The sequence below is a fragment of the Arachis stenosperma genome, chromosome 3 (assembly GCF_014773155.1).
Source record: "Arachis stenosperma cultivar V10309 chromosome 3, arast.V10309.gnm1.PFL2, whole genome shotgun sequence".
In the NCBI taxonomy this organism is placed as follows: domain Eukaryota; kingdom Viridiplantae; phylum Streptophyta; class Magnoliopsida; order Fabales; family Fabaceae; genus Arachis; species Arachis stenosperma.
In genome coordinates, this window is record NC_080379.1 from 102,242,744 (window position 1) to 102,314,832 (window position 72,089).

The following is a 72,089-nucleotide window of genomic DNA, read 5'->3' on the forward strand; positions in this document are numbered from 1 at the left end:
ATTTTCTTAGCATACCTCTATACCTCTCCCAGGAATTATAAAGGGATTCATTATCCTCTTGTTTAAAGCCTTGGATGTCCAGCCTTAGCTGTGTCATCCTTTTTGGAGGGTAAAATTGATTCAAGAATTTGTCTGATAACTGTCTCTACGTTTTTATGCTTGCTGTGGGTTGGTTATTCAACCACCTCTTAGCTTGATCTTTTACAGCAAATGAAAACAGTAATAATCTGTAGACATCCTGATCCACCTCTTTATCACGTACTGTGTCAGCAATTTGTAAGAATTGTGCCAGAAACTCAGTAGGTTCTTCCTGTGGAAGACCAGAATACTGGCAATTTTGCTGCACCATGATAATGAGTTAAGGATTTAGCTCAAAGCTGCTTGCTTTAATGGGAGGTATACAGATGCTACTCCCATATGCAGCTGTAATGGGGTTAGCATATGACCCCAGAGTCCTTCTGGACTGCTCAATTCCTCTTAGGTCCATGATGGAGAAAGGGAATATGATATGGATTCACAAGTAAAGTAAAATTTTTTTTAATTAAAGGTAACCGAAAAAAATAAAATAAAATAAATGAAAAATAAAATAAAATTTCGAAAATTAAAAGAAAATAAGATCAAAGCAAATTGAAAACTGAATCAATCAGTTAATTAAAAAGATTTTGGAATTAGCAATTGAAAAGATATGATTGAAAATTATTTTGAAAAAGATTTAATTTTTGAAATGAGGAAAGAGAAAAACAACAAAATGACACCAAACTTAAAATTTTTAGAGATCAAGAAAGGACTAAGGACATGCAAATTCGAAAAAAATAAAAGAAAACAAAAGCATACAATTGACACCAAACTTAAAATATGAAACTAAACTCAAATAAAAGACTCTAAACCAACAAAAATAAAACAGTCCCAATCTAAGCAACAAGATAAACCGTCAGTTGTCCAAACTCGAACAATCCCCGGCAACGGCGCCAAAAACTTGGTGCACGAAATTGCAATCACACTTTTGCAATTCCGCACAACTAACCAGCAAGTGCACTGGGTCGTCCAAGTAATACGTTACGTGAGTAAGGGTCGATCCCACGGAGATTATCGGCTTGAAGCAAGCTATGGTTATCTTGTAACTCTTAGTCAGGATATCAATAATTCTCAGGTTTAATTGTGATGAGTAAAAGAACATGAAATAAATACTTGTTTTGCAGTAATGGAGAACAGGTTGACGTTTTGGAGATGCTCTATCTTCTGAATCTCTGCTTTCCTACTGTCTTCTTCTTCAAGCACGCAATGCTCCTTCCATGGCAAGCTGTATGTAGGGTTTCACCATTGTCAATGGCTACTTCCCATCCTCTCAGTGAAAATGTTTAACGCGCTCTATCACAGCACGGCTATTCATCTGTCGGTTCTCAATCAGGTCGGAATAGAATCTAGTGATTCTTTTGCGTCTGTCACTAATGCCCAACCTTCAGGAGTTTGAATCTCGTCACAGTCATTCAATCCTTGAATCCTACTCAGAATACCACAGACAAGGTTTAGACCTTCCGGATTCTCTTGAATGCTGCCATCAATTCTAGCTTATACCACGAAGATTCTGATTAAGGAATCTAAGAGATATCTACTCAATCTAAGGTAGAACGGAGGTGGTTGTCAGGCACACGTTCATAGGTGAGAATGATGATGAGTTTCACGGATCATCACATTCATCAGGTTTAGGAACAAGTGATATCTTAGAATAGAAGCAAGCATGATTGAATGAAAAACAGTAGTAATTGCATTAATCCATCAAAACACAGCAGAGCTCCTCACCCCCAACCATGGGGTTTAGAGACTCACGCCGTAGAAGATACAATAAGAAACGTGTAAAGTGTCATGAGGTCCAGATACAATGTCAAAAGGTCCTATTAATAGTGAACTAGTAACCTAGGATATACAGAAATGAGTAAATGACGTAAAAATCCACTTTCGGGGTCCATTTAGTGTGTGCTTAGGCTGAGCATTGAAGCTTTCATGTGTAGAGACTTTTTCTGGAGTTAAACGCCAGCTTTTATGCCAGTTCCGGCGTTAAACACCGGGAATTCTGAAGCTGATTTGCAACGCCAGTTTGGGCCATCAAATCTCGGGCAAAGTATGGACCATTATACATTGCTGGAAAGCCCAAAATGTCTACTTTCCAACGCAATTGAGACCGCGCCAATTGGGTTTCTTTAGCTCTAGAAAATCCACTTCGAGTGCAGGGAGGTCAGAATCCAACAGCATCTACAGTTCTTTTTCAGCCTCTGAATCAGATTTTTGCTCAGGTCCCTCAATTTCAGCCAGAAAATACCTGAAATCACAGAAAAACACACAAACTCATAGTAAAGTCCAGAAAAGTGAATTTTAAATAAAAACTAATAAAAATATAATAAAAACTAACTAAAATCTACTAAAAATATACTGAAAACAATGCCAAAAAGCGTATAAATTATCCGCTCATCACAACACCAAACTTAAATTGTTGCTTGTCCCCAAGCAACTCAAAATCAAATAGGATAAAAAGAAGAGAACATACTATAGACTCCAAAATATCAATGAAACTTAGCTCCAATTAGATGAGCGGGACTAGTAGCTTTTTGTCTCTGAACAGTTTTGGCATCTCACTTTATCCTTTACAGTTCAGAATGATTGGCATCTATAGGAACTCAGAATTCAGATAGTGTTATTAATTCTCCTAGTTAAGTATGATGATTCTTGAACATTGCTACTTTATGAGTCTTGGCTGTGGCCCAAAGCACTCTGTCTTCCAGTATTACCACCGGGTACATTCATGCCATAGACACATGACTGGGTGAACCTTTTCAGATTGTGACTCAGCTTTGCTAGAGTCCCCAATCAGAGGTGTCCAGGGTTCTTAAGCACACTCTTTTTGTCTTGGATCACTTAAAAATATTTTTTTTGACAACTTTTTCTTGCTTCAAGAATCAATTTGATGATTTTTTAGATCCTCAATAACATTTTTCCTTTTCCATCATTCTTTCAAGAGCCAACAAGTTTAACATTCTTTAATCAACAAATTCAAAAGACATATGCACTGTTCAAGCATTCATTCAGAGAACAAAAATTATTGTCACCACATCTAACTAATTCAACTAGTTTCAGAGATGAATTCGAAATCCTGTACTTCTTGTTCTTTTGTGATTAGAGCATTTTTCATTTAAGAAAGGTGATGGATTCATAGGACATTTATAGCTTTAAGACATGAACCTTAAATTTTATTAATCATGAATTAAGAACAAGACTCAAAAATAGATATAAGATAAGACTAATAGTAATAGAAAACAAAATTTTAAATTACTCTAAAATAGACTCATAATGATAGAGATTATCATAGAGTTAGGACTCAACAACCTTGATCTTGAGAAGTGGATGCTCCCTCAACTTGTGGGGTATTTGACCCTTCAAGGGAGAGCTTTTGGCGCTTCAGCTCCTGTAGCTCACGCCCCTGCTTCTCTTGTTCCTTCAGCAATTTGCAGAAAATACCTGAAATCACAGAAAAACACACAAACTCATAGTAAAGTCCAGAAAAGTGAATTTTAAATAAAAACTAATAAAAATATAATAAAAACTAACTAAAATCTACTAAAAACATACTGAAAATAATGCCAAAAAGCGTATAAATTATCCGATCATCAGCTAGTTGAGCTAAACAGAATGTTGTTTGAGAATTGCAGAAAATTAAATGGCGGGAGAGTAAATAGCAGAAAATAAAGTGCAGAATCTTAGATGGGGATTTGGAGAAATGAGCATGTAAATAAATGGCAGAAAGTAAAGAGAATGGGTAAGATCAGAAATGGGGAATTCATTTGGAGAAATGATGTATTCATTTTCATCTCTTCCTCAATCAAAGCATCTATTGATCTCCTTGTCAATCTTAAGTGATTGGGTTCCAATTCCTTGGAAACCCAATCTCTCTAAGCTTGAACAATTGCCCAATTCCTTGATTTAATTGCTCATGGGAAGAGATGAAGTGTGGTCACTGATTATACCACATGTATTTCCAAATCAAAGTGTTGGGAGGATTACAGGTCACTATATCTGCCCAGACCCCAATTTGGTCCAACATGAGAAAGCATTTCTAGCATGATCTCCTCATCCCTTTTCCAAGGCTCAGAGGAGATCCAATTATGGAGAGTTTCTTTTCCAAGACAACTAACCAATTGAATTAAGATCGAAAGCTTTCAGGTAAATCAAACGAGAAGAAAGAAGAAGAGAATGAAAACTATAATTGATCCATCAAATTACAACAGAGCTCCCTAACCCAATGAAAGGGGTTTAGTTGTTCATAGCTCTAGAAATGGAAAATGGCAGAAAAGAATACATCCTTAGCTAAAAGTGCAGAAAAGTAAATATACAGAGGGTAGTTTTCCAAAGTGCCAAGCTTCTCTATAGTTCAAAACTACTCCTATATATACTACTTATCTTGATCTTCTAGTGAGTTCTTCAAGTCATGGATGTAGGCCTTAGATCTTGAGTTGAAGCAGTTACAATCTTTAGTGGGCTCAGCTTGCAGAAAAGTATGAATTAGGCATGGGCGTTAGTGAAGTTAACGTTAAGTGACATTGTGGGTTCGAGAACGTTAGTGGCAATCACCTTTTTCACTAACGTTCCAACCCCATATAACCCACATTAACTCCAATGTTAGTGGCACTAACGTGACCACTAACGTTGCCTTATAAACCTTCGCAAGCGTTATTGAGACTCACCTTTTCCAATAATGTTGCCTTGTGCCCTTTGTCCCTATGTTAGAGTTCACGTTAGTGTAACTAACGTGGCTCTTAACATGGGTATGCCTCCTCTTCGAGAGCGTTAGTGACACTTACCTTTGTCACTAACGTTCCAAGTGCCCCTACTCTCCACGTTAGAGCTCACGTTAACTAAGTTAACGTGGCCACTAACGTGGTAGTGAATGCCATCTCCAACGTTAGTGACAAAGGTGAGTGTCACTAACGTTGGCTCCTCAATATTAGCTCCACGTTAACTTTCACGTTAGTGGTCTTAACGTGACCACTAACATGGGCAATGCTAGTTTAATCCAACGTTAGTGACAAAGGTGAGTGTCACTAACGTTGGCATTGTTCTCTCTTCCACGTTAGAGTTCACGTTAACTAAGTTAACATGACTCTTAACGTGGCTCATTGCCATATCTTGGAGCATTAGTAGTGTTCACGTTTACCAGTAACGTTGGAGCTTTCTTTGTCTCCACATTAACTACTACATTAACCTAGTTAACGTGGCAATTAACGTGGGCTTATGATGGCTTCGCAGGCGTTATTGGTGATCACTTTTCTCATTAACGTTGCAAGCTCTTCCCTATTCCATATTAGTGGTCACGTTAACTAGGTTAACGTGGCTACTAACGTGGTTCTTCCTTGCTTCCTTTGTCCTGAAATCAAGCAAATAAAGTGCATCAAAGCTCTAGTCAAAGTTATGAGATTATGCATGGTGCGGAATTTCACATCCCACACTACTAACCGGCAAGTGCACCAGGTTGTACCAAGTAATACCTTACGTGAGTAAGGGTCGATCCCACGAGGATTGATGGATCAAGCAACAATAGTTGAGTGATTGGCTTAGTTAAACAAACAAAAATTGATTTTGATATTGAGATGTTCAAAAGGTTTAAGTTGAAAATAAGACAGACACACAGTAAATAAGTTGGGAATAAAATATTAGAGAAACAGTTAAGGCTTCAAAGTTATCTATTTTTCTGGATTAACTTTCCTTACTAACTATTTTAATTATGTAGGATTTAATTTATGGCAAACTATTTGTGACTAGACCCTAATTCCTTAGACCTTTCTAGTCTCCTCTAAAATTCATCAATTGCCAATTCCTTGGTCAATTAATTCCAATTAGAGGGTGATGATCAAATTCCAGTTTACATGCCACAAAAACTTTAATTACCCAAAAATAAAAGGATTATTTGTCACGTATCCCTTTAAATCCAGATAATTAAAATTTAGGAGAATATGTTTTCAAGTTGTTGTTCTAGTAAAGAGCTTTTCCAAGTTTTACAAGAACTCAAATAGAAAGAGGGTCATACTTCCGTTCCACCCAAATTCATAAAATAAAGAGCGAAAACAATTCTTAAATTATAAATCCATACATAAATTAAAATAGAAAAAGTAATAAAATCAATCCATACAAATAGAAAGAGCTCCTAACCTTAACAATGGAGGATTAGTTGCTCATGGTTCATAGTAGAAAACTAGGATTTAGGTAAACTGTTTCTGATCTGAATGTCCCCCTATAGAAGAGAAGTCTCCCCTTTTTATAACTAATCCTAATTAATTTAAAATCTAATATCTAAAACTAAAAATAATATATTTTCCTAAAAGATAAGATTTGAATTTAAATTTGAAATAATTAACAAATCTTCAGTTAATGGGTGGAGACCACTTGATTTTTCCATTCTGCAGCTTTTAATCTATGTTTTCAGGGCTGGAAACTGGGTTAAAACAACCCAGAATTCACCCCCAGCGTCATTTGTATTTTTGCAGATCGCACATGTGACGCGTCCGCATCGTCCACGCGTTCGCGTCATTTGTGCATATTCCAGTCCACGCGCTCACGTCAAGCACGCGATCGCCTCATTGCGATTTCTCCATTCCGCGCGGTCGCGTGAGCTACGCGTCCGCGTCAGTTTTCGCTGGTCATCTCTTTGGTTTCTTCTTCTTCTCTGCAGAAACTTCATCAAATCCATCCGAATGCTACCTAAAATGAATAAAGTTGCACAAAACTCAAAATAGCATCCATAATGGCTAAAATATAATTAATTCTTAATTAAATTCAACAAATTAGATGCAAGTTCAATAGGAAAAGATAGACAAGATGCTCACGCATCAATGCATCATCAATTTGTCATTCAATTCTTGCAAAATCCTCATGAAATCATGTGAAATTCACAATAGTTGCTTGAATCAAGGTGTGAGTGTATTTTCATGCAAAACTTGCCTTATTCTCTAAGAAAATGCATGAAACTACCTTAAAATAGTAAAGAAAAAGTCAGTTAAACTGGCCTAGATGCCTGGTGCACGAAATTGTGATCATCAATGGCGCCATCGACATGGTACGCTCAATTGCAATCTCAACTCTTTATCACAACTTCGCACAACTAACCAGCAAGTGCACTGGGTCGTTGATGAGCGGATAATTTATACGCTTTTTGGCATTGTTTTTATATAGTTTTTAGTAAGTTTAAGCTACTTTTAGGGATGTTTTCCTTAGTTTTTATGTTAAATTTACATTTCTGGACTTTACTATGAGTTTGTGTGTTTTTCTGTGATTTCAGGTAAATTCTGACTGAAATTGAGGGATTTGAGCAAAACTCTGAAAAAGGCTGACAAAAGGACTGCTGATGCTGTTGGATTCTGACCTCCCTGCACTCGAAATGGATTTTCTGGAGCTACAGAACTCCAAAAGGCGCGCTCTCAACGGCGTTGGAAAGTAGACATCCAGGGCTCTCCAGCAATATATAATAGTCCATACTTTATTCGAAGAATGACGACGTAACTTGGCGTTAAACGCCAAGTTCATGCTGCTGTCTGGAGTAAAACGCCAGAAAAACGTCATGATCCGGAGTCAAACGCCCAAAACACGTCATAACCTGAAGTTTGATGCCAAGAAATGCCTCTACACGTGGATTGATCAAGCTCAGCCCAAACACACACCAAGTGGGCCCCGGAAGTGGATTTATGCATCAATTACTTACTTATGTAAACCCTAGTAGCTAGTCTAGTATATATAGGACCTCTTACTATTGTATTAGACATCCTGGATGGTATTTTCTATCCTGTGATCACGTTTAGGGGGCTGGCCATTCGGCCATGCCTGGACCTCTTGCTTATGTATTTTTAACGGTGGAGTTTTTGCACACCATAGATTAAGGGTGTGGAGCTCTGCTGTACCTCAAAGATTAATGAAGTTCTATTTTCTTTTATTCAATTCTCTATCTTATTCTTATTCCAAGATATTCATTCGTACCCAAGAATATGATGAATGTGATGAGCTAATAACTCTCATCATCATTCTCACTTATGAGCGCGCGTGATTGACAACCACTTACGTTCTACATGCAACACAAGCTTGAATGTGTATCTCTTAGATTCCCCAACAGAATCTTCGTGGTATAAGCTAGATAGATGGCGGCATTCATCTGGATCCGAAAAGTCCAACCTTGTCTGTGGTGTTCCGAGTAGGGTCCTGGGAATCCGGAAAGTCTCACCTTGTCTGTGGTATTCCGAGTAGGATTCCGTTCATGAATGACTGTGACGTGCTTCAAACTTTAACCTGCTGGGCGTTAGTGACAAACGCAAAAGAGGGATTCTATTCCAGTAGGAGCGGGAACCAACCGGTGATTGGCCGTACTGTGACAGAGTGCGTGCATTAGCTTTCACTGCGAGGATGGGATGTAGCTATCAACCATGGGTGATGCCTCCAGACTGGTTAGCTGTGCGAGTGACAGCCGCACAGGTTATTTCCCCGAGAGGAATGAAAGTAGCCACAGCTGATAGTGAACCCCTATACAAAGCTTGCCATGGAAAGGAGTAAGAAGGATTGAGTAGAAGGAATAGGAGAGCAGGCGTCCGAGAGCTCTACAGCATCTCCATTCCGCTTATCTGAAATTCCTACCAATGAATCTGCATAAGTATTTCTATCCTTTTTATTATTTCAAATCTTTATTTCTATTTTCGAACCTATAACTTTTTAATCTGCCTAACTGAGATTTGAAAGGTGACCATAGCTTGCTTCATACCAACAATCTCTGTGGATTCGACCCTTACTCACGTAAGGTTATTACTTGGACGACCCAGTACACTTGCTGGTTAGTTGAACGGAGTTGTGAAGGAAGGTCAATTTCCAAAAGGAATAATAAATAAACAGTGCCCTAAGGGTATATGCCAAAGCTCAAAAGATAGAATAAAATTTATACAACTTAAGAATGTTGAATCACAATTTCGTCCACCAAGTTTTTGGCGCCGTTGCCGGGGATTGTTCGAGTATGGACAACTGACGGTTCATCTTGTTGCTTAGATTAGGTACTTTTCTTTTCAAAAATCTTTTTCAAAAATTTTTCTTTTATTTTCCGTTTTTCCAACCTTTATTTTCGAAAATAATTAATAAAAATACAAAAAAATTAGAAAATCATAAAAACCAAAAATATTTTGTGTTCTTGTTTGAATCTTGAGTTAATTTTTAAGTTTGGTGTCTTTTGCATGCTTTTAAAAATTTTTCTTGCATTTTTCGAAAATCTCAAGCATTCATAGTGTTCTTCATGATCTTCAAGTTGTTCTTGACAAGTCTTCTTGTTTGATCTTGATGATTTCTTGTTTTGTGTTGTTTGTTGTTTTTCATGTGCATTTTTGCATTCATATTTTCCATGCATTAAAGATTTCTAAGTTTGGTGTCTTGCATGTTTTCTTTGCATCAAAAATTTTTTCAAAATAATGTTCTTGATGTTCATCATGATCTTCAAAGTGTTCTTGGTGTTCATCTTGACATTCATAGCATTCTTGCATGCATTCATTGTTTTGATCTAAAAATTTCATGCATTGAATATTTTTGTTGTTTTTCTCTTTCATAATTAAAAATTCAAAAATCAAAAAATATCTTTTCCTAGTTTCCCTCCAATTTTTCGAAATTTTGGGTTGACTTGGTCAAAAATTTTCAAAATTAGTTATTTCTTACTAGTCAAGTCAAAATTTCAATTTTAAAAATCTTATATTTTCAAAATCTTTTTCAAAATCATATCTATTTCAATTTTTTTTATTATTTTCGAAAATTTCAAAAAAAAAATATTTTCAAATTATTTTCAAAATCTTTTTCTTATCTTTATATGTAATTTTCGAAAATTAGCTAACAATTAATGTGATTGGTTCAAAAATTTGAAGTTTGTTACTTTCTTGTTAAGAAAGGTTCAATCTTTAAAGTTCTAGAATCTTATCTTGTAGTTTCTTGTTAGTTAAGTTATTTTAAAAACTAAATCTTTTTCAAAATATCTTTTTCTTAAAACTTTTATCTTATCTTTTTATCTTATCTTTTTCAATTTTGATTTTAAATCTTTTTCAATCAACTAACTAACTTTTTGTTTGTTTCTTATCTTTTTCAAAACCACCTAACTACTTTTCCCTCTTCTATTTTCGAAAAATGTCTCTCTCTTTTTCAAAAATTTCTTTTTAATTAATTAATTGTTTCATGTTTTAATTTTAATTACAATTTATTTTTATTTTTCGAAAACACTAACCCCTTTTTCAAAGTTATTTTCGAAATTCCTCTTCTCTTTTCTTCTTCTAATTAATTATTTAATTACTAACACTTCTCTTCACCTCTCTTCATCCATAAAACCGAACCTCATTCTTCTTTCTTATACCCCTTTCTTCTTCTACTAACATAAAGGAATCTCTATACTGTGACATAGAGGACTCCTTGTTCTTTGCTTGTTTTCTTCTCTTTCATATGAGCAGGAACAAGGATAAAGGCACTCTTGTTGAAATTGATCCAGAACCTGAAAGGACTCTGAAGAGAAAATTAAGAGAAGCTAAATTACAACAATCCAGAAACAACCTTTCAGAAACATTAGCACAAGAGGTGATGGCCGAAAATAATAATAATAATGCAAGGAGAATGCTTGGTGACTTCACAAAGCCAACATCCAAGTTTGATGGAAGAAGCATCTCCATTCCTGCCATTGGAGCCAATAACTTTGAGCTTAAGCCTCAACTAGTTGCTTTAATGCAACAAAACTGCAAGTTTTATGGACTTCCATCTGAAGATCATTACCAGTTTTTAACTGAGTTCTTGCAGATCTGTGACACTGTAAAGACAAATGGAGTTAATCCTGAAGTCTACAGACTCTTGCTTTTTCCTTTTGCTGTAAGAGACAGAGCTAGAGTATGGTTGGATTCACAACCCAAGGATAGCCTGGACTCATGGGATAAGCTTGTCACTGCATTCTTAGACAAGTTCTTTCCTCCTCAAAAGCTGAGCAAGCTGAGAGTGGATGTTCAAACCTTCAAACAAAAGATGGTGAATCCCTCTATGAAGCTTGGGAAAGATACAAGCAGCTGACCAAGAGATGTCCATCTGACATATTTTCTGAATGGACCATATTAGATATATTCTATTATGGTCTCTCTGAATTTTCGAAAATGTCATTGGACCATTCTGCAGGTGGATCTATTCACCTGAAGAAAACGCCTGAAGAGGCTCAAGAACTCATTGACATGGTTGCAAACAACCAGTTTATGTACACCTCTGAGAGGAATTCCGTGAACAATGGGGTACCTCAGAAGAAAGGAGTTCTTGAAATTGATGCTCTGAATGCCATATTGGCTCAGAACAAAGTGTTGACTCAACAGGTCAACATGATCTCTCAAAATCTGAATGGATTGCAACATGCATCCAACAGTACTAGAGAGGCAGCTTCTGAAGAAGCTTATGATCCTGAAAACCCTGCCATGGCAGAGGTTAATTACTTAGGTGAACCTTATGGAAACACCTATAACTCATCATGGAGAAATCATCCAAATTTCTCCTGGAAGGATCAACAAAAACCTCAACAAGGTTTTAACAATGGTGGACGCAACAGGCTGAATAATAGTAAGCCATATCCATCATCTTCTCAGCAACAGACAGAGAACTCTGAACAAAATACTGCTAATTTAGCCAATATAGTCTCTGATCTGTCAAAAGCCACTTTCAGTTTCATGAATGAAACAAGATCCTCCATTAGAAATTTGGAGGCACAAGTGGGCCAGCTGAGTAAGAAAGTCATTGACACTCCTCCCAGTACTCTCCCAAGTAATACAGAAGAAAATCCAAAAGGAGAGTGCAAGGCCATTGATTTAATCAAAATGGCCGAATGCACCAAGGAGGAGGAGGACGAAAATCCTAGTAAGGAAGACCTCCTGGGACGTTCCTCAAGCAAGAAGGAGTTTCCTATTAAGGATCCAGAGGAATCTGAGGCTCATCTAGAGGCCATAGAGATTCCTTTAATTCTCCTTCTGCCATTCATGAGCTCTGAAGAATATTCATCCTCTGAAGAGAATGAAGATGTGACTGGAGAGCAAGTTGCTCAGTACTTAGGAGCTATCATGAAGCTGAATGCCAAGTTATTTGGTAATGAGACTTGGGAAAGTGAACCTCCATTGCTCATTAGTGAACTGGATACTTGGATTCAGAGAACTCTACCTCAAAAGAAACAAGATCCTGGCAAGTTCTTAATACCTTGCACCATTGGCACTATGAGCTTTGAAAGAGCTCTATGTGATCTTGGATCAGGAATAAATCTTATGCCACTCTCTGTAATGGAGAAGCTGGGAATCATTGAGGTATAACCTGCCTTGTTCTCATTACAACTGGCAGACAAGTCAGTGAGACAAGCTTATGGGTTAGTAGAGGACGTGCTAGTAAAGGTTGAAGGCCTTTATATCCCCACTGATTTCATAATCCTAGATACTAGGAAGGAAGATGATGAATGCATCATCCTAGGAAGACCTTTCCTAGCCACAGCAGGAGCTGTGATAGATGTCAACAGAGGTACATGATCATGAGATGTCACGAAAAAAATCAAAAAAATTAAAAACAGAGTCAAAAACAGAAGAAAAAAAATTTTCACCCTGGAGGACGCACGGGCTGGCGTTCAACGCCCAGAAGGTGCATCTGGCCGGCGTTCAACGCCAGAACAGAGCACCATTCTGGCGCTGAACGCCCAAAACAAGCAACAACCTGGCGTTAAACGCCAAGATGCGCACACAGAGGACAATCTGGCGCTGAACGCCAGAAACAAGCATGAAACTGGCGTTCAACGCCAGAAACATGCATTACATGGGCGTTTAACGCCCAGAACATGCACAAATGGGCGTTTGAACGCCAGAATGATGCATGAAGGCATTTTACATGCCTATTTGGTGCAAGGATGGAATTCCTTGACACCTCAGGATCTGTGGACCCCCACAGGATCACCTCAGGATCTGTGAACCTCACAGGATCCCCACCTACCTCGCCCTCTATCTCTCCATTCATGGTCATCCCTTTTGTTTTCATTCACCACTCACCCTTTCCCATAAACCCCACTCACCTCCAAAATTCAAAATTCTTTCCCACCCAATCCCACCCATATAGCCAAATCCATCTCCCCTCACTCTCCTCCATTTTCTTCTTCTTCTACTTTTCTTTTCTTTCTTGCTCGAGGGCGAGCAATATTTTAAGTTTGGTGTGGTAAAAGCATAGCTTTTTTGCTTTTCCATTACCATTAATGGCACCTAAAGCCAGAGAAACCTCAAAGGAAAGACAAAAGCCTCCACCTCTGAGTTATGGGAGATGGAAAGACTAAAAATATAAGCCATCATAGCTCAGTGGTAGAACATGTGGCTGCAAATCAAGAGATCCCTAAGATACCTCAGGGGATAAGTTATCCTCCACACAAATATTGGAAGCAACTAAGGGTGGAACATCATGAGCACTCCATCATTCTCCAAGAAATAAGAGAAGAGCAAAAAGCAATGAGGGAGGAGCAACAAAGGCAAGGAAGAGACATAAAGGAGCTCAAAAAGCACCATTGGACCTTCAAAAAGGCGCCACCTTCACTCAGGTGGATTCATTCCTTGTTCTTTATTTCTTTCTGTTTTCGGTTTTTAATATTATGCTTATCTATGTTTTGTGTCTTTATTTCATGATCATTAGTATGTAACCATGCCTTAAAGCTATGAATAAAATCCATTAGTCCTTCACCTCTCTTAAAAAGAAAAATGTTTTAATTCAAAAGAACAAGAAGTACATAATTTTCGAAATTATTATTGAATTTAGTTTAATTATATTGATGTGGTGACAATGATTTTTGTTTTCTGAATGAATGCTTGAACAGTGCATATGTCTTTGGATCTTGTTGTTTATGAGTGTTAAAAATTGTTGGCTCTTGAAAGAATGAGGAACAAAGAGAAATGTTATTGATGATCTGAAAAAAAATCATGAAATTGATTCTTGAAGCAAGAAAAAGCAGTGAAAAATTCGAAAAAAAAAAATGGAGCTAAAAAGAGTATATAGAAAAAGAAGGAGCAGTAGAAAAAGTCAATAGCCCTTAAAACCAAAAGGCAAGGGTAAAAAAAGGATCCAAGGCTTTGAGCATCAATGGATAGGAGGGCCCAAGGAAATTAAATCCAGGCCTAAGCGGCTAAACAAGCTGTCCCTAATCATGTGCTTGTGTCATGAAGGTCCAAGTGAAAAGCTTGAGACTGAGTGGTTAAAGTCGTGATCCAAAGCAAAAGAGTGTGCCTAAGAGCTCTGGACACCACTAACTGGGGACTTTAGCAAAGCTGAGTCACAATCTGAAAAGGTTCACCCAGTTATGTGTCTGTGGCATTTGTGTATCCGGTGGTAATACTGGAAGACAAAGTGCTTAGGGCCACAGCCAAGACTCATAAGTAGCTGTGTTCAAGAATCAACATGCTTAACTAGGAAAATCAATAACACTATCCGAAATTCTAAGTTCCTAGAGAAGCCAATCACTCTGAACTTCAAAGGAAAAAGTGAGATGCCAAAACTGTTCAGAAGCAAAAAGCTACAAGTCCCGCTCATGTAATTAAATTAATATTCATTGATATTTTGGATTTTATAGTATATTCTCTTCTTTTTATCCTATTTGATTTTCAGTTGCTTGGGGACAAGCAACAATTTAAGTTTGGTGTTGTGATGAGCGGATAATTTATACGCTTTTTGGCATTGTTTTTATATAGTTTTTAGTAAGTTTAAGCTACTTTTAGGGATGTTTTCCTTAGTTTTTATGTTAAATTTACATTTCTGGACTTTACTATGAGTTTGTGTGTTTTTCTGTGATTTCAGGTAAATTCTGACTGAAATTGAGGGATTTGAGCAAAACTCTGAAAAAGGCTGACAAAAGGACTGCTGATGCTGTTGGATTCTGACCTCCCTGCACTCGAAATGGATTTTCTGGAGCTACAGAACTCCAAAAGGCGCGCTCTCAATGGCGTTGGAAAGTAGACATCCAGGGCTTTCCAGAAATATATAATAGTCCATACTTTATTCGAAGAATGACGACGTAACTTGGCGTTAAACGCCAAGTTCATGCTGCTGTCTGGAGTAAAACGCCAGAAAAACGTCATGATCCGGAGTCAAACGCCCAAAACACGTCATAACCTGAAGTTTGACGCCAAGAAATGCCTCTACACGTGGATTGATCAAGCTCAGCCCAAACACACACCAAGTGGGCCCCGGAAGTGGATTTATGCATCAATTACTTACTTATGTAACCCTAGTAGCTAGTCTAGTATATATAGGACCTCTTACTATTGTATTAGACATCCTGGATGGTATTTTCTATCCTGTGATCACGTTTAGGGGGCTGGCCATTCGGCCATGCCTGGACCTCTTGCTTATGTATTTTTAACGGTGGAGTTTCTGCACACCATAGATTAAGGGTGTGGAGCTCTGCTGTACCTCAAAGATTAATGAAGTTCTATTTTCTTTTATTCAATTCTCTATCTTATTCTTATTCCAAGATATTCATCGTACCCAAGAATATGATGAATGTGATGAGCTAATAACTCTCATCATCATTCTCACTTATGAGCGCGCGTGATTGACAACCACTTACGTTCTACATGCAACACAAGCTTGAATGTGTATCTCTTAGATTCCCCAACAGAATCTTCGTGGTATAAGCTAGATAGATGGCGGCATTCATCTGGATCCGGAAAGTCCAACCTTGTCTGTGGTGTTCCGAGTAGGGTCCTGGGAATCCGGAAAGTCTCACCTTGTCTGTGGTATTCCGAGTAGGATTCCGTTCATGAATGACTGTGACGTGCTTCAAACTTTAACCTGCTGGGCGTTAGTGACAAACGCAAAAGAGGGATTCTATTCCAGTAGGAGCGGGAACCAACCGGTGATTGGCCGTACTGTGACAGAGTGCATGCATTAGCTTTCACTGCGAGGATGGGATGTAGCTATCAACCATGGGTGATGCCTCCAAACTGGTTAGCTGTGCGAGTGACAGCCGCACAGGTTATTTCCCCGAGAGGAATGAAAGTAGCCACAGCTGATAGTGAACCCCTATACAAAGCTTGCCATGGAAAGGAGTAAGAAGGATTGAGTAGAAGGAATAGGAGAGCAGTCCGAGAGCTCTACAGCATCTCCATTCCGCTTATCTGAAATTCCTACCAATGAATCTGCATAAGTATTTCTATCCTTTTTATTATTTCAAATCTTTATTTCTATTTTCGAACTTATAACTTTTTAATCTGCCTAACTGAGATTTGCAAGGTGACCATAGCTTGCTTCATACCAACAATCTCTGTGGATTCGACCCTTACTCACGTAAGGTTATTACTTGGACGACCCAGTACACTTGCTGGTTAGTTGAACGGAGTTGTGAAGGAAGGTCAATTTCCAAAAGGAATAATAAATAAACAGTGCCCTAAGGGTATATGCCAAAGCTCAAAAGATAGAATAAAATTTATACAACTTAAGAATGTTGAATCACAATTTCGTCCACCAGTCGTCCAAGTAATAAACCTTACGCGAGTAAGGGTCGATCCCACGGAGATTGTTGGTATGAAGCAAGCTATGGTCATCTTGTAAATCTCAGTCAGGCGGATTCAAATGGTTATGGAGGATTAATGATTAAAAGATAAATAAAACATAAAATAAAGATAGAGATACTTATGTAATTCATTGGTGAGAATTTCAGATAAGCGTATGGAGATGCTTTGTCCCTTCCGTCTCTCTGCTTTCCTACGGTCTTCATCCAATCCTTCTTACTCCTATCCATGGCAAGCTGTATGTTGGGCATCACCGTTGTCAATGGCTACAGTCCCGTCCTCTCAGTGAAAATGTTCAACGCGCTCTATCACAGCACAGCTATTCATCTGTCGGTTCTCGATCATGTCGGAATAGAATCCAGTGATTCTTTTGCGTCTGTCACTAACGCCCCACAATCGCGAGTTTGAAGCTCGTCACAGTCATTCAACCCCTGAATCCTACTCAATACCACAGACAAGGTTTAGACCTTCCGGATTCTCAAGAATGCCGCCATCAATTCTAGCTTATACCACGAAGATTCTGATTAAGGAATCCAAGAGATAAACATTCAAGCCTTGTTTGCATGTAGAACGGAGGTGGTTGTCAGGCACGCGTTCATAAGTTAGAATGATGATGAGTGTCACAGAGTCATCACATTCATCATGTTCTTGGGTGCAAATGAATATCTTAGAACAAGAATAAGCTGAATTGAATAGAAGAACAATAGTAATTGCATTAATACTCGAGGTACAGCAGAGCTCCACACCTTAATCTATGGTGTGTAGAAACTCCACCATTGAAAATACATAAGTGATAATGGTGATCATTGGCTTCAGCCCCAGAGTGGGAACCAGAAGAACCAAGATGAAAATACAATAGCAAAAGGTCTTATTTATAGAGAACTAGTAGCTTAGGGTTTACAAAAATGAGTAAATGACATAAAAATCCACTTCCGGGCCCACTTGGTGTGTGCTTGGGTTGAGCATTAAAGCTTCCATGTGTAGAGACTTTTCTTGGAGTTAAACGCTAGCTTTTGTGCCAGTTTGGGCATTTAACTCCTACTTTTGTGCCAGTTTCGGTGTTTAACGCCGGGCAGTCTTGAGCTGATTTGGAACGCCGGTTTGGGCCATCAAATCTCGGGCAAAGTATAAACTATTATATATTGCTGGAAAGCCCTGGATGTCTACTTTTCAACGCAATTGAGTGAGCGCCAATTAAGTCTCTGTAGCTCCAGAAAATCTACTTCGAGTGCAGGGAGGTCAGAATCCAACAGCATTTGTAGCCCTTTTCAGCCTCTGAATCAGATTTTTGCTCAGGTCCCTCAATTTCAGCCAGAAAATATCTGAAATCACGGAAAAACACACAAACTCATAGTAAAATCCAGAAAAGTGAATTTTAAATAAAAACTAATAAAAATATAATAAAAACTAACTAAAACATACTAAAAACAATGCCAAAAAGTGTATAAATTATCTGCTCATCACAACACCAAACTTAAATTGTTGCTTGTTCCCAAGCAACTGAAAATCAAATAGGATGAAAAGAAGAGAATATACTATGGACTCCAAATTATCAATGAAACTTAGCTCCAATTAGATGAGCGGGACTAGTAGCTTTTTGCCTCCGAACAGTTTTGGCATCTCACTTTATCCTTTGAAGTTCAGAATGATTGGCATCTATAGGAACTCAAAATTTAGATAGTGTTATTGATTCTCCTTGTTAAGTATGTTGATTCTTGAATACAGCTACTTTATGAGTCTTGGCTGTGGCCCAAAGCACTCTGTTTTCCAGTATTACCACCGGATACATACATGCCACAGACATATCACTGGGTGAACCTTTTCAGATTGTGACTTAGCCTTGCTAGAGTCCCCAATTAGAGGTTTCCATGGTTCTTAAGCACACTATTTTTGCTTTGGATCACGACTTTAACCGCTCAGTCTCAAGTTTTCACTTGACACCTTCACGCCACAAGCACATGGTTAGGGACAGCTTGGTTTAGCCGTTTAGGCCAGGATATTATTCCTGTGGGCCCTCCTATCCACTGATGCTCAAAGCCTTGGATTCTTTTTATTACCCTTGCCTTTTGGTTTAAAGGGCTATTGGCTTTTTCTGCTTGCTCTCTTTTTTTTTGAATTCACTGCTTTTTCTTGCTTCAAGAATCATTTTTATGATTTTTCAGATCCTCAGTAACATGTCTCCTTTTTCATCATTCTTTCAAGGGCAAAAAATTTTAACATTCATGAACAACAAATTCAAAAGACATATGCACTGTTCAAGCATACATTCAGAAAACAAAAAGTATTGTCACCACATCAAATAACTAAACCAGTTTCAAGGATGAATTCGAAATCATGTACTTCTTGTTCTTTTGTAATTAAAACATTTTTCATTTAAGAAAGGTGATGGATTCATCGGACATTCATAACTTTAAGGCATAGATACTAAGACACTAATGATCATAAGACACAAACATAGATAAACATAAGCATAAAAATTTGAAAAACAGAAGAATAAAGAACAAAGAGATTAAAGAACGGGTCCACCTTAGTGATGGTGGCTTGTTCTTCCTCTTGAAGATCTTATGGAGTGCTTGAGCTCCTCAATGTCTCTTCCTTGCCTTTGTTGCTCCTTTCTCATGATTCTTTGATCTTCTCTAATTTCATGGAGGACGATGGAATGTTCTTGGTGCTCCACCATTAGTTGTCCCATGTTGGAACTCAATTCTCCTAGGGAGGTGTTGATTTGCTCCCAATAGTTTTGTGGAGGAAAGTGCATCCCTTGAGGCATCTCAGGGATTTCATGATGAGGAATTTCCTTATGTCCATGAGTGGGATCTCTTGTTTGCTCCATCCTCTTCTTAGTGTTGGGCTTGTCCTCATCAATGAGGATGTCTCCCTCTATGTTAATTCCAACTAAATTACAGAGGTGACAAATGAGATGAGGGAAGGCTAACCTTGCCAAGGTAGAGGACTTGTCCGCCACCTTATAAAGTTCTTGGGATATAACCTCATGAACTTCTACTTCCTTTCCAATCATGATGTTATGAATCATGATAGCCCGGTCTATAGTAACTTCGGACCGGTTGCTAGTGGGAATGATTGAGCATTGGATGAACTCCAACCATCCCCTAGCCACGGGCTTGAGGTCATGCCTTCTCAGTTGAACCGGCTTTCCTCTTGAATCTGTCTTCCATTGAGCGCCCTCTTCACAAATGTCTATGAGGACTTGGTCCAACCTTTGATCAAAGTTGACCCTTTTAGTGTAGGGGTGTTCATCTCCTTGCATCATGGGCAAGTTGAATGCCAACCTTACATTTTCCGGACTAAAATCTAAGCATTTCCCCCGAACCATTGTAAGCCAATTCTTTGGGTCCGGGTTCACACTTTGATCATGGTTCTTGGTGATCCATGCATTGGCATAGAACTCTTGAACCATTAAGATTCTGACTTGTTAAATGGGGTTGGTAAGAACTTCCCAACCTCTTCTTTGGATCTCATGTCGGATCTCCGGATATTCACTCTTTTTGAGTTTGAAAGGGACCTCGGGGATCACCTTCTTCATGGCCACAACTTCATAGAAGTGGTCTTGATGCACCCTTGAGATGAATCTCTCCATCTCCCATGACTCGGAGGTGGAAGCTTTTGCCTTCCCTTTCCTCTTTCTAGAGGTTTCTCCTGCCTTAGGTGCCATAAATGGTTATGGAAAAATAAAAAGCAGCACTTTTACCACACCAAAATTAGAAGGCTTGCTCGTCCTCGAGCAAAAGAAGAAAGAAGAGAGTAGAAGAAGAAGAAATAGAGGAGATAGAGGGGGGCTTTGTGTTTCGGCCAAGGGAGAGAAGTAGTGTGTATGATGTGTGAAAATGAGGAGGCGAAGATGGATTTATATAAGGGTGGGGAGAGGGGTAGGGTTCGGTCATGTATGGGTGGGTTTGGGAGGGAAAGTGGTTTGAATTTGGATGGTGGGGTAGGTGGGGTTTTATGAAGGATGGATGTAAGTGGTGAAGAGAATGGTGGGATTTGATAGGTGAGGGTTTTTTTTTTGGGGAACAGGTATTGAGGTGATTGGGTGAAGAAGAGAGAGAGTGGTGGGGTAGGTGGGGATCCTGTGGGGTCCACAGATCCTGAGGTGTCAAGGATATCTCATCCCTGCACCAAGTGGCGTGCAAAATGCCCATCTTGCCAATCTTGGCGTTAAACGCCGGGCTGCTGCCCTTTTCTGGCGTTTAACGCCAGATGCTTGCCCATTTCTGGCGTTAAACGCTAGTCTGGTGCCCCTTTCTGGCGTTAAACGCCCAGAATGGTGCCAGACTGGGCGTTAAACGCCCATTTTGCTGTCCTCACTGGCGTTTAAATGCCAGCAAGTTTTCCTCCAGGGTGTGCTGTTTTTTTTCTATTTTTCATTCTGTTTTTGCTTTTTCAATTGATTTTGTGACTTCACATGATCATCAACCTATAGAAAACATAAAATAACAATGGAAAATAGATAAATATAACATTGGGTTGCCTCCCAACAAGCGCCTCTTTAATGTCAATAGCTTGACATGGGCTCTCATGGAGCCTCACAGATGTTCAGAGCAATGTTGGAACCTCCTGGTGCGCGAAATTGTGAACAATACTTTTTCACAACTCTCATAATCCCCGGGCATGAACTCCAAAAACTTGGTAGCTCAATTCCATGGCATTACACAACTTCGCACAACTAACCAGCAAGTGCACTGGGTCGTCCAAGTAATAAACCTTACGCGAGTAAGGGTCGATCCCACGGAGATTGTTGGTATGAAGCAAGCTATGGTCACCTTGTAAATCTTAGTCAGGCAGACTCAAATGGGTATAGTGATATACGAATAAAGCATAAAGATAAAGATAGAGGTACTTATGTAATTCATTGGTAGGAACTTCAGATAAGCGTATGAAGATGCCTTCCCTTCCGTCTCTCTGCTTTCCTACTGTCTTCATCCAATCCTTCTTACTCCTTTCCATGGCAAGCTTGTGTAGGGTTTCACCGTTGTCAATGGCTACCTCCCATCCTCTCAGTGAAAACGATTGCAAATGCTCTGTCACAGCACGCGGAATTCAGCTGTCGGTTCTCGGTCAGGCCGGAATAGAATCCATCGATTCTTTTGCGTCTGTCACTAACGCCCCGCCTGCTAGGAGTTTGAAGCACGTCACAGTCATTCAATCATTGAATCCTACTCGGAATACCACAGACAAGGTTTAGACCTTCCGGATTCTCTTGAATGCCGCCATCTGTTCTCGCCTATACCACGAAGACTCTGATCTCACGGAATGGCTGGCTCGTTTGTCAGGCGAGCACTCAGTTGTCAGGCGATCAACCATGCATCGTGTATCAGGAATCCAAGAGATAAACACTAGAGCCTTGCTTGCTTGTCGAACAAGAGTGGTTGTCAGTCACCTTGTTCATAGGTGAGAATGATGATGAGTGTCACGGATCATCACATTCATCAAGTTGAAGAGCAAGTGATATCTTGGACAAAGAACAAGCGGAATTGAATAGAAGAACAATAGTAATTGCATTAATACTCGAGGTACAGCAGAGCTCCACACCTTAATCTATGGTGTGTAGAAACTCCACCGTTGAAAATACATAAGAACAAGAGTGATCATTGGTTTCGGCCCCAGAGAGGGAACCAGAAGAACCAAGATGATAATACAATAGTAAAAGGTCCTATATATAGAGAACTAGTAGCCTAGGGTGTACAGAGATGAGTAAATGACATAAAAATCCACTTCCGGGCCCACTTGGTGTGTGCTTGGGCTGAGCAATGAAGCAATTTCGTGTAGAGACTCTTCTTGGAGTTAAACGCCAGCTTTTATGCCAGTTTGGGCGTTTAACTCCCATTTAGGTGCCAGTTCCGGCGTTTAACGCTGGAATTTCTGAGGGTGACTTTGAACGCCGGTTTGGGCCATCAAATCTTGGGCAAAGTATGGACTATCATATATTGCTGGAAAGCCCTGGATGTCTACTTTCCAACGCCGTTAAGAGCGCGCCAATTGGGCTTCTGTAGCTCCAGAAAATCCACTTCGAGTGCAGGGAGGTCAGAATCCAACAGCATCTGCAGTCCTTTTCAGTCTCTGGATCAGATTTTTGCTCAGGTCCCTCAATTTCAGCCAGAAAATACTGAAATCACAGAAAAACACACAAACTCATAGTAAAGTCCGAAAAGTGAATTTTAACTAAAAACTAATAAAAATATACTAAAAACTAACTAGATCATACTAAAAACATACTAAAAATAATGCCAAAAAGGGTACAAATTATCCGCTCATCACAACACCAAACTTAAATTGTTGCTTGTCCTCAAGCAACTGAAAATCAAATAAGATAAAAAGAAGAGAATATACTATAGACTCCAAATTATCAATGAAACTTAGCTCCAAATTAGATGAGCGGGACTAGTAGCTTTTTGCCTCCGAACAGTTTTGGCATCTCACTTTATCCTTTGAAATTCAGAATGATTGGCTTTTTTAGGAACTCAGAATCCAGGTAGTGTTATTGATTCTCCTAGTTAAGTATGATGATTCTTGAACACAGCTACTTATTGAGTCTTGGCCGTGGCCCAAAGCACTCTGTCTTCCAGTATTACCACCGGATACATACATGCCACAGACACATAATTGGGTGAACCTTTTCAGATTGTGACTCAGCTTTGCTAAAGTCCCCAATTAGAGGTGTCCAGGGTTCTTAAGCACACTCTTTTTGCCTTGGATCACAACTTTATTTCTTTCTTTTTCTTTCTTTTTCTTTCTCCCCTTTTTTTTCGTTTTTCTCCTTCTCTTTTTTTTTTGTGTATTCACTGCTTTTTCTTGCTTCAAGAATCATTTTTATGATTTTTCAGATCCTCAGTAACATGTCTCCTTTTTCATCATTCTTTCAAGAGCCAACAATTTTAACATTCATGAACAACAAATTCAAAAGACATATGCACTGTTCAAGCATACATTCAGAAAACAAAAAGTATTGCCACCACATCAAACTAATTAAGCCAGTTTTAAAGATGAATTCGAAATCCTGTACTTCTTATTCTTTTGTGATTAAAAACAGTTTTCATTTAAGAAAGGTGATGGATTCATAGGACATTCATAACTTTAAGGCATAGACACTAAGACACTAATGATCATAAGACACAAACATGGATAAACATAAGCATAGAAATTCGAAAAACAAAAGAGCAAGGAAATTAAAGAACGGGTCCACCTTAGTGATGGCGGCTTGTTCTTCCTCTTGAAGATCCTATGGAGTGCTTGAGCTCCTCAATGTCTCTTCCTTGTCTTTGTTGCTCCTCTCTTATGATGAGAGGGGTCTCTTGTTTGCTCCATCCTTTTCTTAGTGATGGGCTTGAGGTCATGCCTTCTCAGTTGAACCGGCTTCCCTCTTGAATTTCTCTTCCATTGGGCGTCCTCTTCACAGATATCTATGAGGACTTGGTCCAACCTTTTGATCAAAGTTGACCCTTCTTCATGGCCACAACTTCATAGAAGTGGTCTTGATGCACCCTTGAGATGAATCTCTCCATCTCTCATGACTCGGAGGTAGAAGCTTTTGTCTTCCTTTTCCTCTTTCTAGAGGTTTCTCCGGCCTTGGATGCCATAAATGGTTATGGAAAAACAAAAAGCAATGCTTTTACCACACCAAACTTAAAAGGTTTGCTCGTCCTCGAGCAAAAGAAGAAAGAAGAGAGTAGAAGAAGAAGAAATGAGGAAGAAGGGAATGGCTTTTGTGTTCGGCCAAAGAGGGGGAGAAGTGGTGGGGTTGGTGGGGATCCTGTGGGGTCCACAGATCCTGTGGTGTCAAGGAAAAGTCGTCCCTGCACCAAATGGCATGCAAAAATGCGTTTTGGGCCAATTCTGGCGTTAAACGTCGGGCTGGTGCCCATTTCTGGCGTTTAACGCCAGGTTCTTGCCCTTTCCTGGCGTTTAACGCCAGTCTGGTGCCCCTTTCTGGCGTTAAACGCCCAGAATGGTGCCAGACTGGGCGTTAAACGCCCATCTGCTAGCCTTACTGGCGTTTAAATGCCAGTAAGTTCTTCCTCCAGGGTGTGCTGTTTTTCTTCCTGTTTTTCATTCTGTTTTTGCTTTTTCAATTGATTTTGTGACTTCTCATGATCATCAACCTACAAAAAACATAAAATAACAAAAGAAAATAGATAAAATATAACATTGGGTTGCCTCCCAACAAGCGCTTCTTTAATGTCAGTAGCTTGACAGAGGGCTCTCATGGAGCCTCACATTTTCTCAGAGCAATGCTGGAACCTCCCAACACCAAACTTAGAGTTTGAATGTGGGGGTTCAACACCAAACTTAGAGTTTGGTTGTGGCCTCCCAACACCAAACCTAAAGTTTGACTGTGGGGGCTCTTTTTGACTCTGATTTGAGAGAAGCTCTTCATGCTTCCTCTCCATGGTGACAGAGGGATATCTTTGAGCCTTAAACACAAAGGATTCTTCATTCACTTGAATGATCAGTTCGCCTCTATCAACATCAATCACAGCCTTTGCTGTGGCTAGGAAGGGTCTGCCAAGGATGATGGTTTCATCCATGCACTTCCCAGTCTCTAGGACTATGAAATCAGTAGGGATGTAGTGGTCTTCAATCTTCACCAAAACATCCTCTACAAGTCCATGAGCTTGTTTTCTTGAGTTATCTGCCATCTCTAATGAGATTTTTGCAGCTTGCACCTCAAAGATCCCTAGTTTCTCCATTACAGAGAGAGGCATGAGGTTTACACTTGACCCTAAGTCACACAGAGCCTTCTTGAAGGTCATGGTGCCTATGGTACAAGGTATTGAAAACTTCCCAGGATCTTGTCTCTTTTGAGGTAATTTCTGCCTAGACAAGTCATCCAGTTCTTTGGTGAGCAAAGGGGGTTCATTCTCCCAAGTCTCATTTCCAAATATCTTGTCATTTAGCTTCATGATTGCTCCAAGGTATTTAGCAACTTGCTCTTCAGTGACATACTCATCCTCTTCAGAGGAAGAATACTCATCAGAGCTCATGAATTGCAGAAGTAAGTCCAATGGAATCTCTATGGTCTCATTTTGAGCCTCAGATTCCCATGGTTCCTCATTAGGGAACTTATTGGAGGTCAGTGCACGCCCACTGAGGTCTTCCTCAGTGGCGTTCACTTCCTCTCCTTCCTCTCCAAATTCGGCCATGTTGATGGCCTTGCACTCTCATTTTGGATTTTCTTCTGTGTTGCTTGGAAGAGTACTAGGAGGGAGTTCAGTAATTTTCTTGCTCAGCTGTCCCACTTGTGCCTCCAAATTCCTGATGGAGGACCTTGTTTCAGTCATGAAACTTTGAGTGGTGTTGATTAGATCAGAGACCATAGGTGCTAAGTCAGAGGGGTTCTGCTTAGAATTCTCTGTCTGTTGCTGAGAAGATGATGGAAAAGGCTTGCCATTGCTAAACCTGTTTCTTCCACCATTATTGTTGTTGAAACCTTGTTGAGGTCTCTGTTAATCCTTCCATGAGAAATTTGGGTGATTTCTCCATGAAGAATTATAGGTGTTTCCATAGGGTTCTCCTAAGTAATTCACCTCTTCCATTGAAGGGTTCTCAGGATCATAGGCTTCTTCCTCAGATGAAGCTTCCTTAGTACTGCTTGGTGCATTTGCATTCCAGACAGACTTTGAGAAATCAAATTGACTTGTTGAGTCAATATCTTGTTCTGAGCCAAAATGGCATTCAGAGTATCAATCTCAAGAACTCCTTTCTTCTGATTGGTCCCATTGTTCACAGGATTCCTTTCAGAAGTGTACATGAATTGGTTATTTGCAACCCTTTCAATTAGCTCTTGAGCTTCTGTAGGCGTCTTCTTCAAATGAAGAGATCCTCCAGCAGAGCTATCCAAAGACATCTTGGATAGTTCAGAGAGACCATCATAGAAAATACCTATGATGCTCCATTCAGAAAGCATGTCAGAAGGACATTTTCTGATCAATTGTTTGTATCTTTCCCAAGCTTCATAGAGGGATTCTCCATCCTTCTGTCTGAAGGTTTGGACTTCCACTCTAAGCTTACTCAATTTTTGAGGTGGAAAGAACTTTGCCAAAAAGGCATTGACTAGCTTTTCCCATGAGTCCAGGCTTTCTTTAGGTTGTGAGTCCAACCATGTCCTAGCTCTGTCTCTTACAGCAAAAGGGAATAGCATAAGTCTGTAGACCTCAGGGTCTACCCCATTAGTCTTGACAGTGTCACAGATTTGCAAGAATTCAGCTAAAAACTGATGAGGATCTTCCAATGGAAGTCCATGAAACTTGCAATTCTGTTGCATTAGAGAAACTAATTGAGGCTTAAGCTCAAAGTTGTTTGCTCCAATGGCAGGGATAGAGATGCTTCTCCCATAGAAGTCGGGAGTAGGTGCAGTAAAGTCACCCAGCACCTTCCTTGCATTGTTTGCATTGTTGTTGTTTTCGGCTGCCATGTCTTCTTCTTCTTTGAAGAATTCGGTCAGGTCCTCAATAAAGAGTTGTGCCTTAGCTTCTCTTAGCTTTCGCTTCAAGGTCCTTTCAGGTTCAGGGTCAGCTTCAACAAGAATGCCTTTGTCTTTGTTCCTGCTCATATGAAAGAGAAGAGAACAAGAAAATATGGAATCCTCTATGTCACAGTATAGAGATTCCTTGAGGTGTCAGAGGAAGAAAAATGGAAGACAGAGGTAGAAAATTCGAACTTATCAAAGAAGATGGAGTTCGAATTTTGCATTAAGGAATAGTGTTAGTCCATAAATAGAAGGATGTGAGAAGAAGGGAAGTAATTTTCGAAAATTAAGTAAAAGATTTTGAAAACATTTTGAAAAACACTTAATTGATTTTCGAAAATAAGAGTGGAAAAGAAATCAAGTGATTTTTGAAAAAGATTTTGAAATTAGAAATAAAAAAGATTTGATTGAAAATTATTTTGAAAAAGATGTGATTTAAAAAGATTTGATTGAAAAGTTATGGTTTTAAAAAGATATGATTGAAAAGATATGATTTGAAAAATAATTTTAAAAAGATATGATTTTAAAAATTAATGACTTGCCTAACAAGAAAAGATATGATTCAAACATTAAACCTTTCTCAACAGAAAAGGCAATATACTTGAGATGTTCAATCAAATCATTAATTGTTAGTAAGTATCTTTGAAAATGGAAAGAAATTGATTTTGAAAACATTTGATTGAAAAGATTTGATTTGAAAAGGATTTGATTTTGAAAAACTTTGAAAACTTGAAAAAAAATTGATTTGAAAACAAAATCCTCCCCTTTGTGCCATCCTGGCGTTAAACGCCCAGAATGGTGCACATTCTGGCGTTTAACGCCCAAACTACTACCCTTTTGGGCGTTAAACGCCCAGCCAGGCACCCTGGCTGGCGTTTAAACGCCAGTCTGTCTTCTTCACTGGGCATTTTTGAATGCCCAGCTTTTTCTGTGTGATTCCTCTGCAGTATGTTTTGAATCTTCAATTCTCTGTATTATTGACTTGAAAAGACACAAAATAAAAATATTTTTGGATTTTTAATAATAAGGAATAATCAAAATGCAACTAAAATCAAATAATAATGCATGCAAGACACCAAACTTAGCAGTTTGTATACCATTGACACTAACAAAATGGGAATGCATATAACAAAACACTCAAGTGAATAGAATTCAAAGATCAAAACAAGGAAATCATCAAGAACAACTTGAAGATCAATGAGGACACATGCATGAATGCAATAAGAACAGAAACATGCAATTGATACTAAACTTAAGATGAGACTCTAGACTCAAACAAGACATATTTTTGGATTTTATGATTTTGTAATTTTTTTTTGTGCTTTTTTCGAAAATTAAGTGAAAAGGAAAATAAAGGTATCAAAATTCTTAATGAGAATTCCAGGAATCATGCAATGTTAGTCTAAAGCTTTAGTCTAAAGGAATTAGACATGGCCGGCCAAGCTTCAGCAGGACATTGCATTCAAGAGCTAAATTGATGAGAATCAATCAGCTTTGGTGATGATAAGAACATCACCTTTGAAACACTAGAATTCATTCTTAAGAACTCTGAAGAAAAATACCTAATCTAAGCAACAAGATGAACCGTCAGTTGTCCATACTCGAACAATCCCCGGCAACGGCGCCAAAAACTTGGTGCGCGAAATTGTGAACAATACTTTTTCACAACTCTCATAATCCCCGGTCATGAACTCCAAAAACTTGGTAGCTCAATTCCATGGCATTACACAACTTCGCACAACTAACCAGCAAGTGCACTGGGTCGTCCAAGTAATAAACCTTACGCGAGTAAGGGTCGATCCCACGGAGATTGTTGGTATGAAGCAAGCTATGGTCACCTTGTAAATCTTAGTCAGGCAGACTCAAATGGGTATAGTGATATACGAATAAAGCATAAAGATAAAGATAGAGGTACTTATGTAATTCATTGGTAGGAACTTCAGATAAGCGTATGAAGATACCTTCCCTTCCGTCTCTCTGCTTTCCTACTGTCTTCATCCAATCCTTCTTACTCCTTTCCATGGCAAGCTTGTGTAGGGTTTCACCGTTGTCAATGGCTACCTCCCATCCTCTCAGTGAAAACGATTGCAAATGCTCTGTCACAGCACGCGGAATTCAGCTGTCGGTTCTCGGTCAGGCCGGAATAGAATCCATCGATTCTTTTGCGTCTGTCACTAACGCCCCACCTGCTAGGAGTTTGAAGCACGTCACAGTCATTCAATCATTGAATCCTACTCGGAATACCACAGACAAGGTTTAGACCTTCCGGATTCTCTTGAATGCCGCCATCTGTTCTCGCCTATACCACGAAGACTCTGATCTCACGGAATGGCTGGCTCGTTTGTCAGGCGAGCACTCGGTTGTCAGGCGATCAACCATGCATCGTGTATCAGGAATCCAAGAGATAAACACTAGAGCCTTGCTTGCTTGTTGAACAAGAGTGGTTGTCAGTCATCTTGTTCATAGGTGAGAATGATGATGAGTGTCACGGATCATCACATTCATCAAGTTGAAGAGCAAGTGATATCTTGGACAAAGAACAAGCGGAATTGAATAGAAGAACAATAGTAATTGCATTAATACTCGAGGTACAGCAGAGCTCCACACCTTAATCTATGGTGTGTAGAAACTCCACCGTTGAAAATACATAAGAACAAGAGTGATCATTGGTTTCGGCCCCAGAGAGGGAACCAGAAGAACCAAGATGATAATACAATAGTAAAAGGTCCTATATATAGAGAACTAGTAGCCTAGGGTGTACAGAGATGAGTAAATGACATAAAAATCCACTTCCGGGCCCACTTGGTGTGTGCTTGGGCTGATCAATGAAGCAATTTCGTGTAGAGACTCTTCTTGGAGTTAAACGCCAGCTTTTATGCCAGTTTGGGCATTTAACTCCCATTTAGGTTCCAGTTCCGGCGTTTAACGCTGGAATTTCTGAGGGTGACTTTGAATGCCGGTTTGGGCCATCAAATCTTGGGCAAAGTATGGACTATCATATATTGCTGGAAAAGCCCAGGATGTCTACTTTCCAACGCCGTTGAGAGCGCGCCAATTGGGCTTCTGTAGCTCCAGAAAATCCACTTCGAGTGCAGGGAGGTCAGAATCCAACAGCATCTGCAGTCCTTTTCAGTCTCTGGATCAGATTTTTGCTCAGGTCCCACAATTTCAGCCAGAAAATACCTGAAATCACAGAAAAACACACAAACTCATAGTAAAGTCCAGAAAAGTGAATTTTAACTAAAAATTAATAAAAATATACTAAAAACTAACTAGATCATACTAAAAACATACTAAAAACAATGCCAAAAAGGGTACAAATTATCCGCTCATCACCTCCCAACACCAAACTTAGAGTTTGAATGTGGGGGTTCAACTCCAAACTTAGAATTTGGTTGTGGCCTCCCAACGCCCAAACTTAGAGTTTGACTGTGGGGACTCTGTTTGACTCTGTTTTGAGAGAAGCTCTTCATGCTTCCTCTCCATGGTTACAGAGGGATATTCTTGGGCCTTAAACACAAAGGATTCTTCATTCACTTGAATGATCAATTCCCCTCTGTCGACATCAATCACAGCCTTTGCTGTGGCTAGGAAGGGTCTGCCAAGGATGATGGATTCATCCATGCACTTCCCAGTCTCTAGGACTATGAAATCAGTAGAGATGTAATGGTCTTCAATCTTTACCAGAACATCCTCTACAAGTCCATAAGCTTGTTTTCTTGAATTGTCTGCCATCTCTAGTGAGATTCTTGCAGCTTGTACCTCAAAGATCCCTAGCTTCTCTATTACAGAGAGAGGCATGAGGTTTATACTTGACCCTAGGTCACACAGAGCCTTCTCGAAGGTCATGGTGCCTAATGTACAAGGTATTGAGAACTTCCCAGGGTCCTATCTCTTTTGAGGTAATCTCTGCCTAGTCAAGTCATCCAGTTCTTTGGTGAGCAAAGGGGGTTCATCCTCCCAAGTCTCATTACCAAATAACTTGTCATTTAGCTTCATGATTGCTCCAAGGTACTTGGCAACTTGCTCTTCAGTGACATTTTCATCCTCTTCAGAGGAAGAATACTCATCAGAGCTCATGAATGGCAGAAGTAAATCCAATGGAATCTCTATGGTCTCAGTGTGAGCCTCAGATTCCCATGGTTCCTCATTAGGGAACTCATTGGAGGCCAGTGGACGTCCAATGAGGTCTTCCTCAGTGGCGATCACTGCCTCTTCCTCCTCTCCAAATTCGGCCATGTTGATGGCCTTACACTCTCATTTTGGATTCTCTTCTGTATTGCTTGGAAGAGTACTAGGAGGGAGTTCAGTAACTTTCTTACTCAGCTGACCCACTTGTGCCTCCAAGTTTCTAATGGAGGACCTTGTTTTAGTCATGAAACTTTGAGTGGTTTTGATCAGATCAGAGACCATGGTTGCTAAGTCAGAGTGGCTCTGCTTAGAATTCTCTGTCTATTGCTGAGAAGATGATGGAAAAGGCTTGCCATTGCTAAACCTATTTCTTCCACCATTATTGTTGTTGAAACCTTGTTGAGGTCTCTGTTGATCCTTCCATGAGAGATTTGGATGATTTCTCCATGAAGGATTATAGGTGTTTCCATAGGGTTCTCCCATGTAATTCACCTCTTCCATTAATGGGTTCTCAGGATCATAAGCTTCTTCTTCAGATGAAGCGTCCTTAGTACTGCCTGGTGCTGTTTGCATTCCAGACAGACTTTGAGAAATCATATTGACTTGCTGAGTCAATATTTTGTTTTGAGCCAATATGGCATTCAGAGTATCAATCTCAAAAACTCCTTTCTTCTGATTCGTCCCATTGTTTATAGGATTCCTTTCAGAAGTGTACATGAATTGGTTATTTGCAACCATTTTATTGAGTTCTTGAGCTTTTGCAGGCGTCTTCTTCAGATGAAGAGATCCTCCAGCAGAGCTATCCAATGACATCTTGGACAGTTCAGACAGACCATCATAGAAGATACCTATGATGCTCCATTCAGAGAGCATGTCAGAAGGACACTTTCTGATCAATTGTTTGTATCTTTCCCAAGCTTCATAGAGGGATTCACCTTCTTTCTGTCTGAAGGTTTGGACTTCCACTCTAAGCTTACTCAATTTTTGAGGTGGAAAACTTTGCCAAGAAGGCATTGACTAGCTTTTCCCAAGAGTTCAGGCTTTCTTTAGGTTGTGAGTCCAACCATATCCTAGCTCTATCTCTTACAGCAAAAGGGAATAGCATAAGTCTGTAGACCTCAGGGTCAACCCCATTGGTCTTGACAGTGTCACAGATTTGCAAAAATTCAGCTAAAAACTGATGAGGATCTTCCAATGGAAGTCCATGGAACTTGCAATTCTATTGCATTAGAGAAACTAATTGAGGCTTAAGCTCAAAGTTGTTTGCTCCAATGGCAGGGATAGAGATGCTTCTCCCATAGAAGTCGAGAGTAGGTGCAGTGAAGTCACCCAACACCTTCCTTGCATTGTTGGCATTGTTGTTGTATTTGGCTGCCATGTCTTCTTCTTGTTTGAAGATTTCTGTTAGGTCCTCTACAGAGAGTAGTGCTTTAGCTTCTCTTAGCTTTCGCTTCAAGGTCCTTTCAGGTTTAGGGTCAGCCTCAACAAGAATGCTTTTGTCTTTGCTCCTGCTCATATGAAAGAGAAGAGAAAGAAAATATGGAATCCTCTATGTCACAGTATAGAGATTCCTTGAGATGTCAGAGGAAAAAAAGAATAGAAGAAGGGGGTAGAAGAATTCGAACTTATCAAGAGAGATAGAGTTCGAATTGTTGATAGTGGAGGAGTGTTAGTCTTTAAATAGAAGGATGTGAAAAGAGGAGAAGAATTTTTGAAATTAAAGTAGAAGATTTTAAAATAATTAAAAGAAATTTTGAAAATTTGATTGATGATTTTCGAAAATTAAAGTTGGAAAAGAAGTAAAGTGATTTTTGAAAAAGATTTTTGAAAGTAGAAATCAAAAAGATATGATTGAAAACTATTTTAAAAAAGATGTGATTAATAAGATATGATTGAAAAGTTATGGTTTTAAAAAGATATGATTGAAAAGATATGATTGAAAAACAATTTAAAAAGATTTGATTTTTAAAATTAATGTCTTGGCTAACAAGAAATTTTAAAAGATATGATTCAGACATTGAACCTTTCTCAACAGAAAAGGCAACATACTTGAAATGTTGAATCAAATCATTAATTGTTAGCAAGTATTTTTTTGAAAAATGGAAAGAAATTGATTTTGAAAATATATGATTGAAAAAGGTATGATTTGAAAAAGATTTGATTTTGAAAAATTATGAAAACTTGAAAAAGATTTGAATTAAAAACAAAATCTTCCCTCTTTTGCCATCCTGGTGTTAAACGCCCAGAATGGTATCCATTCTGGCGTTTAACGCCCAAAATGCTACCCTTTTGGGCGTTGAACACCCAGCCAGGTACCTTGGCTGACGTTTAAATGCCAGTTTTCCTTCTTCACTGGGCGTTTTGAACGCCCAGCTTTTTCTGTGTAATTCCTCTGCTGCATGTTCTAAATCTTCAATTCTTTGTATTATTGACTTGAAAAGACACAAATTAAAATTTTTTTGAATTTTTAATGATGAGGAATAATCAAAATGAAACTAAGATTAAATAAACAATGCATGCAAGACATCAAACTTAGAAGTTTGTATACTATTGACACTAACAAATTGAGAATGCATATGAGAAACAACAAAACACTCAAGACAAGAGAATTTAAAGATCAGAACAAGGAAATCATCAAGAACAACTTGAAGATCAATGAAGAACACAATGCATGCAATTTTTTGAAAATTAGATGAATGCAATTGACACCAAACTTAAAATTAGACACCAGACTCAAACAAGAAACATAAAACACATTTTTTTTGTGATTTTAAGATTTTATAAATTTTTTTTGTATTTTTGGAAAATTATATGGAAAAGAAAATAAGGATATCAAAATTCTTAATGAGAATTCCAGGAATCATGCAATGTTAGTCTAAACCTGCAGTCTAAAAGGATTAGACATGGCTAGCCAAGCTTCATCAGGACATTACATTCAAGAGCTATATTGATGAGAATCAATCAGCTTTGGTGATGATGAAAGGATCATCTGAAACTCTAGAATTCATTCTTAAGAACTCTGAAGAACAAATAAAATAAAATTACCTAATCTAAGCAAAAAGATGAACCGTCAGTTGTCCAAACTCGAACAATCCCTGGCAACGGCGCCAAAAACTTGGTGCACGAAATTGTGATCATCAATGGCGCCATCAACATGGTATGCTCAATTGCAATCTCAACTCTTTATCACAACTAACCAGCAAGTGCACTTGGTCGTCCAAGTAATAAACCTTACGCGAATAAGGGTCGATCCCACGGAGATTGTTGGTATGAAGCAAGCTATGGTCATCTTGTAAATCTCAGTCAGGCGGATTCAAATGGTTATGGAGGATTAATGATTAAAAGATAAATAAAACATAAAATAAAGATAGAGATACTTATGTAATTCATTGGTGAGAATTTCAGATAAGCGTATGGAGATGCTTTGTCCCTTCCGTCTCTCTGCTTTCCTACTGTCTTCATCCAATCCTTCTTACTCCTTTCCATGGCAAGCTATATGTTGGGCATCACCGTTGTCAATGGCTACAGTCCTGTCCTCTCAGTGAAAATGTTCAACGCGCTCTGTCACAGCACGGCTATTCATCTGTCGGTTCTCGATCATGTCGGAATAGAATCTAGTGATTCTTTTGCGTCTATTACTAACGCCCCACAATCGTGAGTTTGAAGCTCGTCACAGTCATTCAATCCCTGAATCCTACTCAGAATACCACAGACAAGGTTTAGACCTTCCGGATTCTCAAGAATGCCACCATCAATTCTAGCTTATACCACGAAGATTCTGATTAAGGAATCCAAGAGATAAACATTCAAGCCTTGTTTGCATGTAGAACGGAGGTGGTTGTCAGGCACGCGTTCATAAGTGAGAATGATGATGAGTGTCACATAATCATCACATTCATCATGTTCTTGGGTGCAAATGAATATCTTAGAACAAGAATAAGCTGAATTGAATAGAAGAACAATAGTAATTGCATTAATACTCGAGGTACAGCAGAGCTCCACACCTTAATCTATGGTGTGTAGAAACTCCACCGTTGAAAATACATAAGTGATAATGGTTATCATTGGCTTCGGCCCCAGAGAGAGAACCAGAAGAACCAAGATGAAAATACAATAGCAAAAGGTCTTATTTATAGAGAACTAGTAGCTTAGGGTTTACAAAAATGAGTAAATGACATAAAAATCCACTTCCGGGCCCACTTGGTGTGTGCTTGGGCTGAGCATTGAAGCTTCCATGTGTAGAGACTTTTCTTGGAGTTAAACGCCAGCTTTTGTGCCAGTTTGGGCGTTTAACTCCTACTTTTGTGCCAGTTCCGGCGTTTAACGCCGGGCAGTCTTGAGCTGATTTGGAATGCCGATTTGGGCCATCAAATCTCCAGCAAAGTATAGACTATTATATATTGCTGGAAAGCCCTGGATGTCTACTTTTTAACACAATTAAGAGTACGCCAATTCGGTATCTGTAGCTCCATAAAATTCACTTCGAATACAGGGAGGTCAGAATCCAACAGCATCTGCAGCCCTTTTCAGCCTCTGAATCAGATTTTTGCTCAGGTCTCTCAATTTCAGCCAGAAAATACCTGAAATCACAGAAAAACACACAAACTCATAGTAAAGTCCAGAAAAGTGAATTTTAAATAAAAACTAATAAAAATATAATAAAAACTAACTAAAACATACTAAAAACATACTAAAAACAATGCCAAAAAGTGTATAAATTATCCGCTCATCAATGCCTTGGCATCACAACACCAAACTTAAAGCTTGCTTGTCCCTAAGCAAGTACTGGAACATAGGAATAATGAATGAAAGAACAAGATGAACAATATAAAAGTAAAATTCCTGGTTTATGGGGTTTCATGCATAGCAACTTAGGTTCATTTCTTTACCGGGTTTCAGGCCTTTATCATGCCCTTGAACACTTGCTTACTTACATCCCTTGAGACTTCCTAGTTGTTGATCCTTCCTTCTTTTGTTTTCTCAAGATTTATTGCATTCTTCTTTTGGCTAAATGCTTTGTAAGAGGGCGACTCTTTATGATAAGCTTTCAGTCAACACTCCAGAACTAGTTGGTTCAAGGTGCTAGGTGTTAAGACACCCCTAAGGACTTACTCCCTCAAGTCTCTTTCCCTCATACATACACACCACAGGCACATGGTTTATTATTTTTCTTTCTTGAGACCTTGGTGTCCAGCACCTCTTTGGGTTACTAAGTGTTCTGTAGCAAGGGTCACTCTTGATAGTGGACTTTCAGCTGATAATCCCGGATTAGTTAATCCAAGTTACCAAGTGATGAGGCACCCCTAAGAGCTTATTCATCCAAGCATATCCCTTGCACATGAACACCACAGACACATGCCTCAATCTTAAAACCCTTGGTGCCTAGCATTGTTTCTTATTGTGTTTCTTTCCTTTTCACTTTTATTGCTCTTTCTCTTTTCTTACTAGGATCTTATTATTTAGTTAGTCTCATAGGATGTGTTTCAAGCATAGAATTCAGGATAGATAGTTGCCTTCTTTCCTTGTTGGTGAACCAACTTAGCTAACTAATCACCCTACCACAAACATTCAGGATTCACTTCGCAAAATAACTCCACTCTTATTCTTATCATAACATTTTCTTTTTGATTAACTTGAAGGATAGGCATACAAGTAAGCAAGATGAAAGCGAATACTAGGGACATTAAGCTCAATAACATGGACCTAAACAATGAAAACCTTAAATGCAGAATTGAAAATCCTAAGATACTCACGGAAGCATGTTCTATTTCATACATGATTTTGCTTATTTAAAGTTTGAAAGAGATAGAACTAAGAAGGAACTCCACCACCTTTCACTTATTGGAATGCTCATGTTCCTTTTTCTTGGGATCCTCCTTGATTGCTTGAGTCTCCATTCCCTTTGCGCTTCCCTATCAGCTTTTTTCAGAAACCAGCATCCTCCATCTTCTTCTATAATGCTTCCTTTTGCTGTTTCACCTTCCCCTCTTCTTGCTCTGTTAAGTCCTTGCGAACTACCTCATAACTTGGGATGGCAGGGTGCAAGTTATGCATATGCCCAGTCATATAGTTTAACTTGGCCTGAGTGTTTATGCTAAATTCTTCTCGATGCAATTGCCTTCCTTCATTGAGCACACTAAATTCGTTGAAGGCTTTTATCTGAGCTATCTGGCGTTGGTTGAGTTCTTGAAGGCGTTTGTCCTGGCTTTCTTGCCTTTCGGACACTTGATTGATGGCTTGGGTGAGCTAGGAGTAATGCTCCTGTTGCAACTCCATTTGCTATTTCTGCCACTCTCTTTGTTGATCCATCCAACTAGAGAGTAGTTTTTCTTGATGATCCATCCTTTGAGCTTGGACATGTAGTTGCTGTTCTTGTCCCTCCATATAGCTACTTTCCATATACTCAATGGCTTCCTTGATGTGAAACAGATTTATATTGGTTGGATCAAATTATCCTTCTTGTTGGTTTCCTGTTTATTGGGGTTCTTCTTGGTGGGACTCTTCTTGTGCAGTTCTTTTCCCTATCCGAGGTCTTCTTTGTTGTTGAGCAGGTGTCACATAGTTTATGCGTTGGAACATGACTAGCCTCCCAGGATTTACCCATTATGGATTGTTATCTTCGAACACCACCTTAGCTTTCATGCATAGTCTCAGGATGGTGCTGGGGTACCAAAGTCTAGCACCCGGATCATTCTTCTCGGCTGAATCTTGGATCCCTTCAGCTATAATTTTATGCAGATTGATGCTTCCACCATTTACTAGGAAATGTACCATGGTGGCTCGAGCAATATTGACCTTAGAATTTTTTGCGGCTGGAAGGATAGATCTCCTTACTAGCTCAAACCATCCCTTGGCTTCTAGGACAAGGTCTCCTCTCCTAATGAACCTTGGTCTCTTGTCCGAGTATCTTTCCCAATCAGACCCAATGACACACATATCATTCACAATTTCTTCAAGTTCATCTTCCTCGGGAGCATTACTTATTCTTACTTGATAGTTAAGCTCATCAAAATGTGGTGATTTCAGTTGAAGAGTCCTTGTTATAGCATTGGGGCTGAAGTCCACTTCCGTTCCTCTTACATAACTTTTGAAAGTGGAAGCCTTAGTGCTATCTTCTTTGACCGCATTTGCATAGAACTCTTTGATGAGGTTTGCATTTATCTTTGTCTCTGGGTTGGTGAGCTTTTGCTAGCCCCTCTGTGCAATCTTCTCCCTGATCTTAGGGCATTCATCCTCATTGAACTAGAATGTCAATTTTTGCAAGATTTTCTTATTTTTGATCCGTTCATATTGAAGCTCATGGAAGGCAGTCTTGAATCTCACGGCATCAGAAGGAGGCTGCTCCATGGGTTCCTTCCCTCTTCTCCTTTTAGAGCTGGATGAAGCCATGATGGTTGGTATGGTTGCGGCTCACAATACGTGACCAGGAGGGTGTGTATGGAACTTTTGGTGGAGGATGAAATGTGTGTATTCAAAAGAAGGGAAGGGAGATGAATGAGAACAAGAAGTGCGCGGAGAGGGTGCAAAATGAGGATCATTTATATAGAAGAGTGATGGGTGTTTGGAAGGTGTAGATTGCTAGTGTTGTTTTGTGATGGACGGTTGGGGCTTGACCTTAGATGAGCACAAAGATCACCTCTTTTATGAGGTTCTTGGTTCGGTCTCCAAGGCTATCCACTTTCCAATGTTGCATGGCAACACTTTCCAAGATACTCCCCTTGGAGACAAGTGTATAAGTTCCTTGGTATAGTGGCCGAATCTCCCTTCCTTGATTGTCCTATCAAGTACCATCGATGTCCTTTTTGATTTCCTATACAAGACAAAAAAAGAATGCAAACGGTTAATTGAGAATTTTGGTGGGAAGAATTAAGGTGTGAACTAGCTACTTGAAAAAAATATTTTTCTTTTGTTTTAAAATACTAAATGCTTTTTATGAATGTAAATCAATCAACCACTAAATTGTCCATGCATGCAACGTTGGTACACCAAACTTGTTTGTGATCATATGGTGCAACAAGATTCGGAAATAATCTCTCATCATGAAGTGTGTTCAAGCCCTCTTGGTGTGCCTTGAACACCAAACTTATCATGTACTATATACTGCATGTAAGGGGTCTTATATTGGTTGCCAAAATTGATTTAAAAATTCATGAAATTTGCTTTATTACTACTATTAGAGATTAAAGAGAGAGGGTATAGAACATGGGTTGCCTCCCATGAAGCGCTTCTTTAGCGTCATTAGCTTGACGTTTGGTCCTTGTCAAGGTGGTTGGTAGTGCTTAAAATCTTCCCCCCTTGCAGTGAATCTGTTTCCATTGGCCTTATTGACAAGTTCCACATGCTCTAAGGACAAGATTTTGTTGATGGTGTACATTGGAGGAAGCTGAGATGGAGTAGTGGGGAGGTGAGGTGGTATAGATGGAAAGTATGTAGAGACCACTTCATCTCCTAGAGAAAAATCTTCTGTAGGGATCTTCTTATTTTTCCATCCCCTTGGGACCTTTTTTTTGTCCCTTGATGTCAATTTGTTTCTTGTGGTTTCCTCTTTAAGAATGGTTTTGTTGCCTATCTCATATGACTCTGGTGGGTCTGGTTCCTTTTAGATTACACTTGGCTGTTGCTCCTTCTGATCACATTGGTTGTTAACCACAGGAGTTCTTAGGGTAGTGCTTGAGCTCCCTTGTTTGACTCTTCCTTCAGCTCTTTGTTAGCATGATCTGCTTCTTGTGAGAGTTTGAAAACATTGAAGGTGAGCTGCTCATCATGTATTCTCAATACTAGCTCTCCTCGCTCCACATCTAAAAGTGCTCTGGCTGTGGCTAAGAATGGCCTTCCCAGAATGATGGGGTGAATAGGATTCTCATCCATTTCCAGGATGACAAAGTCTGTGGGGAGGAAGTAGTTCCCAACCTTCACTAACACATTTTCAACCACTCCTATTGCCTATTTTTTAGTTTTGTCAGCTAATTTGATGATTACATCTGTGGGTGTTAGCTCATTGATTTGAAGCTTTTTCATTGATTTGATGATACTTGCTCCCAAGTCACAGAGTCCCTTATCAATCATTGTTTCTCCTATAGCACAGGGAATGTGGAAACTCCCTGGATCCTTCTTCTTTGTGGGTGGCTCTGTTTGAATGAGAGCACTGCAATCCCTGTTCATCTTTATTGTTTGTCCACCCTTCAATGAACTCTTTCTGGCTAGTAGCTCCTTTATATACTTGATGTAGGAAGGCATTTGCTGGAGGGCCTTAATGAATGGTATATTTACATCAAGAGATGCAAACATGTTGAGGAACCTTGAATACATTCTCCCTGCTACACCACCCTTAAGCCTTTGGGAGAAGGGTGCATATGGGTTCAGTATCTCCCTCTCCTTCAGCTCTTCCTTGAGTGTGAGTTGAGGTACAGAGTTTCTTTCTTCATGATTTTCCTTTGGACTATCTTGGAGGTGTTCTACTTCCTCTATACTCCTCTCATCACTTGTGGTGATCATCTTACATTCTTCCCATCTTACTTTCTTTGTTTCTCCTCTTGGGTTCTTCTCTGTGTCACTTGGAAAACCATCAGTCGGTTTGGGAATTTTTTGAGCTAGATACCCTACTTGAGACTCCAGTCTCTTGATGTTTTCCCCTTGGTTTTTGATATTGGCTCGCACTTCTTCCTTAAACACCTTATTGTCTTGGATTTCTCTATATATGTCTTCAAGTAGAGTCTCAATTTTTGAAAGTCTATCCTCGGTTAGTGATGGTGGGTTGGGATTAGGTGGTTGTTGATAGGACCTCTGTGAGGGATGTTGGTGAGTTGCATTGTTGTTGGGGTTGTGGTTGTGGCGTCTCTGGTCTTGGCCTTGGTCTTGTTGATTTCCCCACCCAAAGTTAGGGTGATTTCTCCATCCAGAGTTGTAAGTTTTGGAGTATGGATCATGGATTTGTCTAGGTGAGTTTCCAACATGGTTGGCTTGTTCCCAGTCACCTTCTTCTCCTATATTCACTCCTTCTTGAGCTGGTGATGAAGTGATGACTGCTGCAACTTGGTTTTCCTCCACCTTCTTGGTAAGATCTGCTAGCTGCTTGGTGATCATCTTATTTTGAGCTAGCAATGCATCCATGTGGTTCAGCTCCATTACTCCTCGAGTATTGCTTCTTTTAGAGGCATAGAATTAGTCATTCTCAGCTACTGTTTCAATGACATCTATGGCTTCTTCAATGGTTTTCTTCTTGTTTAGAGAGCCCCTTGATGAATGGTCTTTAGCCTTCTTTGACTCATAAGAAAGACCTTTATAGAAAATGTGAAGTTGAACCCATTCATTGAACATATCTGGTGGGCATCTTCTTGTTAAGTCCTTGAACCTCTCCCATGCCTCATAGAGAGTCTCACCATCTTGTTGCCTAAAGGTTTGCACCTCAGCTCTCAGCCTGTTAATTCTTTGAGGAGGGTAGAATCTTGCCAAAAACTTATTCACTACATCTTCCCAATTTGTCCAGCTCTCCTTTGGAAAGGATTCAAGCCACTTAGATGCTTTGTCCCTGAGTGAAAAAAGGAACAAAAGTAGCCTATAGACATCCGGGTGGACTCCATTAGACTTCACAGTGTCACAAATTCTTAGGAAGGTAGTTAGATGTTGATTGGGGTCTTCTTGAGCACTTCCTCCAAATGAGCAATTGTTCTGAATAAGGGTGATTAGCTGGGATTTTAATTCAAAGTTGTTGGCATGTATGGTGGGCTTTTGGATGCTACTTCCACAGTTTCCTGGATTTGGATTGATGTAGGAGCCTAGAACTCTCCTTTCTTGCCCAGTATGGTTTGCAGGGCCTTCTCTAGCATGGTTGTGAGCTTCTCCTTTATGATTGCTTTCCAAGTTCTCCTCCATGTTGGTTTCAAAATACTATTCCTCTTCCTCAGCACCAACAACTTCTTTCCCTCTTGCTTCCCTCCTTAGTCTCCGGAGGGTTCTTTCAGGTTCTGAATCGAAGGAAGTTGAAGCTCCCCCTCTTCTCCCTGTCATACAACTAACAAAACACACAGCAAGAGATAAAATGAAGAGGTTATTCTTGTTAGAGTGATTGTTAGTGTGAGTGGTGCAAATTATCAAACAGTTAGTGGGTTAGTGAGTAGAATTGTAAATAATAATAAAGAAAGAAAGAAAACAAAGGGGGTATAGGGGGTGAGGAAGAAACGAAACAAACTGAAGGTAAACAACTGAATAAAGTAAACAAACAAAAGAAAAATGCTCAATCTAGTGAACTTCTAACTTAATCATTGTTGATACAAAATCAATCCCGGCAACGGCGCCATAAACTTGATGCATGAAAACTTGTCTCTCAACAAATTTTCCTTCGGTAAGTATACCGAATTATCGTCAAGTAAAAACTCACAATAGAGTGAGGTCGAATCGCACAGGGATTGATTGGTAAAGCAAATTTAGTTGGAAGAGTATGCTAGTTGAGCTAAACAGATTGTAGTTTGAGAATTGCAGAAAATTAAATGGCGGGAAAGTAAATAGCAGAAAATAAAGTGCAGAATCTTAGATGGGGATTTGGGGAAATGAGCATGTAAATAAATGGTAGAAAGTAAAGAGAATGGGTAAGATCAGAAATAGGGAATTCATTGGGCTCAGGAAATGTTGTATTCTCCGGATCAAATTCATTTTCATCTCTTCCTCAATCAAAGCATCTATTGATCTCCTTGGCAATCATAAGTGATTGGATTCCAATTCCTTGGCAACCCAATCTCTCTAAGCTTGAACAATTGCCCAATTCCTTGATTTAATTGCTCATGGGAAGAGATGAAGTGTGGTCACTGATTATACCACATGTATTTCCAAATCAAAGTGTTGGGAGGATTACATGTCACTATATCCGCCTAGACCCCAATTTGGTCCAACATGAGAAAGCATTTCTAGCATGATCTCCTCATCCCTTTTCCAAGGCTCAGAGGAGATCCAATTATGGAGAGTTTCTTTTCCAAGACAACTAACCAATTGAATTAAGATAGAAAGCTTTCTAATAAATCAAAAGAGAAGAAAGAAGAAGAGAATGAAAACTATAATTGATCCATCAAATTACAACAGAGCTCCCTAACCCAATGAAAGGGGTTTAGTTGTTCATAGCTCTAGAAATGAAAAATGGCAGAAAAGAATACATCCATAGCTAAAAGTGCAGAAAAGTAAATATACAGAGGGTAGTTCTCCAAAGTGCCAAGCTTCTCTATAGTTCAAAACTACTCCTATATATATACTACTTTTCTTGATCTTCTAGTGAGTTCTTCAAGTCTTGGATGTGGGCCTTAGATCTTGAGTTGAAGCAGTTACAATCTTTAGTGGGCTCAGCTTACAGAAAAGTATGAATTAGGCATGGGCGTTAGTGAAGTTAACGTTAAGTGACATTGTGGGTTCGAGAACGTTAGTGGCAATCACCTTTTTCACTAACATTCCAACCCCATATAACCCACGTTAACTCCAACGTTAGTGGCACTAACGTGACCACTAACGTTGCCTTATAAACCTTCGCAAGCGTTATTGGGACTCACCTTTCCCAATAACGTTGCCTTGTGCCCCTTGTCCCTATGTTAGAGTTCACATTAGTGTAACTAACGTGGCTCTTAACGTGGGTATGCCTCATCTTTGAGAGCGTTAGTGACACTTACCTTTGTCACTAACGCTCCAAGTGCCCCTACTCTCCACGTTAGAGCTCACGTTAACTAAGTTAACGTGGCAGTGAATGCCATCTCCAACGTTTGTGACAAAGGTGAGTGTCACTAACGTTGGCTCATCAATCTTAGCTCCACGTTAACTTTCACATTAGTGCTCTTAACGTGACTACTAACGTGGGCAATGCTAGTTTGATCTAACGTTAGTGACAAAGGTGAGTGTCACTAACGTTGGCATTGTTCCTTTCTTCCACGTTAGAGTTCACGTTAACTTAGTTAACGTGACTCTTAACGTGGCTCATTGCCATATCTTGGAGCGTTAGTGGTGTTCACGTTTACAACTAACGTTGAAGCTTTCTTTGTCTCCACGATAACTACTACGTTAACCTAGTTAACGTGGCAATTAACGTGGGCTTATGATGGTTTCGCAGGCGTTATTGGTGATCACTTTTCTCATTAACGTTGCAAGCTCTTCCCCATTCCATGTTAGTGGTCACGTTAACTAGGTTAACGTGGCTACTAACGTGATTCTTCCTTGCTTTCTTTGTCCTGAAATCAAGCAAATAAAGTGCATCAAAGCTCTAGTCAAAGTTATGAGATTATGCATCATTAATTTGTCATTCAATTCTTGCAAAATCCTCATGAAATCATGTGAAATTCACAATAGTTGCTTGAATCAAGGTGTGAGTGTATTTTCATCTAAAACTTGCCTTATTCTCTAAGAAAATGCATGAAACTACCTTAAAACAATAAAGAAAAGGTCAGTGAAACTAGACTAGATGCCCTGGCATCATATATCCTCAACATAGCTCTCAACCATACTCACAAGCCCCCTACCACCAAACACCTCCATTTGACCTAATCCTTATCCACCATACCAACCACATTTTGAACTATATGAGCCACACATAAAACCACCACCATTCCAATATCAATACTCCCAAGAACCACCTCAATATACACTACTACCTTACCAAGAAGAACCACTTTCCTATCATGAACCCTTTCTCCAAAAGAATGAACCCTCCTATCCACCCCAATCTCCAATGGATAAAACCCTTGGCCTTATACTTCAAGGGCAAAGAGAGATGCAAAGGGAGACACGAGAATTTGTGGCTACCTTGATCGAGGTAGTAAGCCGATTAGCCTCCCAATGTTTGAGTACTCAATGCACTCCCATGGTCACATGTGGAGAATCAATTGAAGCGTATTGCATGAAGGAGAGATTGGAAACTCCGGTGGAGAAGGAGGAATGCTATGTTGTATTAGAACAATTGAAGAAGCCTATGACCATTGAAGAAGTGGAAGAAGTGGTTGAAGACCTAGGAGATGTGGAACCTCCATGGGAAGCTAAAATCATAGAGAATTCTTCCAAGAAGATTAAAATTGATGTTAAAGAGGAAAATGCACAACTTTCAAAACAATTTTTGAATGAAGAATTGGAAGAAAAGAAGCAAGAATTAAGTTTCCTTGGTGATGAAGATCATGCATCCGACCTTCTTGGTGGTGAATCCTTTGAACTTGAAGAACCTTATCCCAATGAGATAGAAACCAATATGGAGGTAGATTTCTCTCATCCTCCCATTTATGGCTTGAGTGATGGAGAAGAGTTAGATGAAATTGATGAACAAAGGATTGAAGTTGAAGTAGTTTGTGAAGAAATGGAGGTAACCAAGGAAGAACACAAGGGAGTAAAGATTGCAAGGTCATTGGAGACACCTCTCCCCAAGCCATCACCATTCATTCCTTCATTCAAGTGGGTAAATCCCTTACCCTTAAGCTTCATTGTTCCCCTTGAATATGGTTTGATTGAAATGGATGGTCAACTTAAACATCTTTGTGGCTTTAAGAGCAAAAGGGAGATGGTTAGTGGCTGGCATTGTAAGTCAAAGTCCATGATGGTCACATGCTCAAGACTTAAGAGCAAAGGTTGGTGTAGAACTAAAGTGCATGGGTCTAGAAGGATGTTTGGTAACTTCATTAAGAATTCATCTTGCTTGTCACCCAGACGAATTAATGAGAATCGACTTGAAGACGGGTGTGAAAATAAAGTGTGGGATCCCGGATTACAAGATGAGGATCACCTTTAGGAGCCCATGGTTTGTGAGGAACTCCATCAAAGCTTGGAGTTATTAATTTTGAAGAATGGTGCTTATGGGAGACTCAAGCATTGGTGGATGTTCCAAGATGAGTACAAACATAAGCCACCTTGATGAGGAGCTCACCATAAGTCCAACTTAAGGACAATAAACAAAAGTGCTAGGTGGGACACACCCCACCATGGTAAAATCTTTCCTTTTTCTCTTTTCTAAATATTGGTCAAATTAGTTTAATTTCATGTTTTTATTCGTTTGTTGAGTTTAGTTGGTAGTTTGGTATGTTAAATAAGGTTTTATGGTGTTTTGGTAGCTGTTTGGAGGTTTGGAAGGCTTGGTTTGGTGCAAGAACTTGGAAAAATTTTGAAAAACAGAGCACCAACTCACGCGTATGCGTCATCCACACGTACGCGTGACCCAAGCATTTTTGACCATCCATGTGCACGCGTGCTATACGCGTACGCATGGATCAAGAAGTTTTAACCCTCCATACATCCACCCGACAGTTACGCCTGCACTGTGGGAACATTGTGCTTGATGCACAAGTCAACCCACGCGTACGCGTGAAAGACGTGTACGTGTCTGATAAGAGGCCTAAAGTGGGTTCGGAATTATCTCAAAATAAGATTGGCATTGTAAGTATAGTTCCAAACCCAACAATTGACCAATATTAAATTTAAATCTAAAAATGTCACAATCAATACAAAAATACCGGGAGTTTTAAATCCCGGGTCGTCTTCCCTAGAAGTTGTAATTGAGTGTCATGTTATTGGCTATTAGGGGAATGGGGGTCGATGGCATGAGATTGCAAGGAATATAAAGTGCAATGAAATAAAAAAGCAAGGAAATGTAAATGGCAAGAAAGGTAAATAACAAGAAAGTAACTTAACATGCAAGTAAAAGCAATGCAAATAGAATTTGAATGCCAAAAAGAGCTCTTGGTGAGAATTGGGTAATTAGGGCTTTCTATCCTAGTAGTGGAACAAAAACATGGTAATTATGTGTGAATTAATCCTAATTAGTCAACCCTACATCGAAGGTAAGTCAACTAGGCATAATTAATCTCAATCCCTAAGTCCTAAGTCAACACTAAGGGGGTCACTTAGATTCAAGGGAGACCAAATTAATTAACAACCCACACACAATGTGAAATGGACATCCACCACTCAAGTTCACCCAAACCACACAAATTTCCAACCAAGAGTGAGAAAAACTATGCAAAAGTCCAACCAAGCATTTTATCAAACACTTGGTGGGTATGAAAATAAAGCATGGTAAAATGACAAGAAATAATAAATGCTACAACTACCAAGTAAGGAAAGTAAATATAGCAACTCAATAAAGCAATAAAAGACATAAAAATTGAAATTACATTAAATGTAAATTAAGATAACAAGAGTGTGCATGAACATAAAATAACTAAAATGAGAAATTAACAAGATAACATAAGGGAATTAAGACAATAAAACAAAGAAAGGTAGAAGAAACTAGAATAAAAACAAGAATTAAAAGTAGCAATTACAAGGAAATTAAACAAAATACCTTAGGTTCTAGAGAGAAGGGGGAGCTTCTCTCTCTACAAAATGAACTACATTATGCTAAACTAAACCCTAATTTCTCTCCTCCATTCATTTCTCTTCACCTTGGCCTTAAATAGCTTCAGAAAATGAGTTGGACTGGGTTTTGGAGGCCTAGAATTTGCCCCCAGGGATTTGCATTAATGACCTCACGCATATGCACGCGTGCGTACACACGACCTACTATGCGTACACACAGTTGCGCGGAATTCCCATCGTGCGTACGCACGACACTTGGTGCGTACACATCCTTGCATGAAGTCACCGTTGTGCATACGCACGCATCACTATGCGTACGCACATTTGCAGTAGCTTCCAAACTTCATTTTCTTCATGATTTCTCCCTTTTGCATGATTTTCTCTTCACTTCTTCCATCCCATACTTGTCTTAGAAACCTAAAATCACTTAACAAATACATCAAGGCACCAAATGGGATTAAATTGAATTAATTTTAGCAATTTTAAGGGCTAAAAAGCATGTTTTCACAATTAAGCATAATTTAGGAAGAAATCTCAAAAGCATGCTATTTAGATGAATAAATGTGTGTTTATGTGATGAAATCCACTCAAATCAAACCAAAATATATCATAAAATATAGACTCATCAATTTTCCCACACTTAAACAATAGCATATCCTCATGCTAAACCAACCAAAGGATGAATGAAGGGGTAAATGATTTATTAAATGCAACTAACTACATGCATGCAACTATGTATGTATTATCTATAACTATATATCTATCTATAGTGTCTAAATGAAATTGGTGAAAACAAACAATCAAATTCCCAAGCAAATATAGACAAATAGGGCCAAGCAAAGAATTAATTCAATGCAAGAAAAATCTAAAGAATTGATTAAAGACATAAAAATGAAGCAACTTGCAAGAATACATGATAAGAAGCATGGAAACATAGAGTTGAGTAATTGAACCCTCACTAGGTGTATGTACACTCTAATCACTCGGTGTTTAGGTTCAAATCACTCAAGTCTCCTCTAATCATACTTTCAAGGAATTGCTTTTTATCTAACAATCAACAAACAAGTGATGCCTGAATGCATTTATCATGAGGACTTATTAGGGTTGTAATGGGGTTAGGGTTAAGGTGGGATAGATATGGCTAAGTGGACTAAAATGATTGAATCCTTGATTAGTTTAAGTTCTCACTCAACCTATATCAACCAAATAAAACACAAAATGCAACCTAACTTCCCATCATACTTTTTATACACATTCACGTATGCTTTTCTTACAAAACATCACATATGCAATTCTTTATTCATTTCTTTTCACTTTAGGGTGTCTTTCGTACCCTTTTTATGATGGAGAGTTTTTTTCTTTTTTTTCTTTTTTTTAGAATTACATATGGTTGAGTGGTTCATACATGAATGTTCCCATTTTCCAAAATTTTCAATAAATACCCAAGTTAAACATTTTCTTTTACTACCAAAGTTTCCCAAAAGATTCCCCCACACATAAATGTAACACACTCCTTCAACCTAAGCTAATCAAGGATGCAATCCAAGGTAACTCATGGTTTTTTGCTTAGGGTTATAATGTGGTGATATTACAAACAACGGGGGTAAATAAAGCTCAAAAAGGGTTAACAATGGTAGATGCAAAGGGTAGGTCCATATGGGTTAGTAAGCTATGCAAAGATGGCCTCAATCATGCTCAATGCAATTCAAAACATCAATCATAGGAAATGAAGAATCAAGCAAAACTAAGATTGGAATTATAGAAGAGATATGACGCATAATGAAAAAATTAGTGGTTAGAAATGTGTAACCACTCAATATAAGCCCAAAAACTCACAAGGTATTTGTTCTTTACTCTTCTATGTTCCACAAAAATTCATCCAAGCAAGTTTAAAAATAATTTTTCCAAATCAATTCAATAGAATGCCCTTGAAACAAAATTCTTGGAAATCTTTGCTCTTTTTCACCAAAATTATTTCCTATATGTATGTATGTATGTGATGGATGCAATTTTCAAAATTTTTCCTAGTTCTCTCCTAATTTTCAACAAGCAAAAATTAACATGAACAATTAGGATCAAAGCGAACTAGGCATATACTATTCACAACATCCAATCACAATCAATATCTATACTATATACCATGCAAAATACAATAGCTAGATATAAACTATGAATAAAATGCAATGCAACAATCAAAAACACTCTAACTATCTACAAGAACATAATAAAAAGAAGCAAAAAGTAAAGTGCATAGTGTTCGAAAAATAAAGTTTACGCTCCAAAATGACAAATCTTCCCCCACACTTAAGTATTGCACGGTCTTCCGTGCATGAACACGATCCGGGGAGAATGTCTCTCAAAAGTTTCCACCTTCGGTTGGTGGATGTGGGGGCTTGGGTTGTGTGGAAACCGCCAATGTCCAATGCATTCTTGGCGTCTCCATCCTCGGTGTCCTCCTCCTATCGCGGCTCCTTGCCTTCATGTCTCATCCTCGAAAAGAATGAATAAAGTATAATTAGAACTCATAGACAAATAGCACAAAAAGGTAAAATGGGAGAGTAAATAAGCATCTAATTAAGAAAGTTTGCATAGTGGTGTGAAATACACACAATGGCCGGTTAAAGTGGTATCCACACAATGAAAAAGTAAGCATGGGTTCCTCAATTAAATGGCCTAAGATGCAAGCAATAGATGAACATCAATTAAGGACAAGCAAACTTAGGCAACTACCAACAAGAGCAAATTGAATGTAGGAATTATTGGATATTGATGTTGTGCAAGTGAAAGAGAAAAATTGATATAAAATAGCACAACAACAATGACCAATGCAATGATGAGGAGAAATTACTTATTCATCCTTGAGAACAATCAAATAATCACATGGGAAGGTGCTTGCTACAAAAAGTGACAAGTCTTGATAAGAATCAAGTCAAGTCAACTCAAACAAATGCAAAGCATTAACAAGGAGCAAATACCTTGTGATGTGATTATATTGACTTAAAAACCATGATGAACAAGCAATTCCATTCAATTCACTAAATTCAATATGTACTTGTTAAAAATTGCACCCAATAAGAGAAAAAAGTCAATTTCTAAATTAATTTGGTGCTAGCAACTCAAAGCATTAAACAAGTACATTATTGAAATTTCAATCCCAAATAACATCATAATCATTCAAAAGTGCACAATTCTTAATTAGAATGCCCATAAAGGGTATAGTCTAACACATATGGTCGCGACAACACATGCATTAAACAAAAAGTTCATTAAGGCATTATGTCAAACACATGGAGTGTGGTGTACATATTCACAAAATTCAAGTCAAAATTCAAACATCAACAACCCATAAATCAAAATTTTGAACACTTGCAATTCAACAAACAAACAAATACTTAAGCAAACTTAAACTAAATAACCAAAATTAATTAAAGAATGTAAAGATTAAGCGAGCAACTAAGCATAAAGAGAAAATTAAAATAAGAATACTTAAGAGATAATGAGTAGAAAAGAAAGGGACAGGTAACAGTGGCACTTGTGTTAGCCACTGCGAGGCTCACGGTGACGGAGCTTCGCCGGAGAAGAGAGGAAAGAGAGTAGAAAGAAAGAAGGAGGAAGAAAAGAAGTGTAGAAGTGAGAAAACAGGGATGTGCCTACGCACAGGTATGTGTGCATACGCACACTAGGTGAAAAATGTGGTTGTGCGCGTGCACAACAACGTGTGGGCGCTGCGAACAGAAGGGCATTGCGACCTGTGCGGATGCACAAGGTCTTGTGCACGCGCACAGAAGGGAAAAGAGGGGGCTGTTCCCACGCACAAGGGGTGCGTGTACTGCGAGCAGAGGGGGTGTTGAAGGTTGTGCGTGCGCACAAAGCTATGCGCACGCTGAAGTTGGTTTTTTTTAGAGATGAAGCGTCAAAATTGCTAGCTATTATGCCGTCTGTGCGTACGTGATAAACCACTATTTTATGATTTATCTTGTTCTCAATTGAATGATTTCATCAATTCTTCGCCCACTTATTCATATGAATTTGCATGGTTTTACAATTCCTTCCTTATGATATGACATATGTGAAAACATGTTTCCTATGCTTTAGAAATATTAAATTTAATTATCCTTTATTACCATTCGATGCCGTGATCTGTGTGTTGAGTACTTTCAGGCTTTATAGGGCAGAAATGACTTAGAGGATAGAAAGGAAACGTACAAAAATAGAAGGAACGCACAAAATGGAATTTTTGACGAAAAGTGATGAGCGGATAATTTATACGCTTTTTGGCATTATTTTTAGGTAGTTTTTAGTAGGTTCTAGCTACTTTTTAGTATGTTTTTATTAATTTTTATACAAAATTTATATTTCTGGACTTTACTATAATTTTGTGTGTTTTTCTGTGATTTCAGGTGTTTTCTGGCTGAAATTGAGGGGTCTGAGCAAAAATCTGATTCAGGCTGAAAAAGGACTGCTGATGTTGTTGGATTCTGACCTCCCTGCACTCGAAATGGATTTTTTGGAGCTACAGGTGTCCAATTGGCGCGCTCTCAATTGGGTTGGAAAGTAGACATACAGGGCTTTCCAGAAATATATAATAGTTTATACTTTGCTCGAAGATAAATGACGTAAACTGGCATTTAACACCAGTTCCATGTTCCATTCTAGCGTTAAACGCCAGAAACAGGTTGCAAATTGGAGTTAAACGCCCAAAACAGGTTACAACCCGACGTTTAACTCCAAAAACAGCCCAGGCACATGAAAAGCTCAAGTCTCAGCCCCAGCACACACCAAGTGGGTCCCAGAAGTAGATTTCTGCACTATCTATCTTAGTTTTCTCATTTTCTGTATAGAATACTAGTTTAGTATTCTATACCGGATGACATTTTAGATCTGAACTTTGTACTTTTTGACGGCATGAGTCTCTAAACTCCATTGTTGGGGGTGAGGAGCTCTGCTGTGTCTCGATGGATTAATGCAATTATTTCTGTTTTCTATTCAAACACACTTGTTTCTATCCAAGATATTTATTCGCACTTCAATATGATAAATGTGATGATCCGTGACACTCATCACCATTCTCAATCTATGAACGTGTGCCTGATAACCACCTCTGTTCTACCTTAGATTAAATGAGTATCTCTTGGATTTCTTAATCAGAGTCTTCGTGGTATAAGCTAGAATCCATTGGCAGCATTCTTGAGAATCCGGAAAGTCTAAACCTTGTCTGTGGTATTCCGAGTAGGATTTAGGGATTGAATGACTGTGACGAGCTTCAAACTCACAAGGTTTGGGCGTAGTGACAGACGCAAAAGGATCAATGGATCCTATTCCAGCATGAGTGGGAACCGACAGATGATTAGCCGTGTGGTAACAGCGCACCTGGACCATTTTCACTAAGAGGATGGATGGTAGCCATTGACAACGGTGATCCACCAACACACAACTTGCCATAGGAGAAACTTTGCATGCGTGAAGAAGAAGACAGGGGGAAAGTAGAGATTCAGAAGATAAAGCATCTCTAAAACTCCAACATATTCTCCATTACTGCATAACAAGTATTATTTAATCCATGCTCTTTATTTACTACCAATCAAAACTGAGAATTATTATCATTCTGACTAAAAGTTACAAGATAACCATAGCTTGCTTCAAGCCAACAATCTCCGTGGGATTCGACCCTTACTCACGTAAGGTATTACTTGGACGACCTAGTGCACTTGCTGGTTAGTGGTACGAGTTGTGAAAAGTGTGATTTACAATTTTGTGCACCAAGTTTTTGGCACCGTTGCCGGGGATTGTTCGAGTTTGGACAACTGACGGTGAATCTTGTTGCTTAGATTAGGAAAATTTTGTCTTTTTGGGTCAGAGTCTTTTATTTTCTTTTCAAAAATTTTTCAAAAATATTATTTTTCTTTATTAATTTTTAGTTTTTCTGTAAGTTTAGTGTCCTGTTTTAAGTTTAGTGTCAATTGCATGCTTTTCTTTGTCTTTGAATTTTTGAATTGCATGTTCTTTGTTCTTCCTTGATCTTCAAGTTGTTCTTGTCAATTTTTCTTGTTTGATCTTTAGTTTTTTTTGTTCAGTGTTTTTTCTTGTTTTTCTTGTACTTTTTCAAAATATCAGTTTTCAAAAAAATTTATATATATTAAAAATACCTTTTTAAAAACACGTTAAATTTATAGCTCAGTTGGCTAAAGTGGGTGCTTATGTTCTTGGTAATTGGGTATCTTCCTTTTAAAACCTTTTCAAAAATAATTTTTCTTTGATTAAATCTTGTGTCAATTTTTAAGTTTGGTGTTCTTTGTTAATTTCCCTTTAGTTTTCGAAAATTTTATTGTGGTTTTCTAAAAATTTTAAGTTTGGTGTTCTATCTTCATGTTCTTGTTGTTCTTGTGAGTCTTCAAAGTGTTCTTGAGTTTTCTTTGTGTTTTGATTTTAAAATTTTAAGTTTGGTGTTCCTTGGTATTTTCCCTCCAAAATTTTTGAGAACAAGGAGCATTAGATCTAAAAATTTTAAGTCTTGTGTCTTTTGTGTGTTTTTCTCTTTCATCATAAAATTCAAAATTCAAAAAAAATATATTTTCTAACTATTTTTAAGTAAATATTTCGAAATTTTTCATAAAAAATTTCATATTTCAATTTCAAAATTTTATCTTATCATTTCTTAGTTGTCAAATTTTTAAAAATCATATCTTTTTCAAAACTTTCTAACCACTTTTTCTCTCTCTTCAATTTTTCAAAAATCTTCACCCATTTTTATTTATTTTATTTTCAAAAATAAATAAATAAATAAATAAAATTTATTTTAGTACTATTTGAATCTTCAATTCACAACATCTCCCTTTCTCCATCATGGACCTAAGTGGAAATGAACAGTCCAGAAGGACACTGGGGTCATATGCTCACCGCACTACTGCTTCATATGGGAATAGTATATGTATACCCTCCATCGGAGTCAGTAGTTTTGAGTTGAATCCTCAGCTCATTATCATGGTGTAGCAAAGTTGCCAATATTCTGTTCTTCCACAGGAAGAACCTACAGAGTTTCTGGCACAGTTTTTATAAATTGCTGACACAGTATATGATAAGGAAGTAGATCAGGATGTCTACAGATTGTTACTATTTCCATTTGCTGTAAAAGACCAAACTAAGAGGTTGTTAAATAACCAACCTAAGACTAGCATAAGGACATTGAAACAGCTGTCACAAAAATTCTTGAATCAATACTTCCCTTCAAAACGGATGACACAGCTAAGGCTGAACATCCAAGGCTTTAAACAAGGAGATAATGAATCTCTTTATGATTCCTAGGAGAGATACAGAGAGATGCTAAGAAAATGCCCCTCTGAAATGTTTTCAGAGTGGGTGCAGTTAGACATCTTCTATTATGGGCTTACAGAGAAAGCTTAGATGTCTTTGGACCACTCAGCTGGTGGATCTATACACATGAGAAAGACGATTGAAGAAGCTCAAGAGCTCATTGATACAGTTGCCAAAAATCAGCATCTGTACCTAAGCAGTGAATCTTCCATGAAAGAAGAGGCTAAAACAGTAATTGCTGAACTCAGTCTTGTAGAACAAGTTACTGAATTCAATCAGCAATTAGATTTTCTAACAAAACAGCTAGCCGAATTCAAGGAGATACTTCAAGACACAAGAATGGCTAATATGAATATGGAAGTACAGCTAAAGCAAACAGAATAGCAATTATCAAAACAAATAACAGAAGAGCGTCAAGCAGTTCAATTAAGAAGTGGGAAAACATTAAATACCTCACTTTAAGGTAGCAGGAAGCCAAGAAATGAACAAACTGCTACCCAAAATCCCTCTGAGGACAGTAAGAGCCCAGAGAGGAATAATTCTGGTGCTCAAACGCCAGAAAAGGGTGGAGAGCTAGCGTTAAACGCCCAACTCATGCTCAGTTCTAGCGTTCAAACGCCACAAACAGGCAAGGAGTTGGCATTAAACGCCCAAGGGAAGCTTAGTTCTGGCGTTCAAATGCCAGAAACAGGTAAGGAGTTGGCGTCCAACACCAATCCAGCTTCCAACCCTGGCATTCAAATGCCAGTGAGGGATCAGACATATACAAGTGCTGATAGCAACCCCCTCTAAAAAGGCTTCTCCAACCACATCTGTAGGAAATAAATCTGCAGCAACTAAGGTTGAGGAATACAAAGCCAAAATACCTTATCCTCAGAAACTCCGCCAAGCGGAACAGGATAAGCAATTGGCCCACTTTGTAGACTATCTCAGGACTCTTGAAATAAAGATTTTGTTTGCAGAGGCACTTGAGCAAATACCCTCTTATGCTAAGTTCATGAAAGAGATCTTAAGTCATAAGAAGGATTGGAGAGAAACTGAAAAAGTTTACCTCACTGAACAATGCAGTGCAGTTATTCTGAAAAGCTTACCAGAGAAGTTTAAAGATCCCGGAAGCTTCATGATACCTTGCACATTAGAGGGTACTTGTACCAAGAAAACTCTATGTGATCTTGGAGCAAGTATCAACCTAATACCTGCATCCACTATCAAAAAGCTTAGTTTGACTGAAGAAGTCAAACTAACCCGGATATGTCTCCAACTTGCTGATGGCTCCATTAAATACCCATCAGGCGTGATTGAAGACATGATTGTCAAGGTTGGGCCATTTGCCTTTCCCATTGACTTTGTAGTGCTGGAAATGGAGGAGAACAAGAGTGCAACTCTCATTCTAGGAAGACCCTTCCTAGCAACTGGACGGACCCTCATTGACGTCCAAAAAGGGGAATTAACCTTGAGAGTCAATGAGGACGAGTTTAAGTTGAATGTTGTCAAAGCTATGCAGCATCCAGACACCCCAAATGACTGCATGAGCACTGATATTATTGACTCTCTGGTGGAAGAGGTCAATATGACTAAGAGTCTCGAATCAGAGCTAGAGGATATCTTTAAAGATGTTCAGCCTGATCTAGAGGAACCAGAGAGAATAATAGAACCTCTGAAAATCCCTCAGGAAGAGGAGAAACCTCCTAAACCCGAGCTCAAACCATTACCACCATCCCTGAAATATGCATTTTTGGGAGAAGGTGGCACTTTTCCTGTAATCATAAGCTCTACCTTAGAGCCACAGGAAGAGGAAGCACTAATTCAAGTGCTGAGGACACACAAGACAGCTCTTGGGTGGTCCATCAGTGATCTTCAGGGTATTAGCCCAGCCAGATACATGCACAAGATCCTATTGGAGGATAACGCTAAGCCAGTGGTTCAACCACAGAGGCGGTTGAATCCAGCCATGAAGGAGGTGGTGCAGAAGGAGGTCACTAAATTACTAGAAGCTGGGATTATTTATCCTATTTCTGGTAGCCCCTGGGTAAGCCCTATCCAAGTCGTCCCTAAGAAGGGTGGCATGACAGTGGTTCATAATGAAAAGAATGAACTGGTTCCTACAAGAACAGTTACAGGGTGGCGTATGTGTATTGATTACAGAAGGCTCAATATAGTTACCAGAAAGGATCATTTTCCTTTATCATTCATAGACAGATGCTAGAAAGACTAGCAGATCATGATTACTACTGATTTCTAGATGGATATTCAGGTTATAACCAAATTGTAGTAGATCCTCAGGATCAAGAGAAAATAGCATTCACATGTCCATATGAAGTATTTGCATACAGAAGGATGCCATTTGGACTGTGCAATGCACCTGCAACCTTTCAAAGGTGCATGCTCTCTATTTTCTCTAATGTGGTGGAAAAATTTATGGAAGTCTTTATGGAGGACTTTTCAGTATTTGGAGACTCATTCAGCTCCTGTCTTGACCATCTAGCACTTGTTCTAAAGAGGTGCCAAGAGACTAACCTGGTTTTAAACTGGGAGAAATGTCACTTTATGGTGATTGAAGGAATTGTCCTTGGGTACAAAATTTCGAACAAGGGAATAGAGGTGGATCAAGCTAAGGTAGAGGTAATTGAAAAATTACCACCACCTGCCAATGTTAAGGAAATCAGAAGCTTTCTAAGGCATACAGGATTCTATAGGAGGTTTATTAAGGATTTTTTGAAAATTGCAAAACCTCTGAGCAATCTGCTGGCTGCTGATACACCATTTTTCTTTGATAAGGAGTGTCTGCAGGCGTTTGAGACTCTGAAAGCTAAGCTGGTCACAGCACCAGTCATCTTTGCACCAGACTGGACATTACCATTTGAATTAATGTGTGATGCCAGTGATCATGCCATTGGTGGAGTGTTGGGACAGAGGCATGACAAGCTTCTGCACATCATTTATTATGCCAGCCGTGTTCTAAATGATGCGCAGAAGAACTACACAACCACAGAAAAGGAATTGCTTGCAGTGGTTTATGCCATTGACAAGTTTAGATCCTATTTAGTAGGATCAAAAGTGATTGTGCATACTGACCATGTTGCTCTTAAATATCTACTCACAAAGCAGGATTCAAAACCCAGGCTCATAAGATGGGTGTTGCTTCTGCAAGAGTTTGATATAGAAATAAGAGACAGAAAAGGGACAGAGAACCAAGTAGCAGATCACCTGTCCCGAATAGAACCAATAGAAGGGACATCCCTCCCTCTTACTGAGATCTCTGAAACCTTTCTGGATGAGCAACTTTTTGCCATTCAAGACTGAAACTGGATTAAAGCTCAGTAATAGTCCAGCTAAACACGATAAAGAAGCGCTTATTGGGAGGCAACCCAGTTTTATCTATCTATGTTAAAATTCCATTGTTATTTTGTGATTTCTTTAGGTTGATGATCATGTGAAGTCACAAAAACAACTACAAAAATTAAAGCAAAATCAAAAACAGTATTAAAAATAGCACACCCTAGAGGATAAGCTTACTGGCATTTAAATGCCAGTAAGAAGCATCAGACTGGCGTTTAACGCCAGAAAGGAGCATCAAGCTGGCGTTAAATGCCAGAAACAGGCTGCAAGCTGGCGTATAACGCCAAAGACAAGCAGCAGTCTGGCGTTAAACGCCAGGATTGCACTAAGAGGACGTTCTACACGCCTAAATGGTGCAGGAATGAGAAATCCTTGACACCTCAGGATCTGTGGACCCCACAAGATCCCCACCTACCTCACCATTCAAATTCAAACCATTTCCCTCCCAAACCCACCCATTCACACACCTCCATCTCTTCCATTTCTCCTTCTACTTCCTTCTTTCTTCTTTTGCTCGAGGACGAGCAAACCTTTTAAGTTTGGTGTGGAAAAAGCGTTGGTTTTTATTTTTCCATAACCATTTATGGCACCTAAGGCCAGAGAAACCTCTAGAAAGAGGAAAGGGAAGGCAGTTGCTTCCACATCTGAGTCATGAGAGATGGAGAGGTTCATCTCAAGGGTCCATAGTTCAGTGGTAGAGCATTTGATTGCAGATCAATGAGCCTTGAGGGAAGAGCAACAAAGGCAAGGAAGAGACATAGAGGAGCACCATTAGATCTTCAAGAAGAAGAACAAGCCGCCATCACTAAGGTGGACTCATTCCTTAACTTCCTTGTTCTTATTTTTCTGTTTTTTTTTTCGATTTTCATACTTTATGTTTGTCTATGTTTTGTGTCTTTACTACATGATCATTATTGTCTAGTGTCTATATCTTAAAGCTATGAATAACTCCATGAATCCTTCACCTCTCTTAAATGAAAAATGTTCTAAAAACAAAAGAATAAGAAGTACTGGAGTTTCGAATTCATCCTTGAAATTAGTTTAATTATATTAATGTGATGACAATACTTTTTATTTTCTGAATGAATGTTTGAACAGTGCATATTTTTTATATTGAATTTATTGAATGTTAAAATTGTTGGCTCTTGAAAGAATGATGAACAAGAGAAACATTATTGATAATCTGAAGAATCATAAAATTGATTCTTGAAGCAAGAAAAAGCGGTGAATAACAAAAGCTTGCAAAAAAAAATGGCGAAAAAAATATAAAAGAAAAAGAAAAAGCAAGCAGAAAAAGCCAATAGCCCTTAAAACCAAAAGGCAAGGGTAAAAAGGATCCAAGGCTTTGAGCATCAATGGATAGGAGGGCCCAAGGAATTAAATCCAGGTCTAAGCGGCTAAATCAAGCTGTCCCTAACCATGTGCTTGTGGCATGCAGGTCCAAGTGAAAGCTTGAGACTAAGTGGTTAAAGTCGTGATCCAAAGCAAAAGAGTGTGCTTAAGAACTCTAGACACCTCTAATTGGGGACTTTAGCAAAGCTAAGTCAAAATCTGAAAAGGTTCACCCAATTATGTGTCTGTGGCATTTATGTATCCGGTGGTAATACTGGAAAACAAAGTGCTTAGGGCCACGACCAAGACTCATAAAGAAGCTGTGTTCAAGAATCAACATACTAAACTAGGAGAATCAATAACACTATCTGAATTCTGAGTTCATGGAGATGCCAATCATTCTAAACTTCAAAGGATAAAGTGAGATGCCAAAACTGTTCAGAAGCAAAAAGCTACTAGTCCCTCTCATTTAATTAGAACTATGCTTCATTGATATTTTGGAATTTATAGTATATTCTCTTCTTTTTATCCTATTTGATTCTCAGTTGCTTGGGGACAAGCAACAATTTAAGTTTGGTGATGTGATGAGCGGATAATTTATACGCTTTTTGGCATTGTTTTTAGGTAGTTTTTAGTAGGTTCTAGCTACTTTTTAGTATGTTTTTATTAGTTTTTATGCAAAATTCATATTTCTGGACTTTACTATGAGTTTGTGTGTTTTTCTGTGATTTCAAGTATTTTCTGGCTAAAATTGAGGGATCTTAGCAAAAATCTGATTCATGCTGAAAAAGGACTACTGATGTTGTTGGATTCTGACCTCCCTGCACTCAAAATCAATTTTTTGAGCTACAGGAGTCCAATTGGTGCGCTCTCAATTGGGTTGGAAAGTAGACATCCAGGGTTTTCCTGAAATATATAATAGTCCATACTTTGCTCGAAGATAAACGACGTAAACTGGCATTTAACGTCAGTTCCATGTTCCATTATATTCTGGCGTTAAACGCGAGAAACAGGTTGCAAATTGGAGTTAAACGCCCAAAACAGGTTACAACCTGACGTTTAACTCCAAAACAGCCCAGGCACGTGAAAAGCTCAAGTCTCAGCCCCAGCACACACCAAGTGGGCCCCAGAAGTGGATTTCTGCACTATCTATCTTAGTTTACTCATTTTCTATAAACCTAGGTTACTAGTTTAGTATTTAAACAACTTTTAGAGATTTATTCTATACCGGATGACATTTTAGATCTGAACTTTGTACTTTTTGATGGCATGAGTCTCTAAACTCCATTGTTGGGGGTGAGGAGCTATGCTGTGTCTCGATGGATTAATGCAATTATTTCTGTTTTCTATTCAAACACGTTTGTTTCTATCTAAGATATTCATTCGCACTTCAATATGATGAATGTGATGATCTGTGACACTCATCACCATTCTCAATCTATGAACGCGTGCCTGACAGCCACCTCCGTTATACCTTAGATTGAATGAGTATCTCTTGGATTCCTTAATCAGAGTCTTCGTGGTATAAGCTAGAATCCATTGGCAGCATTCTTGAGAATCCAGAAAGTCTAAACCTTGTTTGTGGTATTCCGAGTAGGATTCAGGGATTGAATGACTGTAACGAGCTTCAAACTCACAAGGGTTGGGCGTAGTGACAAACGCAAAAGGATCAATAGATCCTCTTCTAGCATAAGTGGGAACCGACAGATGATTAGTCGTGTGGCGACAGCGCACCTGGACCATTTTCACTGAGAGGACGGATGGTAGCCATTGACAACGGTGATCCACCAACAAATAGCTTGCCATAGGAGGAACCTTGCGTGCGTGAAGAAGAAGACATGGGGAAAGCAGAGATTCAGAAGACAAAGCATCTCCAAAACTCCAACATATTCTTCTTTACTGCATAACAAGTATTATTTAATCCAAGCTTTTTATTTACTACCAATCAAAACTGAGAATTTTTATCATCCTGACTAAGAGTTACAAGATAACCATAGCTTGCTTCAAGCCAACAATCTCTGTGGGATTTGACCCTTACTCACGTAAGGTATTACTTGGATGACCCAGTGCACTTGCTGGTTAGTGGTACGAGTTGTGAAAAGTGTGATTTACAATTTCGTGCACCAAAAAGCAGCGACGCAAACGCGTGGACGACGCGGACGCGTGCTTAGCGCAAAAAGCATCGACGCGAACGCATGGACGACGAGGACGCTTGCCATGAGCAGAACGCAATTGACGCAAACGTGTGACTGACGCAGACGCACAGAAGAGCAAAACTCCAAATGACGCGGATGCGTGACCCACGCGAACGCGTGACGAACCCCACGTGCAGAAAATTGCAGAAATCGTCCCCAGCAATTTCTAGACCCTTTTCGGTCTAAATCTAAGCCCAGAAAACACAGATTAGAGGCTATAAAGTGGGGGAATACATCCATTCATAAACAACAATTCATATACAACATTCATAATTCACAATTTTAGGATTAGATGTAGTTTTTAGAGAGAGAGGTTCTCTCCTCTCTCTTAGGATTAGGATTTAGGATTTCTATTATGTTTAAGTTATGACCTCATCAATTACAGGTTCAATGTCACTTTAATTTATGTTTCTCTTCCATTCTTAGATACTCTAATGCTTTTATATGATTTATGTTTCCAAATTGGCTTATGAACTTTTCATGTTAGGATTTTCTTAATTAATGCAATTTGAGATATTTTCAGATATATGATTTGTATTTAGCTTTCTACATTCTTGGCTTTGGTTGATTAATTAGTAACTCTTGAGTTGTCAGACTTATTGTGATTGATAATTGATATCTTTGCTGATTGATTTAGATTCCTATAACTCTAGTCTTTCCTTAGGAGTTGACTAGAACTTTAGGTGTTAATTTAATTTAACCACTTGACTTAGTGGGAGCAAACTATAATTCTCATCACCATTGATAAGGATAACTAGGATAGGAATTCTAATTCTCATACCTCGCCAAGAGTTTTCTTAATTATTAATTTATTTTTCTTGCTATTTAAATTACTTGTTCTCTATTTCAAAAACCCAAAAAATATATATCTTTTTCCATAACCAATAATAAATCATACTTCCCTGCAATTCCTTGAGATGACGACCCGAGGTTTGAATACTTTGGTTATTTATTTTTATTGGGTTTGCTTAAGTGAAAAACAAAACTTTTGTACGAAAGGATTCTTTGTTGGTTTAGAAACTATACTTACAACGCGATTATATTTTTATATTTCTTTACTGATAGAAAATCCGATCGTCAAAATGGCGCCGTTGTCGGGGAATTGCAAACGTGTGCCTTATTATTGGTTATTGTAAATATTTTTCTTTTACTTGTTTATTTGTTTTTGTTTTTCCTTTTTATTTCTATTAGCTATTATGAGTTCTCACCCCTCTCGCTTTGAGTTTGGTTCTAATTTTGTTGAAAGGAATGGAAGCTATAACAAGAACATGCATCAAGGTCAAGGCAATCAAAGATGGACGGAGCCGCGATGATCTGATCAACCCTTTAGGCAACAACACCTTCTATGACATCATGGACGAAGACCATTCTACAATGCATGCCAAGACAATAGATATGGTGGACCCCCTTGTAGTTACCAACAAGCCCCACCTTATGCTTATAAACCATCTCCTCAACATAGCTTTAGTCCACCATACTCACAAGCCCCTTTTCACCATTCACCCCCGTATGACCCTTACCCACCCCAATTCCAATCCAATTACTCCCAAAAACCACCACTTCCTTATGTACCATGTCTATATCCATCACCTTAAGAATCAAGGGAGCGTTTCAAGGAAACAGTGGAAAAACTTAATGCAACCCTTCGCCAACTGGACCAAGCGATAAGTCGATTACCTCCTCGACATTCGGATACTCAAGAAACTCCCATGGCTTCATGTGGGCAATCTCATGAAGAACATAGCATGAAGGAGATCCTAGAAACTCCGGTGGACAGTAAGGAGCATGAATTTGTACTGGAACAATTTGAGGAAGCCCAAATTATCCAAGAAGAAGCAGAATTAGTTGAAGACTTAAGAGATGCTGAACCTCCATGGGAATCCAGAGTTGTGGAAAATGCCGTCAAGGAAATTACAGTTGATGCTAAGGAGGACAGTGCACAACCCCCAAAGCAGGTATCTTATGAAGAACTAGATGGAACAACCCAAGACGCGAGTTTCCTCGATAATGATAATCACGAGTCAAGTTCTCCTAGTAATGAACTTGCATCCGCAAGTGACTTCTTTGAGACAGAAGAACCTTTCCCAAGTGAATATGAAGACGATGCTGAGGTAGACTTTTCTCAACCTCCAATTTATGACTTTAGTGATGAGGAAGAAATCGAGGACGTTGATCAAGACATGGTTGAAATTGAAGAAGTTTGCAAAGAAGTGGAGGAATTCACAGAGGAATACAAGGGAGTAGAGCTTGCAGAACCACTGAAAACACCTATCCCAAGGCCACTACCACCCAACCCAACTTCAAGTGGGTAAAATCCTTGACTTTTATCTTTACTTTTCCACTTAAATATGGCTTGCTTGAAATAGATGGCCAGCTTAGAGCTCTATGTGGCTTCAAGAGTAAGAGGAAAATGGATGGTACTCAGAGTTGGTATGCAAAATTGGTGCACGAAATTGCAATCACACTTTTGCAATTCCGCACAACTAACCAGCAAGTGCACTGGGTCGTCCAAGTAATACCTTACGTGAGTAAGGGTCGATCCCACGGAGATTGTCGGCCTGAAGCAAGCTATGGTTATCTTGTAACTCTTAGTCAGGATATCAATAATTCTCAGGTTTAATTGTGATGAGTAAAAGAACATGAAATAGATACTTGTTTTGCAGTAATGGAGAACAGGTTGAGGTTTTGGAGATGCTCTATCTTCTGAATCTCTGCTTTCCTACTGTCTTCTTCTTCAAGCACGCAATGCTCCTTCCATGGCAAGCTGTATGTAGGGTTTCACCATTGTCAATGGCTACCTCCCATCCTCTCAGTGAAAATGTTCAACGCGCTCTATCACAGCACGGCTATTCATCTGTCGGTTCTCAATCAGGTCGGAATAGAATCCAGTGATTCTTTTTCGTCTGTCACTAACGCCCAGCCTTCAGGAGTTTGAAGCTCGTCACAGTCATTCAATTCTTGAATCCTACTCAGAATACCACAGACAAGGTTTAGACCTTCCGGATTCTCTTGAATGCCGCCATCAATTCTAGCTTATACCACGAAGATTCTGATTAAGGAATCTAAGAGATATCTACTCAATCTAAGGTAGAACGGAGGTGGTTGTCAGGTACACGTTCATAGGTGAGAATGATGATGAGTGTCACGGATCATCACATTCATCAGGTTTAGGAACAAGTGATATCTTAGAATAGAAGCAAGCATGATTGAATGAAAAATAGTAGTAATTGCATTAATCCATCAAGACATAGCAGAGCTCCTCACCCCCAACCATGGGGTTTAGAGACTCATGCCGTAGAAGATACAATAAGAAACGTGTAAAGTGTCATGAGGTCCAGATACAATGTCAAAAGGTCCTATTAATAGTGAACTAGTAACCTAGGATATACAGAAATGAGTAAATGACGTAAAAATCCACTTCCGGGGTCCACTTGGTGTGTGCTTGGGCTGAGCATTGAAGCTTTCATGTGTAGAGACTTTTTCTGGAGTTAAACGCCAGCTTTTATGCCAGTTTGGGCGTTTAACTCCAATTTTTGTGCCAGTTCCGGCGTTAAACGCCGGGAATTCTGAAGCTGATTTGCAACGCTGGTTTGGGCCATCAAATCTCGGGCAAAGTATGGACTATTATACATTGCTGGAAAGCCCAGGATGTCTAATTTCCAACGCAATTGAGAACGTGCTAATTGGGCTTCTGTAGCTCCAGAAAATCCACTTCGAGTGCAGGGAGGTCAGAATCCAACAGCATCTGCAGTCCTTTTTCAGCCTCTAAATCAGATTTTTGCTCAGGTCCCTCAATTTCAGCCAGAAAATACCTGAAATCATAGAAAAATACATAAACTCATAGTAAAGTCCAGAAAAGTGAATTTTAAATAAAAACTAATAAAAATATAATAAAAACTAACTAAAATCTACTAAAAACATACTGAAAAATAATGCCAAAAAGCGTATAAATTATCCGCTCATCAAAAATCCAATAAGGTTCCACGCTTCAATCTGAAGTGCAAGGATTGGTGTCAAGCTCAATTGAATGGGTCTCAGAAGCTATTTGGTCGATGCAGTGAGAATTCAGATTGCTCACCACCCAGCTGGAAAAATGCATATCAAGACAAAAATGGGTGTAAAAGTAAAGTTTGGGATCCTAGAATCTATTTTGACATTAAACACCCCGGGATCCTTGAAGCCTGTTTGAACTCACGTGAGGGCTTTACGTGCCTTGTTTAGGACCCCGGAGGCTGTTGGCATTCCAAACATTGGTGGAGATTTTGCACAAGCCATCATAACAGGAAGCTCATCAAATGTCCAACTTAAGGACTTTAACCAAAAGTGCTAGGTGGGAGACAACCCACCATGGTATGATCGTTCCTTTTTTAGTTTAGTCTATTTTTGAATTTTGATTGAACCTGGAATTGTGCATAACATTCATTGCATTCTGCGTACTGCATAAAAAAAAAATCACCCCATGCGAGCGCGCAGGTGGTGGACGAAATTGTGATCTATTGTCTTTGTACTTGTATGAAATTTAATAATTGGCTCTGTTTGAATTCACAACTCCGTTCAACTAACCAGCAAGTATACTGGGTCATCCAAGTAATAAACCTTACGTGAGTAAGGGTCGATCCCACAGAGATTGTTGGTATGAAGCAAGCTATGGTCACCTTGTAAATCTCAGTTAGGCAGACTAAATTGGTTTATGGTTTCAAAAATAGAAATAAAAAAATAGAAATAATAAAAGGGATAGAATACTTATGCAGATTCATTGGTGGGAATTTCAGATAAGCGAGTGGAGATACTGTATGGCTCAAGAACGCCTACTCTCCTACTGCTTCAACTCAATCCTTCTTACTCCTTTCCATGGCAAGCTGTGTATAGGGGTTCACCGTTCGACGATGGCTACTTTGTATCCTCTCTGGAAAATGGTCCTTTATGCTGTCACTCGCATGGCTAATCGTCTGGAGGCATCACACTGGCCGAAGGCTACATCCCATCCTCGCAGTGAAAACTACGCTCACGCGCTCTGTCACAGCACGGCTAATCACTGGTTGGTTCCCGCTCCTGCTGGAATAGAATCCCTTGATTCTTTTGCGTTTGTCACTAACGCCCAGCACTTGCGAGTCTGAAGCACGTCACAGTCATTCATTACCGGAATCCTACTCAGAATACCACAGACAAGGTTAGACTTTCCGGATTCCCAGGATCCTACTCGGAATACCACAGACAAAGTGAGACTTTCTGGATCCTCATAAATGCCGCCATCTATCTAGCTTATACCACGAAGATTCTGTTGGGGAATCTAAGAGATACACATTCAAGCTCGGTTGCATGTAGAACGGAAGTGGTTGTCAATCACGCGCGTTCATAAGTGAGAATGATGATGAGCGTCACATAATCATCACATTCATCATGTTCTTGGGTACGAATGAATATCTTGGAATAAGAATAAGAGAGAATTGAATAAAAGAAAATAGAATTGCATTAATACTTGAGGTACAGTAGAGCTCCACACCCTTAATCTATGGTGTGCAGAAACTCCACCGTTGAAAATACATAAGTAAAAGGTTCAGGCATGGCCGAATGGCCAGCCCCCTGAGTGATCAAAAGACCGAATAATCAAAGGCTAAACAGTCAAGAGATTAAACTGTCAAAAGATGTCTAATACAATAGTTAAATGTTCTATTTATAATAAACTAGCTTCTAGGGTTTACATGAGTAAGTAATTGATGCATAAATCAACTTCCGGGGTTCACTTGGTGTATGCTTGGGCTGAGCTTGATCAATCCACGAGCTGAGGCTTCTCTTGGAGTTGAACTCCGAGTTATGACGTGTTTTGGGCGTTCAACTCCGGATCATGACGTTTTTCTGGCGTTTAACTCCAGACAGCAGCATGTACTTGGCGTTCAACGCCAAGTTACGTCGTCAATTTCCGAATAAAGTATGGACTATTATATATTGCTGGAAAGCCCTGGATGTCTACTTTCCAACGCCGTTGAGAGCGCGCCATTTGGAGTTCTGTAGCTCCAGAAAATATATTTCGAGTGCAGGGAGGTCAGATTCCAACAGCATCAGCAGTCCTTTTTGTCAGCCTTTTTCAGAGTTTTGCTCAAGTCCCTCAATTTCAGCCAGAAATTACCTGAAATCACAGAAAAACACACAAACTCATAGTAAAGTCCAGAAATGTGAATTTAACATAAAAACTAATGAAAACATCCCTAAAAGTAGCTTGAACTTACTAAAAACTACCTAAAAACAATGCCAAAAAGCGTATAAATTATCCGCTCATCACAACACCAAACTTAAATTGTTGCTTGTCCCCAAGCAACTAAAAATCAAATAGGATAAAAAGAAGAGAATATACTATAAATTCCAGAATATCAATGAATATTAATTCTAATTAGATGAGCGGGACTTGTAGCTTTTTGCTTCTGAATAGTTTTGGCATCTCACTTTTTCCTTTGAAGTTTAGAATGATTGGCTTCTCTAGGAACTTAGAATTTCGGATAGTGTTATTGACTTTCCTAGTTAAGCATGTTGATTCTTGAACACAGCTACTTATGAGTCTTGGCCGTGGCCCCAAGCACTTTGTTTTCCAGTATTACCACCGGATACATAAATGCCACAGACACATGACTGGGTGAACCTTTTCAGATTGTGACTCAGCTTTGCTAGAGTCCCCAGTTAGAGGTGTCCAGAGCTCTTAAGCACACTCTTTTTGCTTTGGATCACGACTATAACCACTTGGTCTCAAGCTTTTCACTTGGACCTTCATGACACAAGCACATGGTTAGGGACAGCTTGGTTTAGCCGCTTAGGCCTGGATTTTATTTCCTTGGGCCCTCCTATCCATTGATGCTCAAAGCCTTGGATCCTTTTTTTACCCTTGCCTTTTGGTTTTAAGGGCTATTGGCTTTTTCTACTGCTCATTCTTTTTTTTTTTCGCAAGCTTCTTCTTTTTCACTGCTTTTTCTTGCTTCAAGAATCAATTTCATGATTTTTCAAATCATCAATAACATTTCTCTTTGTTCATCATTCTTTCAAGAGCCAACAGTTTTAACATTCATAAACAACAAGATCAAAAGACATATGCACTGTTCAAGCATTCATTCAGAAAACAAAAAGTATTGTCACCACATCAATATAATTAAATTAAATTCAAGGATAAATTCGAAATCCATGTACTTCTTGTTCTTTTGAATTAAAACATTTTTCATTTAAGAGAGGTGAAGGATTAATGGATTTTATTCATAGCTTTAAGGCATGGTTACATACTAATGATCATGAAGTAGAGACACAAAACATAGATAAACACAGCATAAAAACCGAAAAGCAGAAAGAAATAAGAACAAGAAATGAATCCACCTGAGCGAGGGTGGCGCCTTCTTGAAGGTCCAATGGTGCTCTTTGAGCTCCTCTATGTCTCTTCCTTGCTTCTGTTGAATGATTCCTAGTAATTTTGGTGTTTCTACCCTTAGTTGCTTCCAATTATTTGTGTGGAGGACAACTTATCCCCTGAGGTATCTCAGGGATCTCTTGATTTGCAGCCACATGTTCTACCACTGAGCTATGACGGCTTTATATGAGTCTTTCCATCTCCCAAGACTCAGAGGTGGAAGCTTTTGTCTTCCCTTTGAGGTTTCTCTGGCCTTAGGTGCCATTAATGGTAATGGAAAAGCAAAAAAGCTATGCTTTTACCACACCAAACTTAAAATATTGCTCGCCCTCGAGCAAGAGAAGAAAGAAGAGAGGAAGAAGAAGAAGAAGAAAATGGAGGTGAGTGAGGGGAGATGGATTCGGCTATATGGGTGGGATTGGGTGGGAAAGAGAAGTTGAATTGTAAAGGTAGGTGGGGTGTATGGGGAAGAGTGGATAGATGTAGGTGGTGAATGAAAAACAGAAGGGATGACCATGAATGGAAAGAGAGAGGGCGAGGTAGGTGGGGATCCTGTGAGGTCCATAGATCCTGAGGTGTCAAGGAATTCCATCCCTGCACCAAATAGGCATGTAAAATGCCTTTGCACACTATTCTGGCGTTTAAACGCCCATTGGTGCACATTCTGGGCGTTCAACGCCCATGTAAAGCATGTTTCTGGCGTTGAACGCCAGTTTCATGCTTGTTACTGGCGTTCAGCGCCAGTTTTTCCTCTCTGGGCACATTCCTGGCGTTCAGCGCCAGAATGTTGCTTGTTTCTGGCGTTCAGCGCCAGAATGGTGCTCTGTTCTGGCGTTGAACGCCAGCCAGATGCATCTTACTGGCGTTGAACGCCAGCCTGTGCGTCCTCTAGGGTGCGAATTTTTTTCTTCTGCTGTTTTTGATTCTGTTTTTAATTTTTATGATTTTTTCGTGACTCCTCATGATCATGTACCTAATAAAACACAAAATAACAATAATATAGAATAAAATAAAAATTAGATAAATAAAATTGGGTTGCCTCCCAACAAGCGCTTCTTTAATGTCAATAGCTTGACAGTGGCTCTCATGGAGCCACAAGGTGATCAAGTCAATGTTGTATATGTAACGACCCAATTTCTGGTAAGTCATGATCATACTAGAAACTGAGCGCTACCAACTTGTCTTCCTAATTATTATCTATTATTTACTATATGAGCCTGATTCGTTGTTAAAAACGTAGTTATTTTGCGAGGTACTTTTTCTTTTAAAAAAAACATTTGGATTAACAAACAGTATCATTCATAATCAATTAACAACTAATAATATATAAAACAGTTACAAACAACCACACATAAACACATCACAAGTAGTTGACAACATTCGGTGATTCAGCCTTTATTAGAATATAGACTGTTAGTTAGAACACCCCTAGATATAGCTAGATAATAACTATATACATATATATACATACACCATCCCAGGTCCTGACCTGTTCAAGAGGTCCCTAAGCTGGCACCTAGGGTAGCCTAGACTCTATACTCACCTAGTCCCTCTAAACTACTAAAGCGAGGGAAAGTACATTCTAAGTCTTCACAACTCAAGTCAGGTAGAACATCATCAAAAGATAGAACATCATCTGCTACTCCTCTGCACGATCAGACTTTTCCACAGGACGTCTCTCTGGTACCTCATGAAGTAGCCACACAATAGGAATCTCGTACACAGGATTTAGGTTAAAGTGCGCATACGAACGGGGTGTAGACGTTGGCTGGTTTCACAGTATATACATATAAACAGAGAACGATATTCACCCTAGACTCAGAAAACTATCTAGAGCAGAATCCTCTTCTTGCAAACGGTCATCAGCGAACTTCGGTAAGGTACTCTTACTTCCATCTGAAGGGGGAAGGGAGAGAGAAGGGGTAAGAACTGGAGAGTTCTTAGTAGGGCCGGGGTTATTAGTTACGTTCATTAATTTTGTGTTGTTTAGCAGACTAATAACAGAATATAGAGAAGTAGTAAACAGAAGACAGATAAATAGAGAAAATAGAGAAAACAGAAAAAGATCACAAACAGAAGAATACAAGAAAGTAAAACACAGACACAAACACAGAGAATAGAATACAAACAGAGAAAGCATACATTCATGCAACAATCATAATAGAGAAAATGCACAACCAAGTATGATGCATGTCTAGCCCTAGTGTAGGTAATGAGCTCATTTGTCGGTTACATACCCGCTCCCGACGTTACCCAGCAACCTTTGTCTGGATAAGGCTTTCCTGTTGGCAATAACCACTGCGAGCAACCTTTGTCTTGCAGGGTATCCACTGCAAGCAACCTTTGTCTTGCAGGGCGGCACTTATTAGCCAATATACGCCCAACACACTGTAAGCAACCTTTGTCTTACAGGTGCAACAACACACTCACTGTAAGCAACCTCTATCTTACAGGAGCAACAACACCCTCACTGTAAGCAACCTCTGTCTTACAGGAGCACATTCATCTTGATACCTCTGTAAGCAACCTTTGTCTTACAGCAAAGCATTATAGCAAGGTATCTCAGGAAAGCGTTCTCAGTGGTCGTACCACCATCTATCTGACTGCCTCTCCGCAGCAGATTCTTACATAATCATTCTCATTATCATCATTCATTAACATTCTCGTTATTCATTATCACTTTCACATTCTTGTGCGGTACCTCTTTCTTTCTCTGTTCAATCATGCTATACAAACTTTACAGCTTTTACTTTTTCAACATCGTAGCTCAAACCATTTCTCTTTATCACATTACTCTTTTCTCTTTGTCTTTTTACTCTGCTTTGATTACTCTTTTCTCTGTATCTCCTACTTTTCTCTGGTTATTCTGTTCTCTGTGTTTCTTTACTTTGCTTTGATTTCTCTTCATAACATATGTATTTAAAGCTTATGTAAATTTCGGTATGAATAGTTAGCCTGTCCCAAGTATAGGTTCATTAAGTCTATACTGAAACAGTTTAACTTTTCATGTAATACCTAACCCTAGTCGC

At 39.0% G+C, this 72,089-nt stretch overlaps 3 non-coding genes across 3 annotated transcripts; all 3 read left to right on the forward strand.

The window, feature by feature from the left end:
• Window positions 1-26,499: 26,499 nt before the first annotated feature.
• On the forward strand, window positions 26,500-26,607 carry LOC130972666 (small nucleolar RNA R71). Its single transcript, XR_009083830.1, has one exon. It is a non-coding gene; the product is annotated as a small nucleolar RNA R71 (small nucleolar RNA).
• Window positions 26,608-32,068: 5,461 nt separating this feature from the next.
• Window positions 32,069-32,172, forward strand: LOC130972254 (small nucleolar RNA R71). Its single transcript, XR_009083445.1, has one exon. It is a non-coding gene; the product is annotated as a small nucleolar RNA R71 (small nucleolar RNA).
• A 9,337-nt stretch (window positions 32,173-41,509) lies between these two features.
• Window positions 41,510-41,616, forward strand: LOC130970940 (small nucleolar RNA R71). The gene has a single exon (XR_009082183.1). It is a non-coding gene; the product is annotated as a small nucleolar RNA R71 (small nucleolar RNA).
• The last annotated feature ends 30,473 nt before the right edge of the window (window positions 41,617-72,089 follow it).